The 70,801-nt window shown below is 41.1% G+C and overlaps 5 protein-coding genes and 1 non-coding gene across 7 annotated transcripts; 5 read left to right on the plus strand and 1 right to left on the minus strand.

The window, feature by feature from the left end:
* Positions 1 to 210: 210 nt before the first annotated feature.
* Positions 211 to 14,813, plus strand: LOC115112316 (aspartate aminotransferase, mitochondrial-like). 2 transcript variants are annotated; one of them, XM_029639310.2, is made up of 10 exons: positions 211 to 406; positions 7,424 to 7,580; positions 12,478 to 12,606; positions 12,702 to 12,761; positions 13,001 to 13,162; positions 13,347 to 13,451; positions 13,676 to 13,826; positions 13,950 to 14,115; positions 14,303 to 14,453; positions 14,617 to 14,813. In XM_029639310.2, the coding sequence occupies exons 1-10, from the start codon at positions 324 to 326 to the stop codon at positions 14,737 to 14,739; spliced, it is 1,287 nt and encodes a 428-aa protein (XP_029495170.1). In that variant the 5' UTR covers positions 211 to 323; the 3' UTR covers positions 14,740 to 14,813. The 2 variants fall into 2 exon arrangements, with proteins under 2 accessions (XP_029495170.1, XP_029495171.1); XM_029639311.2 differs by lacking the exon at positions 211 to 406 and adding an exon at positions 2,708 to 2,799.
* A 3,353-nt stretch (positions 14,814 to 18,166) lies between these two features.
* LOC115112320 (sodium-coupled neutral amino acid transporter 7-like) lies at positions 18,167 to 25,601 on the plus strand. Its single transcript, XM_029639318.2, has 12 exons — positions 18,167 to 18,301; positions 20,086 to 20,589; positions 20,719 to 20,772; positions 20,860 to 21,004; positions 22,215 to 22,359; positions 22,529 to 22,627; positions 24,131 to 24,188; positions 24,324 to 24,438; positions 24,562 to 24,709; positions 24,800 to 24,999; positions 25,097 to 25,148; positions 25,224 to 25,601. The coding sequence occupies exons 2-12, from the start codon at positions 20,335 to 20,337 to the stop codon at positions 25,339 to 25,341; spliced, it is 1,389 nt and encodes a 462-aa protein (XP_029495178.1). The 5' UTR covers positions 18,167 to 18,301; positions 20,086 to 20,334; the 3' UTR covers positions 25,342 to 25,601.
* A 3,738-nt stretch (positions 25,602 to 29,339) lies between these two features.
* On the minus strand, positions 29,340 to 33,520 carry LOC115112318 (lysosomal protective protein-like). Its single transcript, XM_029639314.2, has 11 exons — positions 33,226 to 33,520; positions 32,462 to 32,573; positions 32,188 to 32,325; positions 31,823 to 31,981; positions 31,517 to 31,608; positions 31,249 to 31,333; positions 30,962 to 31,111; positions 30,647 to 30,801; positions 30,360 to 30,522; positions 30,142 to 30,231; positions 29,340 to 30,006 (listed from the first exon to the last, which is right to left on the minus strand). Exons 1-11 carry the CDS (start codon positions 33,399 to 33,401, stop codon positions 29,923 to 29,925), a joined length of 1,404 nt encoding a protein of 467 aa, XP_029495174.2. The 5' UTR covers positions 33,402 to 33,520; the 3' UTR covers positions 29,340 to 29,922.
* Positions 33,521 to 35,181: 1,661 nt separating this feature from the next.
* On the plus strand, positions 35,182 to 35,304 carry LOC115112598 (small nucleolar RNA SNORA76). The gene has a single exon (XR_003860971.1). It is a non-coding gene; the product is annotated as a small nucleolar RNA SNORA76 (small nucleolar RNA).
* A 5,678-nt stretch (positions 35,305 to 40,982) lies between these two features.
* LOC115112330 (transcription factor E2F4-like) lies at positions 40,983 to 52,775 on the plus strand. The gene is made up of 10 exons (XM_065011963.1): positions 40,983 to 41,217; positions 41,719 to 42,129; positions 44,119 to 44,228; positions 44,310 to 44,470; positions 44,696 to 44,805; positions 44,894 to 45,143; positions 45,258 to 45,383; positions 50,967 to 51,014; positions 51,180 to 51,224; positions 51,314 to 52,775. The coding sequence occupies exons 2-10, from the start codon at positions 41,986 to 41,988 to the stop codon at positions 51,427 to 51,429; spliced, it is 1,110 nt and encodes a 369-aa protein (XP_064868035.1). The 5' UTR covers positions 40,983 to 41,217; positions 41,719 to 41,985; the 3' UTR covers positions 51,430 to 52,775.
* A 3,316-nt stretch (positions 52,776 to 56,091) lies between these two features.
* LOC115112315 (cytochrome P450 2D15-like) lies at positions 56,092 to 66,774 on the plus strand. Its single transcript, XM_029639309.2, has 9 exons — positions 56,092 to 56,368; positions 57,153 to 57,315; positions 59,758 to 59,910; positions 60,187 to 60,347; positions 63,646 to 63,819; positions 63,976 to 64,114; positions 64,190 to 64,377; positions 65,337 to 65,478; positions 66,515 to 66,774. The coding sequence occupies exons 1-9, from the start codon at positions 56,210 to 56,212 to the stop codon at positions 66,700 to 66,702; spliced, it is 1,467 nt and encodes a 488-aa protein (XP_029495169.1). The 5' UTR covers positions 56,092 to 56,209; the 3' UTR covers positions 66,703 to 66,774.
* The last annotated feature ends 4,027 nt before the right edge of the window (positions 66,775 to 70,801 follow it).

Here is a 70,801-nt window from a genome sequence, read left to right on the forward strand (position 1 = left end):
GGTGGTGTCCCATCCTTTCAGGCTGTTGGCCTGAAGTAGGACTAAATATATTTAAATAGTGGAGTGTGGTATTTATTTATACTTTTTGTGAGTGTAGTGTTAGATGGTAAGGTATTTGTTGAATATTTGTATTTATTTTAAGCAAGTATACGGGAGTTATACTCCAGTCTAGTAGGTGGCGGTAATTCAACATTTATTAGATGCCAACCACCGTTAAACCTCATCGAAGAAGAAAGAAGCTTGAACGCATCTGTTGTCCCTCCGATTTATATCCTCACTCTTTGCTTTTTCTGTCATTCTGCGCCCCGGCCACCTGCTCGACCATGGCTCTGTTGAAGTCCAGCAAGGTCATCTCCAGTATTGGGACTTTCTCCCCATCCCTGGGAGTTTTGTCTACCCGTAACAGGTAATACCAGACATGCAATCTCTGCACTGTCATATTTGACTTTGAATTAATAGCTAGCTAGCCATGTCCGCAATGACTCAAGTTGCCTAACTTCAAGTTTACTGAGTGGGGGTCCGAAGTGGTCATGCATTTACGTCTCTCATTGTGGTTTAGCTAGCTATCTACCTACCTAATATTTAAATTACATTTGATTTGATTTGTTAGCTGATTGAAACTCGCATTCATCCATCCGCCGCTCAACCAGTTCACTTACAATCTGACTTGGCAAGGTTATTTTCCAGCTATGGATACTGATACTGTTATTTGGTGGCTCTGTAAAAATATTATTCAGATGTCAGTGGCATGTGGTATGTTGTCATAGTGATCATTCAGTTCATCCTGTGAAAGGTCAATTATTCAAACATTTTTATATTTTAGGGTCGCAGAGGCATTTAGCCTTTGAGATTCGACGTATTTTCTCGGTTTGATCTCCCTCGCATACCGTAGCTCCCTAATTCTAGCGTGATCATTGGTTATCGTGTGCAGGCCCCTGGTCGCTGATTGGCCAAGGGATGTCCCGGTTTCTGTGACGACAGTAACCGGTGTCCTTTCTATTTTCTTTTGGAGGACAAACTCTGCTCGTTTATAAGATACCGCTCCACATATCTGGAAAACAGGCTATGTATTCGAAAAGCATCTGCAAATACACTCTGCGTCACTGTCGGTTTTTGTTAGAACACCGTGCACCGAGTGTTACATTATTCTCATTCAAAAATCATTTCGGTCTACATTCAAGTGCATTTTAGTCCATTAGCAGGGTATATTCAAGTCTGTGACTCCACATTGGATGGACCCTCATTGGTGCTGTCATCGCTGGCATAAATAGGACTCAGTCAGTGTACTCCCTTGGGCCTATGAACTGTATACCAAGCATATTTATGTTTGCTCGACATCTCACAAGTTAAAATGTACAAAGTTTCTGTGTGTATGTAGATCGCACAAACTGCTGATAGTAGTAGCAATATGAACCAGTGGGTAGGCTGATAATATACTCAGGTTCTTCTCACTCTGATAACAGATTTGTCAGAATCAGATAACAAGTATTCATATTTGTTATCAGTTTTACTGATTGAGGATCTGATTTTAATGTGCAGTCCCAGAGTGCTCAATTTTAGTTGCCTGAGATCTTTTTATTATTGAACAATAGACGTTCTGTAAGGATTTTCTATAATGCTATATAAACAGGCTCTATGATCGGTGACTGTTAGTGTGTTCCCTAAAACTCAAGGTGGGTGTCATGTCATCATTCTTGTCCATAGTCTTGTGTTGCGGTTTTGGCTTTGCTGCCCTTTGCGAAGCCTTCAGCTCGATGTATCGCTGTGAGTTCCAGGGTGTTTGAACACAACCGTTGAACCTGAATCTCAATGAGCTGCGGAGTATCACTGCTCAAGTCATAGTGGCTCACCCCTACATTTGACATATCAAAACATACTACTGTACCAGTACACACTGGTGAGTAGCATCAGTAGCATCACGGTTTTAGAGAGTGCAATATTACAGAAGGTTCCAATAGAAATGTTCTGTCTAAAACAGATGCTGTTCTCTGTTGGGAGTCTTGCTGTCAACTTACATTTTTTTCCATGCAATGTTTTAAACATATCTCTAGTTCAGCCTCAGCAGGCATATAGCTTCCAGTACAGCAGTGAGAGGAATATGTAAGATTTAGAGGCCCTGCATCCCCTCATTCAGAGGTCATGTGGAAGAGGTCAGGGGCAAGGTCGTGTGTGTAATTCTATTAGTTCCTGAACTGGGCCCCTGCTAATTTTCTGTTTCCTCCTCATAAGACACATTCCATACAGGGGGATGGAATCGTTTTGTTTGTGTGAGAGCATTTGTATGTGTGAGAGGATATGTTTGCAGTGCCTGACTTTTCCATGAGCTGTTAATCTGTGCGCGTGTGGCTGTGGAAAGGGAAGTGTGAAGTATTGGATGGATAATCAGCTTGGTGGGGTCAGTGTTGGAAAAAAGACCAGGCTGTAATGACCAGATCCAAAGATATGATGAATGAATTTGTTCTGAATTTCAAAGAACCAATCGTTGCCTTTGTTTCAACTATTCTCTCCCTGCCCCTTAGATCCGTCATTCTGGTAGTGTAGTGGCGATGGAGAGAGATGTATTTAGTGCAGTACATCTCCTTCCTTTTAGTGACTCCCCCTAATGCCATCCAACCCGGGCCCTTCACCTCGACAGACTTTAAATGTGTGTAGTGGTGATTTTGTAATGTATGTGTGTGTGTGTGTGTGTGTGTGTGGCTTTTTGCTGTGCAGGAACTGGGGGATGACCAGGCATTCACCAGGTCATAGTCCAGAGTGTTGGTCTACTGTGGGTGGTTGGTGCTACTCTCCTCTGGTTAGGTGAGGGCAACCGTTTCTTGAGTAGAGCATAGTACTGTTTACCGTTGAGTTTTTAAAATTTTAAATCCGTTTCCTGGAGAAATATAAGCCTACACTGAGTGATTTTAAGAATAGTGTCCACTGTGAAACAAATCCAATTTTATTTGTCACATACACATGGTTAGCAGATGTTAATGCGAGTGTGCTTCTAATTCCAACAATGCAGTAATAACCAACGAGTAATCTAACCTAACAATTCCACAACTACTACCTTATACACACAAGTATAAAGGGATAAAGAATATGTACATAAAGATATATATGAATGAGTGATGGTACAGAACGGCATAGGCAAGATGCAGTAGATGGTATAGAATACAGTATATACATATGAGATGAGTAATGTAGGGTATGTAAACATTATATTAAGTGGCATTGTTTAAAGTGGCTAGTGATACATTTTTACATCAATTTCCATTATTAAAGTGGCTGGAGTTGAGTCAGTGTGTTGGCAGCAGCCACTCAATGTTAGTGGTGGCTGTTTAACAGTCTCTCGGTCCCAGCTTTGATGCACCTGTACTGACCTCGCCTTCTGGATGATAGCGGGGTGAACAGCCAGTGGCTCGGGTGGCTGTTGTCCTTGATGATCTTTATGGCCTTCCTGTGACATCGGGTGGTGTAGGTGTCCTGGAGGGCAGGCAGTTTGCCCCCGGTGATGCGTTGTGCAGACCTCACTACCCTCTGGAGAGCCTTGCGGTTGTGGGCGGAGCAGTTGCCGTACCAGGCGGTGATACAACCCGACCGGATGCTCTCGATTGTGCATCTGTAGAAGTTTGTGAGTGCTTTTGGTGACAAGCCAAATTTCTTCAGCCTCCTGAGGTTGAAGAGGCGCTGCTGCACCTTCTTCACAACGCTGTCTGTGTGGGTGGACCAATTCCGTTTGACTGTCATATGTATGCCGAGGAACTTAAAACTTACTACCCTCTCCACTACTGTCCCGTCGATGTGGATAGGAGGGTGCTCCCTCTGCTGTTTCCGGAAGTCCACAATCATCTCCTTTGTTTTGTTGACGTTGAGTGTGAGGTTATTTTCCTGACACCACACTCCGAGGGCCCTCACCTCCTCCCTCTAGGCCGTCTCGTCGTTGTTGGTAATCAAGCCTACCACTGTAGTGTCGTCCGCAAACTTGATGATTTGAGTTGGAGGCGTGCATGGCCACGCAGTCATGGGTGAACAGGGAGTACAGGAGAGGGCTCAGAGCACACCCTTGTGGGGCCCCAGTGTTGAGGATTGCGTCGTCTGTGGACCTATTGGGGCGGTAAGCAAATTGGAGTGGGTCTAGGGTGTCAGGTAGGGTGGAGGTGATATGGTCCTTGACTAGTCTCTCAAAGCCCTTCATGATGACTGAAGTGAGTGCTACAGTTTAGCTCAGTTACCTTACTTTCTTGGGAACAGGAACAATGGTGGCCCTCTTGAAGCATGTGGGAACAGCAGACTGAGATAAGGATTGATTGAATATGTCCGTAATTTTGCAGACTTGTGTGTTTATGTTACATTTTTTATTTTATTTATTTTATTTCACCTTTATTTAACCAGGTAGGCAAGTTGAGAACAAGTTCTCATTTACAATTGCGACCTGGCCAAGATAAAGCAAAGCAGTTCGACAGATACAACGACACAGAGTTACACATGGAGTAAAACAAACGACACAGAGTTACACATGGAGTAAAACAAACGACACAGAGTTACACATGGAGTAAAACAAACAACACAGAGTTACACATGGAGTAAAACAAACATACAGTCAATAATACAGTATAAACAAGTCTGTATACAACGTGAGCAAATGAGGAGAGAAGGGAGGTAAAGGCAAAAAAGGCCATGGTGGCAAAGTAAATACAATATAGCAAGTAAAACACTGGAATGGTAGTTTTGCAATGGAAGAATGTGCAAAGTAGAAATAAAAATAATGGGGTGCAAAGGAGCAAAATAAATTAAATACAGTTGGGAAAGAGGTAGTTGTTTGGGCTAAATTATAGGTGGGCTATGTACAGGTGCAGTAATCTGTGAGCTGCTCTGACAGTTGGTGCTTAAAGCTAGTGAGGGAGATAAGTGTTTCCAGTTTCAGAGATTTTTGTAGTTCGTTCCAGTCATTGGCAGCAGAGAACTGGAAGGAGAGGCGGCCAAAGAAAGAATTGATTTTGGGGGTGACTAGAGAGATATACCTGCTGGAGCGTGTGCTACAGGTGGGAGATGCTATGGTGACCAGCGAGCTGAGATAAGGGGGGACTTTACCTAGCAGGGTCTTGTAGATGACATAGAGCCAGTGGGTTTGGCGACGAGTATGAAGCGAGGGCCAGCCAACGAGAGCGTACAGGTTGCAATGGTGGGTAGTATATGGGGCTTTGGTGACAAAACGGATTGCACTGTGATAGACTGCATCCAATTTGTTGAGTAGGGTATTGGAGGCTATTTTGTAAATTACATCGCCAAAGTCGAGGATTGGTAGGATGGTCAGTTTTACAAGGGTATGTTTGGCAGCATGAGTGAAGGATGCTTTGTTGCAAAATAGGAAGCCAATTCTAGATTTAACTTTGGATTGGAGATGTTTCATATGGGTCTGGAAGGAGAGTTTACAGTCTAACCAGACACCTAAGTATTTGTAGTGGTCCATGTATTCTAAGTCAGAGCCGTCCAGAGTAGTGATGTTGGACAGGCGGGTAGGTGCAGGTATCGATCGGTTGAAGAGCATGCATTTAGTTTTACTTGTATTTAAGAGCAATTGGAGGCCACGGAAGGAGAGTTGTATGGCATTGAAGCTTGCCTGGAGGGTTGTTAACACAGTGTCCAAAGAAGGGCCCGAAGTATACAGAATAGCGTCGTCTGCGTATAGGTGGATCAGAGACTCACCAGCAGCCAGAGCGACCTCATTGATGTATACAGAGAAGAGAGTCGTTCCAAGAATTGAACCCTGTGGCACCCCCATAGAGACTGCCAGAGGTCCGGACAGCAGACCCTCCGATTTGACACACTGAACTCTATCAGAGAAGTAGTTGGTGAACCAGGCGAGGCAATCATTTGAGAAACCAAGGCTGTCGAGTCTGCCGATGAGGATGTGGTGATTGACAGAGTCGAAAGCCTTGGCCAGATCAATGAATACGGCTGCACAGTAATGTTTCTTATCGATGGCGGTTAAGATATCATTTAGGACCTTGAGCGTGGCTGAGGTGCACCCATGACCAGCTCTGAAACCAGATTGCATAGCAGAGAAGGTATGGTGAGATTCGAAATGGTCGGTAATCTGTTTGTTGACTTGGCTTTCGAAGACCTTAGAAAGGCATGGTAGGATAGATATAGGTCTGTAGCAGTTTGGGTCAAGAGTGTCCCCCCCTTTGAAGAGGGGGATGACCGCAGCTGCTTTCCAATCTTTGGGAATCTCAGACGACACGAAAGAGAGGTTGAACAGGCTAGTAATAGGGGTGGCAACAATTTCGGCAGATCATTTTAGAAAGAAAGGGTCCAGATTGTCTAGCCCGGCTGATTTGTAGGGGTCCAGATTTTGCAGCTCTTTCAGAACATCAGCTGAACGGATTTGGGCGAAGGAGAAATGGGGAAGGCTTGGGCGAGTTGCTGTTGGAGGTGCAGTGCTGTTGACCGGGGTAGAAGTAGCCAGGTGGAAAGCATGGCCAGCCGTAGAAAAATGCTTATTGAAATTCTCAATTATGGTGGATTTATCAGTGGTGACAGTGTTTCCTATCTTCAGTGCAGTGGGCAGCTGGGAGGAGGTGTTCTTATTCTCCATGGACTTTAGTGTCCCAGAACTTTTTTGAGTTCGTGTTGCAGGAAGCAAATTTCTGCTTGAAAAAGCTAGCCTTGATTTTTCTAACTGCCTGTGTATAATGGTTTCTAGCTTCCCTGAACAGCTGCATATCACGGGGGCTGTTCAATGCTAATGCAGAACGCCATAAGATGTTTTTGTGTTGGTTAAGGGCAGTCAGGTCTGGGGAGAACCAAGGGCTATATCTGTTCCTGGTTCTACATTTCTTGAATGGGGCATGCTTATTTAAGATGGTGAGGAAGGCATTTAAAAAAAATATCCAGGCATCCTCTACTGACGGGATGAGATCAATATCCTTCCAGGATACCCCGGCCAGGTCGATTAGAAAGGCCTGCTCGCTGAAGTGTTTCAGGGAGTGTTTTACAGTGATGAGTGGAGGTCGTTTGACCGCTGACCCATTACGGATGCAGGCAGTGATTGCTGAGATCTTGGTTGAAGACAGCAGAGGTGTATTTAGAGGGGAAGTTGGTTAGGATGATATCTATGAGGGTGCCCGTGTTTAAGGCTTTGGGGAGGTACCTGGTAGGGTCATTGATAATTTGTGTGAGATTGAGGGCATCAAGTTTAGATTGTAGGATGGCTGGGGTGTTAAGCATGTTCCAGTTTAGGTCGCCTAGCAGCACGAGCTCTGAAGATAGATGGGGGGCAATCAGTTCACATATGGTGTCCAGAGCACAGCTGGGGGCAGAGGGTGGTCTATAGCAGGCGGCAACGGTGAGAGACTTGTTTTTAGAGAGGTGGATTTTTAAAAGTAGAAGTTTAAATTAAGCTGCTTCTGTTTGTTTCTCCCTCTCCCCTGTGTTGCAGCTCATGGTGGGGTGGAGTGCAGATGGGTCCCCCTGACCCCATCCTGGGGGTGTCGGAGGCCTTCAAGAGGGACACCAGTCCGAAGAAGATGAACCTGGGGGTGGGAGCCTACAGGGACGACCATGGCAAACCCTTTGTGCTCGATTGTGTCCGCAAGGTAGGAATACCATGACAACCAGTGTAACACACACACAGACAGGGACTAGATAACTATCCCCAGTTTCACCCAGCCATTCATATTTTGAGGTTCACTCCACACAGGAAAGGTGAGTAGCTACACAGGCTCTTATTGTTTTGTAATCCCGAGCTTAGCATTGGTGAAAGGCCAATCCTGTCACACTGCTATTAGCCATTTTATGTAAGAACCGGATCAGTTAACAAACACGTAGAAGCATGAAGAAGGTGGTTTTCATGTTATTGAGCTGATACTCACTATACAAGCTTTTATGGAGTTGCAGGCTTATGTGTTTCTGATTGGTACATTTCTGCACTGTCATCCTGAGTTTAACTCGTATAATGTATAACCATATGGAATAGAGGTCGACCGATTTAATCGGAATGGCCGATTTTAATTAGGGCCGATTTTTCAAGTTTTCATAATAATTGGAAATCGTTAATTTTGGACGCCGATTTGCCTATTTTAAAAAACATTATTTTTATTTATTATTATTATTATGTTTTATTTTTTTACACCTTTATTTAATCTTTATTTAACTAGGCAAGTCAGTTAAGAACACATTCTTATTTTCAATGACGGCCTAGGAACGGTGCCTTGTTCAGGGGCAGAACAACAGATTTGTACCTTGTCAGCTCGGGGATACAATCTTGCAACCTTACGGTTAACTAGTCCAATGCTCTAACCACCTGCCTCACGAGGAGCCCGCCTGTTACGCGAATGCAGTAAGAAGCCAAGGTAAGTTGCTAGCTAGCATTAAACTTAATCAATCATAATCAGTAGTTATAACTACACATGGTTGATGATATTACTAGTTTATCTAGCGTGTCCTGCGGTGCATATACCGTAATTGCTGGACTATTAAGCGCACCTGAATATAAACCGCACACACTGAATTATTAAAAAATATGTATTTTGTACATAAATAAGCCGCACATGTCTATAAGCCGCAGGTGCCTACCGGTACATTGAAACAAATTAACTTTACACAGCCTTTAAACGAAACACGGCTTGTAACAAAAATAAATAGGCTTTAACGAAACACGGCTTGTAACAAAAATTAAAACAGCAGCCTACCAAGCCTCCTCCTGTGCACTGAAACCACTGAAGTCATCTCCTTCGGTGTCGGATTTGAATAGCCTCAGAATTGCTTCATCCGATGTTGGATCGTTTTCATTGTCGCTCTCGTCACTTTCATCCGGAGGCAAATACCCCGCTGAGCTCATGCTGCCCCTTCAACACGCAGCAGTCCAGCCTTTCGAAACCCGTTGATGATAGTGGATTTTTTGACAATGCTCCACGCTGTCAGGACCCACTGGCAGACTTGACCATAAGTTGCTCTTCGCATGCGGCCTGTTTTAGTGAAGGATTTCTCCCCACTTGTCATCCAAGCCTCCCACTGAACACAGAGCGCCACCTTAAATGCACGATTTACACTGATGTCGAGTGGCTGCAAATACTTTGGGCCATCTGCTTTTCTTCCCTCTGAAAGGTTTGTTGTCTTTTTGCACTGAGTCAGTTCCTCACCCTGCTGTTTACAAAGTCTTATAATCGACTCATTAAGGCCAAGCTTCCATGCAGCAGCTCTATTTCTTTTTCCAACAGCCAGATTGATCGCCTTCAACTTGAAAGCTGCATCATATGCATTTCTCTGTGTCTTTGCCATGATGAGGGTGACAAAATTACTACCGTAATCAGAATGATGGGAAGTTTGAGCGCGCTCGATTTACGTCACATTATGTGACGGTGCTCAGTTTTTTGGCGGCGGCATGAATCTTGCGAAAGCGGGAAAAATACATAAATTAGCCACGTCATTGTATAAAACGCGAGGTTCAAAGTGTGGGAATAAAGTATATCACTTTACAAGGTCCCTGTAACACCTAAAGATTTTGCAATTGTTTTAGATGCCATTCCCTCAGGTGTTGCTATGTTATTCAGGAACATGTCAAGACCTGACCCTCAGAGCCTACCTTCTATTGACCCTGTTGACTCATCAGTAGGAAAGATTTGTTTCTCTTTTGGTCCATTCAACAACAGAGCGATACGATCCTTGTTTCAGCAGGATGTTGTATCTATACCTTATGTCATGCCTTATTGGAATGGATTTATTGATAATATCTGTTGGAAAAAAGTTTGGATGTTGCCACAAACATACCTACTTGTTAACAAAATTAAGGAAGTTTCCTTTAAAATTATTCATAAATACTATCCTGCCAACCACTATATGAAGAAGTTTAAGGAAAACATCAACTCAAATTGCTCCTTTTGTAATGACCACCCAGAAACAGTTGTGCATCTTTTTTGGCATTGTATGCATGTAAGAAAACTGTGGCAAGACATCAGTAGGTTTATAATTGAACACATTTATGAAGATTTTACACTATTGTGGAGAGATGTACTGTTTGGATTCTTTACATACAATAGAAATAAGCGGAATCATTTTTATGTAATTAATTTCATTATTCTTTTGGCCAAATTTCATATACACAAATGTAAATTTACAAACAGAAAACCACATTTTCGTATCCTACAAAAAGAAATTGAACTGTATTTTAAGACGGTTAAATGCTCTACTAACAAAAAAGCTGTTAGAATTGTAAGTATATGCATGTCCCTTAAGGTCCTTGTGTAATTGTAATGTGAAATTGTACCCCCTAGCTCGATTGTCCATTGTTTGTAATCTATGTATGCTTGTGTTCCCTCGTGCTTTATGTATTGATTTGTTGTTAATAAAAAATAAAAATAAAAGTGTGGGAATAAAGTAGCGGCTTATAGTCCGGAAATTACGGTAACCGATGTAGTGCGCATTTGCGAAAAAGGACTGTCGTTGCTCCAACGTGTACCTAACCATAAACACCAATGCCTTTCTTAAAATCAATACACAGAAGTATATATTTTTAAACCTGCATATTTAGCTAAAAGAAATCTAGGTTAGCAGGCAATATTAACCAGGTGAAATTGTGTCACTTCTCTTGCGTTCATTGCACGCAGAGTCAGGGTATATGCAACAGTTTGGGCCGCCTGGCTCATTGCGAACTAATTTGCCAGAATTTTACGTAATTATGACATAACATTGAAGGTTGTGCAATGTAACAGGAATATTTAGACTGGTTCCGTATTTCACTGAAAGAATAAACGTCTTGTTTTCGAGAGTTTCCGGATTCTACCATATTAATGACCTAAGGCTCGCATTTCTGTGTGTTATTATGTTATAATTAAGTCTATGATTTGATAGAGCAGTCTGACTGAGCGATGGTAGGCACCAGCAGGCTCATAAGCATTCATTCAAACAGCACTTTCGTGCGTTTTGCCAGCAGCTCTACTGTTTATGACTTCAAGCCTATCAACTCCCGAGATTAGGCTGGTGTAACGATGTGATGTGAAATGGCTAGCTAGTTAGCGGGGTGCGCGCTAATAGGGTTTCAAACGTCAGTAGTTGTTCCCCTTGCTCTGCATGGGTAACACTGCTTCGAGGGTGGCTGTTGTGTTCCTGGTTCGAGCCCAGGTAGGAGCGAGGAGAGGTACGGAAGCTATACTGTTACACTGGCAATACTAAAGTGCCTATAAGAACATCCAATGGTCAAAGGTATATGAAATACAAATGGTATAGAGAGAAATAGTCCTATAATAACTACAACCTAAAACCTCTTACCTGGGAATATTGAAGACCCATGTTAAAAGGAACCACCAGCTTTCATATGTTCTCATGTTCTGAGCAAGGAACTTAAACGTTAGCTTTCTTACATGGCACATATTGCACTTTTACTTCTCCAACACGTTGTTTTTGCATTATTTAAATCAAATTGAACATGTTTCATTATTTATTTGAGGCTAAATTGATTTGATTGATGTATTATATTAAGTTAAAATAAGTGTTCATTCAGTATTGTTGTAATTGTCATTATTTCAAATACATTTTAAAAATAGCCCGAATAATCGGTATCTGCGTTGAAAAATCATAATCGTTCGACCTCTAATATGGAACCTCTTACTGTGTGGATGTGTGTTTGCATACTTTTATGTATGTAAGTTTGAGGTGCAGGCTCCAGCACACCCATGGTTTAGACATTTACACTATTTCTGCATAGTCGTTCTGAGCTTACTGTAGCTCATACAGCCCTGTTAAACCCCAGCTGTGTGTGTTACGCTGTTTTCTTTGATTTGGCAGGGCTTTGGATCAGTCAAGAAGTGGATGCTGAGAAAATGTCATTAAAAACCTTTCTACTTCCCCTCACACTCACTATTTCTCTACCATCCTCCCCAACTCTCTCTCAATTCAATTCAAGGGCTTTATTGGCATGGGAAACATGTGTTAACATTGCCAAAGCAAGTGAGGTAGATAATATATAAAGTGAAATAAACAATACAAATGAACAGTAAACATTACACATACAGAAGTTTCAAAACAATAAAGACATTACAAATGTCATATTTTATATATATATATATATATATATATATATACAGTGCCTTGCGAAAGTATTCGGCCCCCTTGAACTTTGCAACCTTTTGCCACATTTCAGGCTTCAAACAACATAAAAATATAAAACTGTATTTTTTTGTGAAGAATCAACAACAAGTGGGACACAATCATGAAGTGGAACGACATTTATTGGATATTTCAAACTTTTTGAACAAATCAAAAACTGAAAAATTGGGCGTGCAAAATTATTCAGCCCCCTTAAGTTCAAGGGGGCCGAATACTTTCGCAAGGCACTGTATATACAGTGTTTTAACAATGTACAAATGGTAAAGGACACAAGAGAAAATAAATAAGCATAAATATGGGTTGTATTTACAATGGTGTGTGTTCTTCACTGGTTGCCCTTTTCTCGTGGCAACAGGTCACAAATCTTGCTGTCTCTCTCTCTCTCTCTAGGCAGAGGCTCTGATTGCTTCCAAGCAGTTGGATAAAGAGTATCTGGCCATCGGTGGTCTGGGGGACTTCACCAAGTCCTGCGCTCAGCTAGCCTTGGGGGCTGACAGTGAGGTCCTCAAGAGTGGCAGGGTGAGTGGATGCGTGGGTGGTAGCTTGGAAGCACATTTGCTCTCGGTGTGTTAAGTGAATGATAGAAATGCTATTAACATCTCTCTCCTCTTCAGAACATCACTGTCCAGACCATCTCAGGAACCGGCTCTCTGTGCATTGGAGCCAACTTCCTGGTAAAGACCTGCCTCTTAACAGCTAAACAGGAAGAGAATGAATGCACCTACACTACCACGGTTCCATTTGGGCCCATGGCCCCCTAGAACAGTGCACCAGCCTATACATGCCTGAAATGACTGCCTTCGCTATAATATATATGCATTACAAATGATTGTGTTCTATAAAACAATATCTTCATACCGGTAGTACTGCGGATTGTGAATGGTGTCAGTTAATTCATTATATTTTTCTCTAGTCTCGTTTCCACAGTGCGTCCCGTGACGTGTACCTGCCCAAGCCCTCCTGGGGGAACCACACACCCATCTTCAGAGATGCTGGCATGCAGCTGAAAGCCTACCGCTACTACGACCCCTCCACCTGCGGCTTCGACTTCAACGGGGCGCTCGACGACATCTCTGTGAGAGAGGGATGGGAAAGGGGGGGTTGTATGATTCCACACTGACATGGAGGACCATTACCACGTCTTGTGATCTGTTTTTATATTGTTATGTTGACTTTATAAGGTTAAGGTGTGGGGGTCTATTTCCGTCATGAGAATCTGATTTGAATGTTAGTGTAACACTATTTTCCCTCTGATACAGAAAATGCCAGAGAAGAGTGTGATCATGCTGCATGCCTGTGCCCATAACCCCACCGGTGTGGACCCCAAGCCTGAGCAGTGGAAAGAGATCGCTGACCTGGTGAAGGTGAGTGTGCTTACCATAGAAATGAAATACCTCAATGGTGATTTCTCTGTAAATGCCCTAACTAGCTAAAGTCTCTGTCACTATTGGGACTCTATTGCTGAAGTGCTTTACTGCCCAGTGCCTACAGGTGTTTTGTGTGAAGACTGACATCTTTACTGTGCCAGACAACTATTTACACACACGGTCCTAATAATAACTCCTCCCCTGTTCTGCTGTTCCTTCAGAAAAGGGACCTGTTGGTGTTCTTTGACATGGCCTACCAGGGTTTTGCCAGTGGAGATATTGATCGTGATGCCTGGGCTGTTCGTCACTTCATCGAGCAGGGCCACAAAATTGTCCTGTCTCAGTCCTTCGCTAAGAACATGGGCCTCTATGGTCAGTCTCATTATACACACACGCACACACGCACAAAATCTCACTCACAAACTATGGTATTGACATAGGAGAATGGTAGAAACTCTCACCGGTGTGGTATCTTACCTGTCTGTGTGTTGACAGGTGAGCGAGTGGGAGGGTTCACTGTGGTGTGTAACGATGCAGAGGAAGCTAAGAGGGTGGAGTCTCAGCTGAAGATTCTGATCCGGCCAATGTACTCCAACCCTCCAATGAATGGAGCCAGAATCGCTGCCACTATTCTCAACACACCAGACCTTTATAAAATCTGGTAAGTGTACATACACACACACACCTAAAAATGTTGTTTGCCCATTTCACTGATCCTGTGATTTCATAATCTAGCTGACTGCCTAGGAAGGTATCGGAGTTCTCTTTGGAGTGGTCTCCTGTCTCTACACACGACTTCCATTCTGTTTCCTCATCACCCCCCCCCTGATTAACCTCTCTCTAAACAGGTTGGAGGAGGTCCACGGCATGGCCAACCGCATCATCAAGATGAGGGAGCAGCTGGCGGCCAACCTGAAAAACGAGGGCTCCACTCTCGACTGGCAGCATGTCATCGACCAAATCGGCATGTTCTGCTTCACAGGCCTCAAGCCTGAACAGGTACACACAAACGACCACACCCACTCTTTATATCCACACCTGTACCTTACAACCTTTATGAGACATTATTATATTCATATTGGTCATATTCATCAGTTGGAATTAAGTTCTAGTATAATGATAAATTGCGTTGACTCCAGGTGTTTGTGTGTGTCTACCCCAGGTTGAGCGTCTGACTAAGGAGTTTTCAGTGTACATGACCAAGGATGGTAGAATCTCCATGGCAGGCGTCACTTCCAGCAACGTGGGATACCTAGCGCATGGAATCCACGCCGTCACTAAGTAAAAAGGAGAATGCTGGGAGAAACAGCGGGGGACGGTGGTGCTAGACACAATCCAAATTAAAATAACTGAAAAATAGCATTTTGTTTCATTTTACTCTCCCTGCCCTCTCCACCCAGACTGTCAATTGTTCAACTTTGACCTCAACCCTCCTCGCGGTAGGGATGTTGTTTAAATGGTTAGTTCCCTGTGACCTCCCCAATGAGGCCACCATGTCAAAGGTTGTTTAGTGATGGTCCAATGATCTGCCCTACATTTGACTAATGAGCTGATGTCTCTCTTCTACGCTTATTTATTGTATGTCAAAGGTTAATATTAATTAACTTAATAAATGGCTTAATAATGACAGGTTAACATTATATTTTAAACCTACTCTGCCTGCTGTGGTCCAAATTACTGTAAGGCTACAGATGAGTTTACCAACACTTAGGCTCTGTTGTGTGTGTGAGAATTGTGAACTCTTGTCTGTCATTGCATATTTCTGTAGGATGTGAAAGTTCAACGTTTCCTCAACACCAGTAGAGTAGCAGAAAACAATTAGTTATAAGATAGTGCCAGACAATCTTTAGATGAGATACAGTCATTGATATTTTAATATGCTTTAGAAATGGACAATAATGTATGATCATTCAGTCCTTTCACTCAGCCTCTCTTGCATTTCCACTTGCATTATCTTGTCTTCGATACTCACTATAAATAATTATATTACTGTAAACGTTTTGTGCTTTTTGCGCTAAGAGCAGGGTCTACTGTGTTTCTTCTAAGTGTTGATGAGTGAGCAGTCAGCCAGCCAGTCTTAAATGCTCACTGAATGTTCGTCTCACCCCCCCAAGCAATGGTTTGAGGTTTTAAATGTGCAATATACAATATTCCTGGTTGCTAAAATTCTAATAGTTTGCCTAATCTCAGTTTGACGAGTAATGTGTAGAATCATTGTACCATCTAAACCGCTGTGGAATATATCTTCAATAACCGAAAGTGTTGTATTTTCAGCTGTTGGTGTACAAAACTGAAAGTAAGATGCAAAAAATAAAAGTTAATGGTAAGCAGAGACAGCGCACAGAACATATCTACTGCTTCTTAGACTTGCTTACAATGACAATGTCTGATCTAACTAAACAATTCCATTTGAATTTGGTCCAAAAAGTTAAATTGCAGCTTTAAAAGGATAGACTGTCCTATGATGGTGCTCTTGTATTTCCACAAGAAAATGCATTTTACAAGTGTTATTTGGATCACTGGGCGACTCCTATCCCCTCCGTTTCAGAACCAAGAGGTTATAGGACTTCTATTAATATATATATATATATATATATATAGAAAGTTGTATAGACCGTGTTTTGCTCCAATGATCAGTCTTTGAACATTTTCTCTGTGTGTGTCTTCCTGATTGTAACAAGACAGATTGTGCAAGGAAATTCACCTTTCTGCTGTCTACTCATGAAGATTAAGCTGCGCTGTCACCGTTTTCGGGTTAGCGCAAAAATAATAAAACATGGAGCATCGGTCTTTCTCTGAACAATTAAAAAAATATCTATCATTGAAATAACTGGGTTTATTTTGTATTTCTTTCTAACAAGAATATTGTCAAACCACATGTAAGAAACTGAACTGATACCGTTGGACTATGGCAATGGTCCTAGTACCCCTGGTTGGGACCAGTGTAGGACATGATTTTACTACATAAAACATTGGTTTTATTAGACACAAAATACTCTCCTTTTATGAAGATGTATCTGCAGTACACAGGAGGTTGGTGGCAAATTATTTGGGGAGGACAGGCTCGTGATAATGGCTGGAGCGGAATAGGTGGAATGGTATCAAATACATCAAACATACAGTTGAAGTTGGAAGTTTACATACACTTAGATTGGAGTCATTAAAACTTGTTTTTCAACCACTCTACAAATTTCTTGTTAACAAACTATAGTTTTGGCAAGTGAGTTAGGACATCTACTTTGTGCATGACACAAGTAATTGTTCCAACAATTGTTTACAGACAGATTATTTCACTTATAATTCACAATTCCAGTGGGTCAGAAGTTTACATACACGAAGTTGACTGTGCCTTTAAACAGCTTGGAAAAGTCCAGAAAATGATGTCATGGCTTTAGAAGCGTCTGATAGGCTAATTGGCATTATTTGAATCAATTGGAGGTGTACTTGTGGAGGTATTTCAAGGCCTACCTTCAAACCCCGTGCGTGCCTCTTTGCTTGACATCATGGGAAAATCAAAATAAATCAGCCAAGACCTCAGAAAAACAATTGTAGACCTCCAGTCTGGTTCATCCTTGGGAGCAATTTCCAAATGCTTGAAGGTACCACGTTTATCTGTACAAACAATAGTATGCAAGTATAAACACCATGGGACCACGCAGCCATCATACCGCTCAAAAGGAGACGCATTCTGTCTCCTAGAGATGAACGTACTTTGGTGCGAAAAGTGCAAATCAATCCCAGAACAACAGCAAAGGAACTTGTGAAGATGCTGGAGGAAACAGGTACAGAAGTATCTATATCCACAGTAAAACAAGTCCTATATTGACATAACCTGAATGGCCGCTCAGTAAGGAAGAAGCCACTGCTCCAAAACCACCATAAAAAAGCCAGACTACGGTTTGCAACTGCACATGGGAACAAAGATTGTACTTTTTGGAGAAATGTCCTCTGGTCTGATGAAACAAAAGTCGAACTGTTTGGCCATAATGACCATCATTATGTTTGGAGGGAAAAGGGGGAGGCTTGCAAGCCGAAGAACACAATCCCAACCGTGAAGCACGGGGGTGGCAGCATCATGTTATGGGGGTGCTTTGTTGCAGGAGGGACTGGTGCACTTCACAAAATAGATGGCTTCATGAGGCAATCCTATAGAAAATTTGTGGGCAGAACTGAAAAAGCGTGTGCGAGCAAGGAGGCCTACAAATCTGACTCAGTACACCAGCTCTGACAGGAGGAATGGGCCAAAATTCACCCAACTTATTGTGGGAAACTTGTGGAAGGCTACCCGAAACGTTTGACCCAAGTTAAACAATTTAAAGGCAATGCTACCAAATACTAATTGATTGTATGTAAACTTCTGACCCACTGGGAATGTGATGAAGAAATAAAAGCTGAAATAAATCATTCTCTCTACTATTATTCTGACATTTTACATTCTTAAAATAAAGTGGTGATCCTAACTGACCTAAGACAGGGCATTTTTACTATGATTAAATGTTAGGAATTGTGAAACTGTGTTTAAATGTATTTGGCTAAGATGTACCTAAACTTCCGACTTCAACTGTATGGTTTCCATATGTTTAAAGCCAGTCTAGTCGCGCTGTTCCGGACATTATTATGAACCGTCCTCCCCTTAGCATCCTCCTGTGCTGCAGTATCTACCCTGATTAAACCCTTTCTGGTATGATTTTGTGTTCTCGTGGCAGTAAACTACAATTCCCACCATGCACTTTGTTTTTAAAGAGGTATTTTACATTGTCACATCCCACTGTTGCTTGTTCAGAAGGAATTTCATTCCACGTGCGGTTGTTGCAGAAAAATACAAGCATCGGAGAGACAATAGAGAGGTATTTATTGAGTATTTTATATGCATTTTCATATTTTCAACTGAATAGGTTCAAGGATATGTAGATGAAGAGGTCGGTATCAGCTTTCGAAGACTATCAGCCAGCTAGCAACAGCTGACTATGATGCGGTGTCCAGTTTGCTGTAAAGACATCAGCAATTAGGTTAATTGTCGTGATTTGTGTTTTTCTAGACCTGTAGCTAGATCTGAATCTAAGATTCAGCTGCTTTATATACAAAGTTGCCTATTAGTAAAGCTACAAAATGTCTGTATTTTATGAATGTTTCTAGTCGTTATTGTTTAGGTAGCTCCAGTGGCGTTTCTATGATTTGATGACATTGTGTGTGTTATTAATGTGCGTTATTTCATAGTTTTTAATTTCTTCGGTGTTATTCTATAATGTAGAAAATAGTTAAAATAAAGAAAGCCTTGAATGAGTAGGTGTTATACACCTTATAAGACCGGTAGTGTATTTCACAGTGGTTTAGATGGTAGAGTGATTCTCTACACTGAGGGCTTGTTTTGACACACAAACTGAAGTTAGGCAAACTATTTTGAATTTTTGCGGAAAAAAATGGCGGAGCGATTTCTGCATATTGCACCTTTTTAAGAATTTGGTAAAAAATTATAATACATGTAGGTAAACTATCCTTTTTTAAAATAGGTCTTAATGTCCTGCAGGGAATATATTTCCCCTTCAGGGGATTTGAAAATGTTAATGGTATGATAATTCATTTCTCCAAGTCACCTCAACTTAAAGAAAAATCTAAAGGTGGTTGAGGATGACTAGTTGCAGACACGTGTCATCTTTTTATTTTGTGTTTATGGTCTATTGACAGGCCCCTTACAATCTCTGCCTAGCAGCTTGTGAACACAAACAAAATGACAAAATAATTGAGGTAAGAGAAGTATGTAGTCCATTTCCCTTTGACTAAATGAAGTGAGATGAAGTTGTTATCCACCTTGTATTTCAATATAGCCTATTCTCATTTATGACTTAAAATCAACATGTCCATGACATAGCTTAGCTACATGAATGCCTACAAAAATGCATAGCCCCTGACAAGCACAATAATTAGTCTGTAGGTCACATGCCTGACAGTGAGGTTTACAACAGATATCTACTGTGACACTGTGTCGTCATGAGAACAGTGACCCTGATCACTGAAGTCCACTTTACTGTGATCCTTCTCAGGGATATGAAGTGAAAATCTCTTGGGATCAGACCTATCTAAAACTAATGATTACATGTCTCTTTAGAATGTGTTTCAGAGGGATGCAGTAAAGCAGGGGTAAGCAACTAGATTCAGCCTAGGGGCGATTTTTGTCGGAGCGAATGGTCGGGGTGCCGGAACATAATAATTTTGAACACTGAAATTGACCACAACTAGGGCCAAAAAGAGAGGCTATTTGAAAATAACAATTTCATACTTTGATTACTTTGAGAAATGATCATGTCTCTTTATTTTATTTGTGGGAATACTTTGGGAACAGATTTCTTAAATTAAACTCATTTTTAGCTGAGTTCCTGGTGATTAGTCTTTTTTTCACCAGTCTTTTTATTTATTTAAGATTTTTTATTTTTGGTCATATCCTGGTGTTGGTAAGTAAAGCAAGGTCAGCCGAAAGCACAAGGCATGGGACCGGGGGGAGAACGCACTGACAAGAACGTGTAGGCTACTGGGGAAAGCAGGTTGTGGCTTTACTAGGTAGTAAGCACATAGAGAGTGCTGAGATAAGGTGTCGAGAAGGCCAAAGATGTAATGTGTGTTTGTCTTGTTGCAGATTGATGAAAGGGTTGACTGCTGGGTGACACTACATCCACTTTGAGGATAAACTGACAAGCAGTCATCTGTGTCCTAAATGTCACAAGAGCCACAACAAACTTTCAACCTTCAGACTTACCCCTCAACCCAAACTCTGAATACCCGCAACTCAGCTCTTTAGTGTTGAAGTCTGCATCGAACAGAGTAGGGTGAATTTGAGGGTGTTTTATATCGTGTTTTTGGGACTGTGCCAGCCGGGTTGTGTCCCATGGCGATAAACAGTGAGGCGGGGGACTGGGCCGAGGCTGGGAGTGAAGATGCTGGTGAGAGGGCGTGGCTACTGCAGAGCCCCAGTGTGGAGTCCGTTCGCCCCCCTTTGTCAGACAGGGAGAGGAGTGGAGGGGTGTCTGCCACAGCCGCTGTCTTCATTGTGGTGAATGCTGCGCTGGGGGCAGGACTACTCAACTTCCCCGCCGCCTTCAACATGGCCGGAGGCGTGGTTGCAGGGGTGGTGCTACAGATGGTGAGAGCTACACACACACTTTTGAGACCGAATCCTGCACACGGTGGCACTCCAGGAGCAGAAGTGATAAATACTGCATATATATACAGGGATGTATTTGGGAAAACTTCCTGTTTTTGTGTGTTGTAGTCCATGCTGAGTTTCATCATCAGTGGTCTGGTGATCCTGGCATACTGCTCCCAGGTTAGTAAGTTAATACACCCCCCCCTACAATTTAAGACATTCTTATCCAGCAGTACTCATCCTAGTGACCCTGTGCTGCTTGTCTAGGTCAGTAATGAGAGCACCTACCAGGAGGTGGTGCGGGCCTCGTGTGGGAAAGTCACCGGGGTAATCTGTGAGGTGGCCATCGCTGTCTACACCTTCGGCACCTGCATCGCCTTCTTTATCGTCATTGGAGACCAGCTGGAACGCTGTGAGTGTTTCTCACAGATAGATAATGAACATGTGCACACCTTTTTAAATACTTTATTTTAATCCACAAATCACATTACAGTCGAGAAGAATTCAAGAAATTCAAAAGGACATGGATATCTGGACACTTATGGATGCATTTACTTGAAGACAGTGCAGATGTAAAGTTTGACGGCACTCTGTTACTGAACTTGGCATCTGCGCTGTTCTTCAGGTGAATGTGTTTTTGGTAATAGTTAAAAGTAGTCATTGTGCATAGAGTTGTCTGGGTGGTTTAACTTTGCAATCATTATTTTTTGTTTGACATACATTTTAAAGTGAAAAATCAAAGTCTCCGCATCACCCTTGTTACCATAGAATTGCCCACCTTCTTCTCCAAACCACTAAGCTGCCCATGACAGCTGACACACAAGGGGCTGGTATTTCAGCAACCTGTCAGCAAAGGTCTGCTCCATGTAGGAGTCAAAAGAGCAACCCACTTCTAAAATTAGCTCCTCCCCCACAACAACAATATCTGGCATATTCTGTATACAAGAAAACACATCAACGTCAAACCAGCCTCCTCTGACAAGAGACTGTTTGTGAATGGTGTTACTGTCTGTCTCACATCACTAGCTATCGGGTCAATGAGGCGGTCATGTCTAGCTATGTATAAGTCCTTGTATGAACGCAACCATTAACAACGTGCCACAGACTCCATTAAGTTTGACTTGTGTAAAATACAATACAGATCATAGTTTGCAGGGTACCAGAGTACTAGGTTACACACACACACAGTTGATGAAACAGAAGGTCATTTCACTCAGTTGCAGATTGTAGCATTGGCTAGCCTTTTTCACCAGTTCTCCATTTCCTTTGTACCTTCAAAAAAGGTCATCCTCAGCTGTTATTGCACCATCACACTAGATGTGTGTTAGTTGATGTGTTGTATTAGTGTCGTCAGTATGTTATCACTGTGGATAAGAGCCAAGGGAGTCTGTGATGAGATCCTCTCTAGCTCAGCTATTTAGATGTGCCGTCATACTGAAAAGGCCTTTGAGTGCTGACCAGTTGGAAAGCCACCTTCGGTCAGCCTCAGATGGACTATGACCCTGCTATCAGATAGCCAGCACTACAACAATTCCACTTTAAATAAGACGTTAGTCAATGGAATGTTTTGTTTGCTCTGCTGCCTTTCCTCTATCTCTCTTACTATCTCTGTCTTTCTGTAGTGATAGCTGCAATAGCTCATTTGCCAGACGGTGTGGTCGGTGGTCACTGGTACATTGACCGTAAGTTCACCATTTGTGTGACTGCCGTCCTGGTCATTCTGCCTCTCTCCATCCCCAAAGAGATTGGCTTCCAGAAATACGCCAGGTATGCCTTCCTGCATCCAATGAATACACTTTACACATTGACCAAGTATATCTTTCCACACCACCCTTTAGTCTACAACTGATGATTGAATTAGAATTTGAAGCCTGCTTTGTATCACTAGGCTACAGGAACACAGGTCCGTCTGATAAGGCTGTTCTCCTGTTTGTAGTGCGCTGAGTGTTGTTGGCACCTGGTATGTCACCATTGTGATAATACTGAAATACATCTGGCCTGATAAAGAGATGACCCCTGGCTACATTCCAACCAGGTAAGCTAATTGAACTACTGTACCAGTCAAAAGTTTGGACACACCTACTCATTCCAGTTTTTTTTTTTTTCTACATTGTAGAATAATAGTGAAGACATCAAAACTATGAAATAACACATATGGAATCATGTAGTAACCAGAAAAGTGTTAAACAAATCAACATATATTTTATATTTGAGATTCTTCAAATAGCCACCCTTTGCCTTGACAGCTTTGCACACTTGGCATTCTCTCAACATAGCTTCATGAGGTAGTCACCTCGAATGCATTTCAATTAACAGGTGTGCCTTGTTAAAGGTTAATTTGTGGAATTTCTTTCCTTAAATGCGTTTGAGCTAATCCATTTTGTTTTGACAAGGTAGGGTTGGTAAACAGAAGGTATCCCTATTTGGTAAAATACCAAATCCATATTATGGCAAGAACAGCTAAAAAAAACAGAGAAATGACAGTCCATCATTACTTTAAGACATGAAGGTCAGTCAAACCAGAACATTTCAAGAACGTTGAAAGTTTCTTCAAGTGCAGATGTAAAAACCATCAAGCGCTATGATGAAACTGACTCTTATGAGGACCGCCACAGAAAAGGAAGACCCAGAGTTGCTTCTGCTGCAGAGGATAAGTTCATTAGAGCTAACTGAACCTCAGATTGCAGCCCAAATAAATGCTTCACAGAGTTCAAGTAACCGACGTATCTCAACATCAACTGTTCAGAGGAGACTGTGTGAATCAGGCCTTCATGGTCGAATTGCCGCAAAGAAACCACAATAAGACATCAATAAGAAGAAGAGACTTGCTTGGGCAAGAAAGAAACACGAGCAATGGACATTAGACCTGTGGAAATCTATCCTTTGGTCTGATGAGTCCAAATTTGAGATTTTTGGTTCCAAGCACAATGTCTTTGATATGCAGAGTAGGTGAACGGATGATATCCGCATGTGTGGTTCCCACCGTGAAGCATGGAGGAGGTGTGGGGAGCTTTGCTGGTGACACTGTCTGTGATTTATTTAGAATTCAAGGCACACTTACCCAGCATGGCTACCACAGCATTCTGCAGCGATACGCCATTCCATTTGGTTTGCGCTTAGTGGGACTATAATTTAGTTTTTCAACAGGGCAATGACCCAAAACACACATCCAGGCTGTGTTAGGGCTATTTGACCAAGGAGAGCGATGGAGTGCTGCAGCAGATGACCTGTCCTCCACAATCACCCAACCTCAACCCAATTGAGATGGTTTGGGATGAGTTGGACTGCAGAGTGAAGAAAAAGCAGCCAACAAGTGCACAGCATATGTGGGAACTCCTTCAAGACTGTTGGAAAATCATTCCTCATGAAGCTGGTTGAGTGAATGCCAAGAGTTTACAAGCACCCATGGTGCCAGATGGGAGAGCGAGTCCAGAAACGGCATTTCAGCCCACTCGCCTTTCATTAAAGCACAGTCTACATCAAATTACAGTTCCCATAATGCTTTGTTTGTGTTGATCAGCCAGTGTGTCTGTTACAGCCCGTCCTCCTGGAGTGCAGTGTTGAACGCCATGCCCACCATATGCTTTAGCTTCCAGGTATCTGTCTGTGTTTGTGTGTGTATGAATGTGCAGGGGTGTGCATATGGCTATTTCTAATCCTTGATTGAAAATGCTTGAAGTTATTTACATCCTCACACAATCTCTCTCTTTCTCACTTTCTCTATCTCTCAGTGTCATGTGAGCAGTGTGCCAGTGTTTAACAGCATGAGAAGGAGTGAACTCAAGCCCTGGGGAGGTGTGGTCACCGTCGGCATGATCATCTGCCTCTTTGTCTACACTGGCACAGGTGTGTGTTTGTCTACTGTGTGGCTCTATAGTCAGTTTTGAAAGCATCAGAGGTTTTTTTTATGACATGGCCCATTTCCTGTGTGATTCGTTGATGTGTAATGGTGCATACCCCATGTCTCAGGTGTCTGTGGCTTTCTGTCATTTGGGTCTAACGTCAGTCAGGATGTGCTGATGTCATATCCTCCTAATGACATCGCCGTGGCGATCGCAAGGGCCTTCGTCGTCATCTGTGTTATCACCTCCTATCCCATTCTACACTTCTGTGGCCGGTGAGACACTAACCTTAACCTACAACGTACTGTGTGCCACCAATGCCATTTCAGTACTACATTGTTGTGTTGTGTAACTTGTTTCTTCAGGGCGGTGCTGGAGGGGCTATGGCTCCGTTTCCACGGCGATCAGGTGGAATTGTGTGTGAGGCGTGAGCGGAGACGCAGAGTGTTGCAGACGCTTGTGTGGTTCGCGGTCACACTCGTCCTCGCACTCTTCATCCCCGACATTGGCCGAGTCATCTCCCTCATCGGAGGACTGGCAGCCTGCTTCATCTTTGTCTTCCCAGGTACGACCAGTGTGTCTGATTCTGTGTGTGTGTTTACAATGTGTTTATATCAGCAATAAGCATAATGCCTGTATATAATATATGCTCTTCCCTGCAGGTCTGTGTCTGATTCAGGCAAAGCTCTCAGAAACAGAGGTTCGATCTGCTAGGTAAGACTAGACTCACTACCTGTACGTAATCTCCTCTTGCAACTGTTACTAAACACTGATCTTCTCTCTCCATAGCTGGCATGGGATGGTGGTCTACGGTGTCATTATGGTAACCATCGGCACTTTCATCTTTGGCCAGACCACCACCAATGCCATCTATCAAGACGCCATCCACTATTCGGACAGCCAATAGAATTCTGACCAGGAAGATTCTTTGCTGGAGGAGGATGCAGGTCTATGCTGCTATTCTGAACTTTATTGACTTGTATCAGGATGTCGAGGATCCAACACATACATGCAAACACACTCCCTCGTGTGACCTCTCCTGCACATCTCGTTGTCTCCCTGATGATGAAACCGCTCCATAGCAAGGACTCGTGTCACCTATGGAGCGATGCTCTAGGATTGGATGAGAGTCCTGAGAGCAACCTCTGACAAGGGACCTACCTTTTCAAAAAGATTATGCAAATGTTCAAGAAATGCAGTGGGAGAGGGTACCTCTCTAATTGGTGTTGTTACTGATTTGAACATACTGTTTTAAGATTTTATCCATTTTTTTAATTTTCATTCCAATGATCAAGTGGTTTGTATCCTGGGCTGCAGTATTATAATTTTAAGTGCCTTTAAGATTTACACCAAGATTGAGATTGAGATTTACACCAAGATTAAGATTGACATTCTCAACCCCTCCCTATGCCTTTCCCTGCTGGCCCAGCATGCACCACTGCACTACAGGTGGCATCCCATCCTTCAAGAAACTGGGCAGTGGGAGAGGGTACCTCTCTAATTGGTGTTGTTACTGATGAGTAATGAACATACTGTTTTAAGAATGTGGCCAAACATTTCCATCCATTTTTATAGTAATTTTACAATTCCAATGATCAAGTGGTTTGAAGACGTATCCTGCAACTGCAGTTCTGAAATCTATGTAATGTGGCAAGTGTATTATAATTTTAAGTGCCTTTGAGATTTCAGAAGTCCGGGGTCTCAGGCTGATTCCTGTGGTTAAATAATTGTATATGGCCTAGCTTTAAACAGACAGATATTTTAAATGTGCTTTACTGATAGAGAGATTAGCTATAGACTACAGACAGAGGTAAGGGACAAAAATCTATCATGTTCAAAGGGATTGTTCCTCAGGGCAGCAATTACTGTTTTACAATGACTTGAATGAGATTGGAAATGCTTGAAATTCAATTACTTTTTATTGTTTTATTCCATAATTGGAGCCAAGGGAAATCGTTTTTCTGAACTGAACCAATTTAGTAATCAGGTTTAACAATATGCAGTCTTATAGTGTCATGAATTATCCTGTTATCAATCTACAATTGAATAAACATGCCGGTTTTGTCATTGAATTCAGATTGTCATAGTTTTGTCCTATACCCTCATGTTAGTGAAAACATCTTATCAGGTGAATGACTATGGCAGGTAAAAATAATCAACATTTAAAAATGAATAGATTTGGTAGACTCACACAGCTCATTGGAAGAGAAAGTGTAAACTCTAACAGTCTTAGCTAGAAAGGTATCTTGGTGTACAGTGGTGATTTTAGCAGGTAAATCTTGGTGGGGCAAAAATCAAAAAGATTGTGGGATGAGTGCCAGCAAATCCACAACACTAAACATTGCACTATAACGGTGACAAACGGTGTCCACACACTGTTAGGGCCTACATAAAGCTGTCCCAACATTCTTACCACTGCTACTCCTGGCTAACAGCGGAGCATTGTTCGACAGCGAAACAGTTAATTTAGCCTCATTAACTGCCTTTAAAAAAATATTAGCTAATGTGGCTGACTTGCTTAAACAAATGTGGTTTCTAATGACAATTGAGATGAACAAACTATGTCATAAGGGGACGACAAGCGGATAATAGGCAGGATAATAGGCAATCTATAATTTCGAATAAGACATGAGCGAGCTAGGACGGATGTAAGATTAGTCGATATAACTATTTGTTTAGCACTTTTGAAATGTACAGCAACAGAATTCAGAACATGGGCCGTTCTTAGTGTTCTCCCTGTACACCAAGTCAGAACCGTAGGATAAATAAAGGGGGCATGTTAGCAGACAATGAAAGTCCTTACAATATTCAATGATTACATTTCTCTATAACAGGTTATAGGCTACATGTGCACCACGAAGTTGGAACAGTAGGTGAAATTAAGGGGTAAATAGACCAAATTATTAGGGTGAAGCACATGGGCTACTAACATCTTCATAACATACACTTAGTACTACTTTCTTAGCTACAGTACACATATCTCCCTGGCATATTACATCATTTATGCTGCAGCAATACATTTTTGGACTCACCTTGTGCTGTGCTCACTTGAACAGGAAGGTGGCGTGGCAGTCCTTTGTGGGAAAATTTGGTCATCAAAGTCTGGCATTCTCTCAATTTATGGTGCTTTCAAAACAACTGGGAATTCGGAAAAAGGTCAAATCGTAATGACCTCACTCACCTCATAGCTCGAGAAAGAGGCCGGATATACAATTCCGAGTTGGATGACCATTCAAAACAGACTTTCCCAATCGGAGCTTGTTTTATTCCCAACTTCCCAGTTGTCTTGAGCTCACGGAAGTCAAGTTTTTACAGTTCCCGAGTTAATGGTTGTTTTGAGCGTGACACAAATCATGCGTCATTGGGGCGGCAGGGTAGCCTAGTGGTTAGAGCGTTGGACTAGTAACCGAAAGGTTGCAAGTTCAAATCCCCGAGCTGACAAGGTACAAATCTGTCGTTCTGCCCCTGAACAGGCAGTTAACCCACTGTTCCTAGGCCGTCATTGAAAATAAGAATTTATTCTTAACTGACTTGCCTAGTAAAATAAAGAAAAAATTAAATTGACAGGATTGCCAATGTTGAATGTTTATCATTTTAAACTTGGAAAAGAGCCCCTTAATCCCAGAAGTGGGACCACACTATCACTGATTCCTTTCAAACCACTCATTGTTCAATTTGCGATTTCCAACTTGTGTAATATTTATGTCCAATGGCTGATGAGCACTGATACATTTTATCTAATTTCTCATTTATTTTCACATTACAATGATTAAAAAGGATTTGCCAGTAGATTGTCAACTTGATTCATGATCAGTCCAATCAAAGCTACTGTAAATATGTGATTTGACGTCATTTTTATCTGTGGCCAATGACCTTGAGCCTTCTTGGATTGGCACTTATGGAACTCTATGGCAGCACCGAAGGGGCTAGAATTTTCAGGGTCTACCCTTAGACTTGGTGGCGACGTAGTGTCCCCATGAGTGACAGAACACTGAGCCAATCACGGCGCAACACTCCGTATTTTCTGCTGGCTTGCCCCTCCACCACAGAAAGCACTGAGCTAGGCTGAAACACCTGCATTTTGGAGCTGACTTACTCAAGAAAACAAAAAAAGATACCATGTTTGTATGTGGCTTTATTAACTCTGTATATTTTTTTGCAAAAGATGTGGGGCACAAATGACAAGTCATCACTGGTGGTGGAGAGAAAATGTAAAATAATTTTGCAATTCTACACATTTTTCCATTGAGCTCAGAGAAAATGTAGCAGTTTTGAAGCTAATTCCCAGCAATTCTACACAGTGAGACAATTTTGCCATGACTAATGCTATGCTCCTCTGCTCAAACAAATCAATAAGTATGTTGCCGAATGCCTGTTTTTTTTTTGGTCCGGCTTTTGTTAGTTCTCAAACATGGCATTAAATCTATATTTAAAATACAAAATATTCTCTCCAATTTTTTATTTATTGCGGACCCCTGCAGTACCCAAGTTGGAAAACGCCTGGACTAGTCAAATGTATTTATAATCAGCAGATGTCAGAAAGTACTATACTGAAACTCAGCTCAAAACTCCAAACAATGCAGATTTAGGAAGCACTAGTGACATTGATGTATAATACCTTTTGCAACAAGTCCTACCTGTATATCTTGAAGCAACTAAAAATAGCTTAATTTCCATTAACACAGGAATCACTAGTCCTGTCCAGTTAAAATGCTACACTGATTGGCCTGTGTACTGAATCTTCAGCATGGTGGCTGAGAAGGAGATTTCTGGTGCTCAATCACCATCCCTGGAATTGACATGTTTATGGGACAGTCACTTAAGATTACTTGGATGTTTTAACACATTCTGTTATCAATCATGTTCAATAAAAAATGCTATTAAAATGAATTGAGATACAAATGGTTTCATAAAAAGCATTTATTAGAAAGACAAAGAATGTTAGATTATTTTAAAGTGCCGATTGGCCTTTTGGCCATTTGAGTTCCATGGCATTTCAGCTCCCCCAAGTGGTGACAATTGAAACCCCCTGATTCAGAAACTGCATGAGGAAATTCAAAAGGCAAATGACAGTTCTGATGCCTAATAAGCTGCTAATCAGTTAGAAAACCAACCAGAGCAATTGCACAGCATCACCAAAGGAAGATTGTTTAGGTGCATCACATGTCAAAACATTTCCACTATTGATATGTAGTTTGCTTCAAGAAAAGTTCAATTATACATTTACTGAAATTAAGAAATGGCATAGTCCAATTACACTCCTGTCACCCCAACACTGATAAGTGTGTACACATGCGTTCCTCCAGAGTTGAACTTTGATCTACTGAGCTTACTTGGAGTGCAACAGAAACATTTAATTTGATCACAATACAAAAACAAAACATTTGTTTCCCCTTTTCCATCCAACTCTCCCTGAGAAAAACGGGCCATCATCCTTGCCCACTAACAAGTTCCATTACAGACACTGGAAGCAGCCCCAGGAGCATGCTCAGTAGGGTTTGTTTGACAGGAAGGACTGGAACATGTCTAAGGCGGGGCCTGGAGCCCACTGCGGCACCATGTGACCAGCGCCCTGAAACAGAGGATGGGATTAGAACGCAGCAGCCTCACCCCCGTTGCATCCACTAATCTTTATGAACATGTCTAGTGTGTTAATTAGTCTGAAGACAGTGAATCAATGCCAATATGCTAACTAAGTAGTGCTTACCTTCACAGTCAGGAGGGTGATGTTTCCATACTGCTCATAGAAGCCGGCAATCTGATCATCAGATATCCAGCTCTGGTACTTGGTGGTTGTCTGGAAATGAAAGATAAAAAGTCTTCACATTGCATGCCCTGTGAGTTACAAATATGCCAAATACCCTGCAACCCAGCTTTCAAATCTCTATGTCACCTGACTCAAATACCAGTCTTCAAGAGCTTTACCTTCTGGTTGAGCTGCTCCACAAACCACTTGTCTCCCAGGAAGTTGCAGGCCATGTCAGTGTCTCCGTTATAGACTAGCGCCCGGACACCCAGAGACAGCAGCTTCAGATATACATCCTTCACTGTCGGGTAGATGTTGGTGTACTGTCCTCCCACCACATCACTACATAGGAAGTTATGGTAAAGATGTCCTTTTGTAGGTAGTTTACTGTTGTCATGTTTTAGATGTCACTTTGCTGAATTTAGACTTACTGACTATTAGGGATATGTGGGTACTAGTGTAATACCTGCAGATGTCCCAGGGTGGAAGTGTATCAGGGATGTGTAGGGCTTTCCGCACATCACCCCGGTTGAGCCAGTTCATCTGAGCTGTGCTGTTAATGCAGGGAGGGACCTCACCCACAGAAGGAGTTTGGCCAGTGACGGACGGCACCTTCAGCAGCTACAGCGAGACAAAGTACTTACATAACACACCAATTTCCAACATAACCACTTCAAACAATTTGAGAATAACCAGAACAACCCTTCAGAACACAAGACTACCAAAATCTAATGCCAGGATGGACTTGAACACTGTTTTCCTCCATAGGAAGGGCACTTACCTGGAAGGTGGCCCAGTGCTTTCTGTAGTTCCTGAAGAGCTGGCTCATGCTCCTCTTATAGGCTCTGGCCCTGACTCCACCCTCACAGTCCATGTAAAGAGCATACTCATTCAGCCCAGAATCATACACAATACTAAAGGCCTGGCTCAACTGAGGGCAAGAATGAATGAGAGGGAGAAACAAAGGTACAAGTACACATTTCTATGTTAAATCTGTGCATATCATAGCCCAATTTTTGTATTTGATGTATAATACTTATCCGATTGTAAAAGTGTTTCCATGTGTACCAGTGTCTTGCAGGCCTCCTTGCTGTTGTTGAAGAAGTTACATGTTCCCTTATCGCAGCAGTTTGTGTTCAGATCTGTCCACAGTCTGCAAGAGGATAGTTTACTTAAACACATTGCTTCTGTTACAAGACATTGCATCAGACAAGCTTGAATTCATATTGTGGGCCTATACATACGTTGTGGGGCTTTCGAAAGGAGTTATCCCTAGTCATGTAAACATTACAAAACAGTCTGGGCCCACAAGAGTGAATGTGTTGCGCGTTCTTACTGTTCTCCGAAGAGGCCGTGGTAGTAACCAAAGTAGATCAGAGACTGGTCATTCAGGGCATAGCTACTGAGGCCATTACCCACTGCAAAGCCCTGAAAAACACATTAAAGGAGTTCTTTATAACCGTCATTCATATTGGATTCACATCATCCTCTCCTTGCCTTTTCTACATAATCATTGACAGGTGGTTGGATAGGCTGGAATTCCATTATATTGCTTTTAACTTATGCTTAGTCTTTAGATTTTCAGAGATTGTTTTGAGTGGATTCCACACTTACCCTTAAGTCGGTGTGTGAATCAACTCACCTTGAAGTTAATCTTTGCGGCCCCTGTGGCCACACGCTGGCTGAGTGTCGGGGCATATATCCCACCATAACTCTCACCGATGATGAAGAACTCATTCTGTGTGAAGTTTGGAAACTTGGCAAAGAAACTCTGCAGAGCTAGGTAGTTGTCATCAGCCACCTAATAGTAAGGGGGAGATAAATCAGTTACTATTACTTTAGTATTCAGTAGGGAAGAGTGAACAGCATGATTTCTGAGCCACTGTCAGTGGAACATTCAGATAGGAATACAGTGTGTATAACAGACATGCCTATGACAAGAGGTAAATAACTGTCTGATTTATTCAATGCATTTCACTCTCCCGAATGAGACCCTGATGATCTCACCTCGTCGTCGTCGGTTTTGTACTTCTGGTCGTCAGAGTAGGAGTATCCCACACCTGCAGGGGACTCTAGGTACAGAACGTTGGCGATCCTGTTCCAGCTGAACTTATTCTCATACAGAGTGGCCCCATCATCCTTCACCTGAAGGAGACACAATTATGTTGTTATTCTGTGGGAATCACTGCATACAATAAGGTTACACTGGGACACACAGGCACACTGAAATCACAGGTCCTGCTAAGTTCATAATGAAAAGGTAACGTGTGGGAGAACTCACATGGAAGGGGCCGTTCTCTGACAGAAAGCCATCCAGCGAGCTGCAGCCTGGCCCTCCATTCAGCCACAGCACAACAGGGTCCTTAAGTGGGTCCCTCTGTGAGGTCACAAACCTGGGGAAGCAGGGAGGTAGAGGGCCAGGTTAACAGGAGATAGAGAGCACCCAAAGACACACTGTGCACTCCACACTTAATTTTAGACCCCAGGTACAATAGTGTCTGCTGACTATGTTTGTGTGTGTGCATACTTGTGGCCTATAGAACACTATAATACAAGTTCATTAACTTCTCATAGCTTATGGCAAAGGATGTTCTAGCTCTTAAACTTCTCAATGAAAGGTACATACTACAGCACCATGCATGACCAATGCTGGAGGAAGTAGCACAAGAGCAAGTATAAACAATCATCTAGTCCAGTTTCAGAAGCGTTTCCTCTTCTGCCTGTGACTTTCTATTTGAAGTTGTCTATTGTTTAAACATGCTTCAGTTGTCTCTATAATAACTACTGTATGTATTAATTTACTATTGAGCAATAGCCACTATTGTAAGTTTATTTAATGACATCTTTAAAAGATAATACGGTTATTTATGCTATGCGTTGATTCATTTATTATTTCACCCATTTGGAGTAAACCGATTCCCACTGATACATATTGTAGTAAACTAACGTTGTGCACGAGCTGGAGTTTCTGAAAAGATCCAACCAGAACAAACACTAAGTTGTTAGTTAGTCAAGGTAGCGACATATGACATTACTGATACTCACCAGTAATGGAGAAACTTTCCAGGGCTGGCTTTCAAATAGCCCGACCATTGTCGGTAGTTTGGTTTAAACGACATTCCCGGTAGTTCGGTTACCTCGTCAGGGGCATAGTCAGCCCATGTAAGACACGAAACAGCAAGGAAATACACCACCAAACTAACAAAATACATGCTAGTCATGTCGAGGACGAAACTAGCCTAATACGCCAACAATGTTGGCCTCAAACGCTTGACTCGAAGTCCTGTGAGCGCAACAATTGCGGTGTCTATGACCTGCATATCGAAACACTGCAGGTCATATGACTACTAACTGAGCTCTCTGGTCACGTGGTCGATCTTTTGTTTTGACGTTCATCATCGGATTGCGTTTCATTTGATAGGCTACATTTGTGCATTAATAATTACTGCCGGTGTCTCGGTTATATCAAGGACGGGCATTTCGATGTATTAATTACTCAATATGTTAATCAATCGAAATGCCAGCGGGCACCAAAACAACTATGGCGACTTCTGAATCATCGAGAAAAGTATAACGCTGAAAATATGACTAGGTCTACCAAGAATTGGCTACATTTGCCAACATTGTTCCATCGTGGCGTTACATTTAACATATCAACGTTTGATGTAACATGACAGTGAAGAATGTGAGGGTGGTATAATTAAGTGGCAATGTGCATTAGGTGGATGAGTGTCAGAGAAAATGGTAGCCTGTAGTCGACCTGAGTTTTGAATAGGCCAGTAAAAGGGTAAAAACCAAAAACACAAGTGAGTATCGGGTCATGCGTTTTTATAAGGGTCCCTGGCAAAAGACCCCTGAAAATGCATGATCAAGGTGACGCTATGCCTGTACACTATGCATGCATGGTAGGCTATCAACAGTTAGACAATACAAAGGCTAGGCCCAAGGCTATGTATTGGCCCATTGACTATTGAATGTTATACCTTTTACATCAACAGTTAAACAATATAGTCAGTTATCTATGCATAGTCACTTTAATAACTCTACCTACATGTACATATTACCTCAATTACCTCGACACCGGTGCCCTCGCACATTGACTCTGTACGGGTACCCCCTGTATATATCTCCCCGCTATTGTTATTTACTGCTGCTCTTTAATCATTTGTTTTTCCTCTCTCTTTTTTTTGTGTATTTTCTTATTAACAGCATTGTTGGTTAAGGGCTTGTAAGTAAGCGTTTCACTGTAAGGTGAAACCTGTTGTATTCTGCACATGTGTCAAATTAAATTTGATTTGATTTGAATACACAGTGCTTGACTTGGGCAGGAGCTCACTGGAGCTGAGTACTGGCACCTCAACGTTTCACTGCTTGAGCTTCTGCACCTCTTATTTTATTTAACCTGGCAAGTCAGTTAAGAACAAATTCTTATTTACAATGACAGCCTACTGGGGAACAGTGGGTTAATTGCCTTGTTCAGGGGTAGAACTAGAGATTTTTACCTTATCAGCTCAGGGATTTGATCCAGCAACCTTTCGGGTTACCGCTCTAACCACTAGGCTACCTGCTGCCCCGAAATATAATATTTTAGAATATCTTATAGAATATTTGCTCAAAAGTATTGTGGAGCTCTTGCACCTAAATATAAACAGTACCGGTACCCAAAATGATTACCAGCACCTATTTCAGTCCAAGTCAAGCACTAACAATACATAGCCTAAGCCCTTGGGCCAAATTGAACAAGTTTAAATATGGTCCATTCACTATTGAGGCGGCAGGGTAGCCTAGTGGTTAGAGCGTTGGACTAGTAACCAAAAGGTTGCAAGTTCATATCCCCGAGCTGACAAGGTACATATCTGTTGTTCTTCCCCTGAACAGGCAGTTAACCCACTGTTCCTAGCCTGTCATTGAAACTAAGAATATGTTCATAACTGACTTGCCTATTTAAATAAATAATAAATCAATTGAATGTGTTTTCTGGTCTTATTAAAGTGAGTGTGTGCACTATTATTACGCCCCTGGGTCTGTGTGTGACCTCTGGGGTTACGCTGTAGTGCTACAGAATCTCTCTCTCTCTCCCAGGCTGTGCTTGTTCTGTAGCCTGAGAAGAACTGAGACACAGTGACCATTACTGACCCCCATCCCACCATCTTCCCTCTGTGTGTTACTGTGTCCATATTTGAGTAGAGGAAAAGCCAACTGATGCCTCCTAGCCAGCTGCTTAGACAGGGCATCCTCCAGCTTTCATTACCCCTTGTGGTTAGCCTTTCCTGCTGGCTGGGACTGAAATCCAGAAAAGATCCAGACATGATTACTGCTGCTTATGTCAGAGGACAAGTCACTGTTCTCTGATAAGGACACATAAAGTTTTAGTGGAGATGTTTATGAGTAAATTGCCTTTCAATCCATTCTCTTAAATGTTTGAATTCCACCTGTGTCTGCATCTGATGTTTCTCTATTTGTTAAATAGAGGCCAGACATATATTGAATGTAATAAATGTCGATACTAAGTAAGAACAAACTTGGATTTTTTTGCATGTGCACCCTATCTCTACACTGAATGTCAGTCTGCAAGACTTTTGAGTAAACTCATATGGAGGTTTATATACATGTTTTGTCTGGTGCAGGGACTCCTTTCCTCAAACAAGAGTTATAGATGCTAAGGGATCCGAGGAAATAAAATCAATGGTCACATTTAAAAAAATCTAAATCACGTTTTTAACCATTGTTATTTTCCTTACAAACACTTTGAAATAATATAGAATGATTTATCTGTGATAGAAATACCAATTGACTGTCCCCTGAAATCAATGTTGGAAATCATTCTAAGACGTCACATTGAAGGACATAAAGACAAAATACATGGTAAAGCATACTGAATCATCTACTTCTTGAATGATCATTCCCATATCTGATCTTTACAGAAGGTAACACAGATGATAAGGCATTAAATGGTGGGTAAAACATTGTTAAACTACTGCTATAGTTATATTTTTCATGACCTAGTAACTGCTGAAGGTGAATGAATTACAGAATAAGATCTCCCTAGCTCTGGCAGAACTAGTGCTCCCTTGTGGAGACTATGGGTAGTTCACCCTCACTCGCTCCTCATGCCAAATGCCAAGTGGTATGGCTTTTGAGACTGTCCTGCCAAAGAAGAGGCTGAAATCTGGGACAACTCCATCCTCAGGCCAGCACAAACTGCTTTACAGAAACCCAGCCTAAAACCCAACAGAGCAAACAATCCAGGTGCAGAAGAACAGTGGATAGGAAAGGCAAAATCAAATCAAAGTTTATAGGTCGTGAACACAGATTTGCAGATGTTATCGCAGGTGCAGTGAAATACTTATGTTTCTAGCTACAACAGTGCAGTAATATCCACAAACAATACAGTAACCCCAAAAAGTAGAATGCTTGTTTTGGAATATTTGTATTCTTTAATTTATGTTAGTATTGTGGAGTAACTACAATGTTGTTGATCCATCCTCAGTTTTCTCCTATCACAACCATTAAACTCTGTAACTGTTTTAAAATAACCATTGGCCTCTTGGTGAAATCCCTGAGCAGTTTCCTTCCTCTCCAGCGACTGAGTTAGGAATCTTTGTAGTGACTGGGTATATTGATGCACCATCCAAGGAGTATTTCTTTCTGTAATAAAGCCCTTTTGTGGGAAAATATAATTCTGATTGACTGGGCCTGGCTCCTCAGTGGGTGGGCCTGACTGCCAAGTGGGTGGGCCTATGCCCTCCAAGGCCCACCCAGTCATGTGAAATCCATAGATTAGGGCCTAATGGGTTTATTTAAATTGACTGATTTCCTTATATGAACTGTAACTCAGTAAAATCTTTGAAATTGTTGCATGTTGCGTTTGTATTTTTGTTCAATATACTTACCCATGAATGTGCACTGTTGAAAATAAATCTCCACTCAATGTTATTGCTAGCACTTGCCACCAAAATAAAGTGTACCTTCTGGGTTAATTTGGTCATCCCAGATGAGGAGATGAGGAGAAACACACTATTTCAAATGTAATGTTTGCCTAAGTACAATGTAATTTTTAGTAGTTACACAGGATTTAGCTAGTTCAAATTAAGTGTATTGTTTGGGGTGTGTGCAGTGCAATGGCAAAGGCATCATCTGTGGATCTGTTGGGGCTCTATGCAAATTGTAGTGGGCCTAGGGTGTCGGATAAGGTGGAGGTGATATGATCCTTAACTAATTGCACACCTAAGGCCTGATTCTGACCTGAGTTAATCCATAAATTGAATGTTATTTATTTTTATGCACTTTTCTCTCTATGCATATTCTGACCTTGAATTTAAACATGAAAATAGCATGCTATTCACCCCACTTTTCTTTCAAGGTGGAGATCTAAGAAATTAAGTTGTGATGGAGCGGGGTGTCTACAGATACGCCCTATTCTGACCTTGACTTATTTCCCTCATAATTCCACTACCTTTATGCATGAGGAAACCATGAATAGGGTCGAGCAAACTGGCAAACTGGCTAACTGGCTATACAAAGTGTTGGACAAGAGCGCACCACACAGACAGGCAATCCCATGCTGTTGCTTCATCAAAAAGTTTCTAGAAATACCAATCACTGATGCATTATTTTCATATCTTGTGAAAAACTTGTGTAGATCAATAGATTTTCTAAAAAGTTCAATTCATTTAATTCATCTTCTAAATTCAACACATTTTGAACATTGTTGAATTCCGTATTAATGTCGTGACCGACTTGATAGTCTGGTAAAGTGCCACCCTGATTCACCTCCTTGCACAGTTATCACAAGTTGTTGCTTGGGAAACTATTCCACTCAAAAAGTTTTGTTCAAACACAAGTCAGTATAGACTATCAAGGCTGTAGGGGAGACCGGGACCGGGGTTTCGGTTGTCACGCTTTTTACTCTTGTGTGTATTTTCAAGCACCAATATCTCTTACAATAATATTTTCAACATCAATAGAAAGACTGAGGTCCTGGGTTGAAATGGGGACCATTTTTATCCTCCCTACTCAAACATGGAGTTATTATCAGGGTTGAATGTCACACAGAATGGGGTTGGTTGTAACAATGTTCGCTAGTAGCTTATTCCTTTTGTAACAAGAAATTAAAGGAATCTACACAAAAAAAATCTACATTTCTTACTTTCTTTCTTTTCCTTTTGATTTGATTGATGCATTGACATGGACTCAGAACATTCAATGTTGATGTTTTTCTATAAATAATTGGAAGTTTGAGAGTAAATAACTGAATCTGAAACCAGGAACCCCCCCCACAGAGAAACTCAATTTGGGAAAAATCTAAACAGATTTGGGGAGAGGGTATGACATATTTAGTATGACAATTGGTGTGTTGTGTTCTTCTGTCTTGGAATATTAGTCACCCACCATCAGCTCCTACAAGATCATAGAAATCACATTCAGTCCTTTACCCCACTCCCTCATACTCACATTCTTATTTTATTGTGAGGAAGAGGCCCTCTCATTGTGCTGTTGTCTCTTTAGGATGGGGATGTGAGGTGGGAAATTCTAGTTTTGGTTTTGGAAGGAGATGGGGGGGCATCTGGTTGGGTGTACTCTCCATATACACTTGTTCCCCCCTAGTCTCTCATCCTCTGTCCCATGGGGGCCAAATGTACTGTGGGGTGTCCTGGGCACCGTTAGCCTTTTGTCTGTCAAACAATGCCCCCCCCAACAGTGCAGGGACAACACAGCAGCCTGGGCTTTCATGTTGTTCATTGTGCATTCATAGCATATGGCTGTCCATAATGCACCCGTTTCCACACACAAAACCAATGCATCAGGGGTTGTCTCTCCAATGTGACCCTCAGACCAGGGTTTAAATACATTTGACCTTGGCTTGATCCAATACTCTGACCATAACTGGTTTATATTATGTGAACAACTTGGGTTCAATTCCCACAAAGAACACATACAAAAAAATAATAAATTATGCACTCTGTCATGCATGTCGCTCTGGATAAAAAATAATATTTTAAGTGGCATATATTAAACTGAACTAAATAGTACTATAGTATTTTATTGTGCTGCCCCTGCATCTTGAAGCATTTCCACATTTTGGCCTCCATGCTGAATTTGGGTGAGGGGGATGCTACCTCAATTGGCTGTCCCACTCCAGTCTTCTCTGTCTGGGCTGGGCTGCCTGGGAAGGCTTCTTTGTGGGTTCATAACCACGGTAGACAGAAATAGGTCAGGTTGTCATTTTGGAAGGGAGATGCCCCCTCTTGGCCCTTCCCCACCCTGTGCCCCTTTGTGTTTGACCATCACACCTCTAGCCTCTGATCCAGTGGTAGAATGCAGAGGTATAGCACACACATGCACACGCACACTCACACACACATATACACACAAAAACACACACATTTGAAATACTTTATTTGAATCCACAAAATACATTGCAATCCAAAGGCCACACTGTCAATTAAAGTACAAGGCCAAGACTGCCACATACACACACACACACACACACACACACCTAATTCTGATCCTAACCCTAATTGTAACCCCAATCCTAAAGCTAACCTCTATGCCTAAAATAGGCTTTGAGAATTTTCCTTGATTTACTGTCCTTGTGGGGACTTTTGGAGATTTCTGGTAACAATGATTTCTGGTCATTTCAATCATACACATGGGTACTCTCTAAAATCAAGGCACTTCAGTACAAGTGGCTTTTTGTAGAATGTTAGGAGAGCATTTTTGCTAACCCTAACCCTTTTCCTAACCTTAACCTAATTCTCCTAAACTGCTACGTTAATTCTCCTAACCTGTTACGGAAACGTTGTATCTGTATTGAAGTGACATGTTTTTAGGCTAATCCCCTTACACATGAGTGACTCATAGAGGGTAGGGGCTTTGCAAAGTTGTGGAAAAGAGTCCTTGACTTGTCAAAATTATGTATGCTTTTAAACTTGTCTGTGGGTGTATGGTTTATTGTTAATTCTCTACATTGTTCCAAAAATGTGAATGTCATCTTGACATAGTTCTGAAAGACATTCTTATACCATATTTTATTCAAGACACTGGGTCAATATACGCTGAGTGTACAAAACTCCCCCCCGTCGGGGCATAGACTCTGCCAGGTGTCAAAAGCGTTCCACAAGGATGCTGGCCCATGTTGACGCCAATGCTTACCACAGTTGTGTCAAGTTGGCTGTATGTGTTTTTGGGTGGTGGACAATTCTTGATACACACGGGAAACTGTTGAGCGTGAAAAACCCAGCAGGGTTGCCGTTTTTGACACAAACCTGTGTGCCTGACACCTACTACCATAACCTGTTCAAAGGCACTTAATTATTTTGTCAAGCGTTCCACAAGGATGCTGGCCCATGTTGACGCCAATGCTTACCACAGTTGTGTCAAGTTGGCTGTATGTGTTTTTGGGTGGTGGACAATTCTTGATACACACGGGAAACTGTTGAGCGTGAAAAACCCAGCAGGGTTGCCGTTTTTGACACAAACCGGTGTGCCTGACACCTACTACCATAACCTGTTCAAAGGCACTTAATTATTTTGTCATGCCCATTCACCATTTGAATGGCACACATACACAATCCATGTCTCAATTGTCTCCAGGCTTAAAAAAACGTATTTAACCAGTCTCCTTCACTTCATCTACACTGATTGATGTGAATTTAACCTTCGTGTTTTGTACACTCAGTGTACATTACAATATCGTTTCATTTAGCACAGTATCACTACACTCTATTATGTGTGACGCTCCCTAGCACTAACGTGATTTCATTGGCTAAAATGAAAATCTGATGCGCGGCTCCATGCTTCGTTCGGTGTTAAATTCGCTGTACGCGAGACATTAGTTAACAGGAAGAAAAATGCATTAGTTCTGTTGGATGAAAGATGTAGTAGGAGGGAGTTTTTAATCTGCCTTTCGAATATTAGTTAAGTAAATGCCCTGAGGGATAGCTTGCTTACAATAATATATCGATGAAACAAACTCAACTTGAATAGCGTTCCAGTGTTGGAATGTTGCTTTGAGGACAACTCACGAACTCATTGGTAAGTACATCCGACCATTCATCAGGACGCTCGTGACAGGAGATTGCTAGTCTGCTGATAATTGGATGAGTTAACTAACTAGTTGGCTAGCTAGTTATCCTGCCACCTAACGTTTAGTTAACGAGAACCAGTAAGCCACCGTTGTTTTGTTTATATGCATGTACCTAATGTACTTGTATCTATTGTACATTACTTAGCTAGCGACCTTGTTGTGCTAACTAACGTTATACTGTAGCTAGCTAACGTAACTATGGGTGGTTGGCCAAAGTTGCCAAGCCAATCCAGTGGCAGAGGTCTAATCGAAAACGGCTTGCATTTACTGTTAACTTGTTATTTTGCACTCATACACAATCTGATCGAATTGGAGTCGGAACTCTAAGATATATAGCTAGCCACCCTACTGTAGCTTCGTCTCCGTATGCAATGCTTACAGCAGGTTATGGTACAGTGAGTAGTTATGTATTTTTCGTTTCACTTTCCCGTGGTGTCCTCACTTTACAGACGCTCCCTACGCTTGAAACCATCCCAGCGTTCAGCCCGCTTCCAACGGCTCGAGCCCATTGCTTGGTGGCTGTTTACTGTGTTCTGGCTCACGGGGAGACGAACTGTACTGACCACACTGACCCCGTAGTTGGCACATCCTTCCCAGCGTTGCAACTATCCCCGCGGTTGCACTGGAGTAGGGCGGTCGAGGGCATAGGCCCGGTGCTTTACAGCATTTCGGGAAACCTACCATTCACTATATCATCCAACCGATTCAGACAGGTTATGGAGCTGGAGGTGAGCCGAACGGAGCTGGAAGGTTCCGACGCTCCCCAGTCTCAGAGACACGAGAGGAGCCTCGGACTTCTCACCACGAAGTTCGTTACTTTGCTGCAGGAAGCGAAGGACGGGGTGCTCGATCTCAAAGTAGTGAGTGATGGGCTGCATCCCTTTTGACTGTCTGACTGCAAGAATTGTTATCTATTGTTTGTTTGTTTATTTTTTTTGTATCATCGCAAAGTCCCCAATCATCCATATAAGTCTAAGCACTGCCTGATTTGGTTGATATTGCTGCATTGTGTTGTAACAGATGTGCAACATACTCAGAGGAGATGCATGTGGAATATGAAATGCATACAGACAACCACACCAGGGTTTCCGTTAGAAAAATGTGTCCGGGAAGATTTTAATTAACATCAAATAGGTGTAGACTAACAATGTAATGCTTAGAGGGATACTTCGGGATTTTGACAATGAGACCCATTATCTACTTCCCCAGAGTCAGATGAACTCGTGGATAACATTTGTATGTCTCTGTGTCCAGTATGAAGGAAGTTGGAGGTAGTTTTGCGAGCCAATGCTAACGTTAACTAGTGTTAGCGCAATGACTGGAAGTCTATGTGCTAGCAGACACCATAGACTTCCAGTGTTTATGGTAACGCTAGTTAGCAAATGTGCTAGCACTAGTTATCATCTTCCTTCAAACTGCAAGCAGATACATTCAAATGGTATCCACGAGTTCATCAGACTCTGGGGAAGTAGATAAAGGGCCTCATTGCCAAAATCCCGATGTATCTCAATAAATGGTTAATGCATGGCATGCTTCAATTACCAGTTGAGAAATAAAAAAAGCAATAGTAGCTATTTTTAATCAAAACTGTTTTTAACATGTGATTGTATTTAGAATTGTTGCGCAATGGCACTCCAGAAGCAACGAGCTGTGGCTCTGCAGCAGCAGGTCTAGCGCTGTCTATCTAACAAGTGGTATTCTGTAAAAAAAAAATGGTCTCTATGCTGTGCACGTGTAATTAACAAGATGCATGACGACTAACGAAAATACACACATCCTAATGTAATTCCACAAAATGTTGTACATTGAAGCTGTACTATGCAGAAATCATCCCCCCCCATTTCCTGGTTGCAAACATTCAAATTGTTTGCCTTATTTCAGTTTATGTTACAAAACAAGCAAGTATCTGGTGGAGAATCATTTTACCATCTAAACCGCTATAATGTATGTTTTCCATAATCAAAATTATTGTATTTTCAGCTGTTTGAAGCTGGTGTACAAAACTGAAAGTAAAAGACGCAAAAATGAAACTTAAGAACAGGAAGGATAGAAATAGCGCACATAGTTACCGCTTCTTAAACTTGCTTTTGATAATGACAGATCTGTAGCTTACATTTCTATGTGAATTTGGTCTGTTCCAAAAGTTACATATTGCAGCTTTAGCCTATAGACTGATAAGCATGACAGTCAAATGTATTTTCATCAACTGATATTTCCATCAATGAATAAAAAGTATTATTTGTAATGGGATTGTTTTTTTCTCCCAGTCAATTTGACCAGCATCAATTTAATCTGATTTTATTTTTTTTATCTGCCAAAATCCAGCAATTACACATGCACTGTGATCGTGATGATTTATACTCTAAAATAAAATATAAGCTTAAACTCTAATATAAAACTAATTGTAAAACTGTTACATTATCTAGGTTACTGTCAGTAAGGAGTTCAAGGAATAAAAGAGGGTAAAACACAGAAAGAGTGTGTGTGTAAAAGAGACAATCCGTGTCTCATCATTCAGTGGGTGGCTGTGTCACGGTCTGTCATTACTGTCCGCATTGTTTAGTCCCCCCTCCGATAGGCTCATAGGGTTGTGACCTCTACTATTATTGGCTACCAGGGCTATGACCCATCCAGTGATTGGTTGACAGGCCCCTGTCTCACAGGCTCTGACCTTTGTGATTTGCTATTAACCCCACAATAGATATGCATCCCCCTAAGGAAAAAACCTTGGTAGGGACATTTGGGTGCTTGCATTTTAAAATCATTCATTAAGTTATTTTGCTTCTGATCAGAGAGGGTGACCTTTGATAATTGTGTTGTGAGTAATGTCGTTTTTCCTGCTCTTGTAGGCAGCAGACACCCTGGCCGTCAGACAGAAGAGGCGCATCTATGACATCACCAATGTACTGGAGGGCATTGGCCTGATCGAGAAGAAGTCAAAGAACAGTATTCAGTGGAAGTGAGTATGTGTTCGCATACTTGTATGTTTGTAGGTATGCACACAGTATGTGCTTACATTTCATTGCTCTATCTGTCTAAGGGGAGTTGGGCCAGGCTGTAACACAAGGGAGATTGGTGACAGGCTGGTTGACCTGAAGTCAGAGCTTGAAGATCTGGATATGAGGGAAAGTGAGCTGGACCAGCAGAAGGTGTGGGTCCAACAAAGCATCAAGAATGTGACCGAAGACACACACAATAGTCCATATCCTTACTATGTACTCACATACTCATACCTACACCAACATCTAAATTGTTACCCCCAACCTAACCGTACGTAGGTATCCATGTCAGTCCACACCAGTAGAAATGTATAGAAAAAGAGCTGCAGTACCTTCATGTCTGTACAATAGCAGAGGATACACTTGCCAGCATTAACAATGTTATAATACTCTGTTAAGCTGTGTGTCTGACCTTAACTCTGACCAACTCTGGCCTATGTTAATCATGAGGACATCTGCAGCTGCTTCAAAGGTGATACCCTCCTGGCGGTGCGTGCTCCCTCTGGTACGCAGCTGGAGGTGCCCATACCTGAAGCTGTAAGTTCGATTTGTTTCTGCCACCCCCTCCCCCTAGTCAGTCTTCTCAGGGTGAAAAGTAAGTGTGTATGTTTGTCTCCACTTTTAGGTTCAAAACGGTCAGAGGAAGTATCATATCCATCTGATGAGTGCTGCTGGGCCCATTGATGTTCTGCTCATCAACAAGGACCCAGTTAACTCAACACCTGTGGTGCTGCCAGTCCCGCCCCCTGAGGAAATGCTGCAGAACACCAAGTCTGCTGCAGCCTCTATAGACACAACCACTCACACATTTGTCAAGACTACCGGGAGTCTGGCCACCGGCAAGCCTAAAGCACATACAGCAGCTAAGCCATCAGGTGACCTCACTGTTATATCTCTCATTGTCTAGAAAATGTTTTGTCTGCTAAACTCTCAATACAATATCATTGAAATGTCCCCTCGCTCTCTCTCTCGCTCTCGCTCTCTACCAGACAACTCCAGCACTGAAAAATCTGCTCCGCAACCACCATCATTGGACACCCGGTCCCTCCAGTCTTCTGCTTCGTTGGACAACAACTTCACTGTATTTGAACCAATCAAATCCGATTCATCTGACTGTGAGTTAGAATTCAATTTATCTGTGTGTGCATGTTGTGTGGTAGCATCAATAGGGTTGGGCGATATTACGATAGTATCGGATATCGAAGATTATTGACAGTCAGCGTCGATGGTGATGACATTGTGATGTGAAAGATGCTGTATAAAGCCAAACGCCTATTTTATTTTTCATAGAGGACACAGACTAGGACTGGACGATTATAAAATTAATTAGAAAACTTAGAATTTATGTTTTTGCGCGATATTCCAAATGCCTGTATTGCGGAATCATTTTTTTATGAGTGTTTACGTGCGCTTGTCTTTTTGGTCCCTGCTCCTTCTGTCCTGTGTACCTACACACTCATAGACACATACATACCGTGGGGCAAAAAAGTATTTAGTCAGCCACCAATTGTGCAAGTTCTCCCACTTAAAAAGATGAGGCCAGTAATTTTCATCATAGGTACACTTCAACTATGACAGACAAAATGAGAAGAAAGAAATCCAGAAAATCACATTGTAGGATTTTTAATTAATTTAATTGGAAATTATGGTGGAAAATAAGTATTTGGTCACCTACAAACAAGCAAGATTTCTGGCTCTCACAGACCTGTAAATTCTTCTTTAAGAGGCTCCTCTGTCCTTCACTCGTTACCTGTATTAATGGCACCTGTTTGAACTTGTTATCAGTATAAAAGACACCTGTCCACAACCCCAATTGTTTTTAACCAAATCGGTGTCCAAAAATACCGATTTCCGATTGTTTTGAAAACTTGAAATCGGCCCTAATTAATCGGTCGACCTCTAATAGAAACGCATTGGGCTTATTTTGGACAGATTTCTGCGAGAGAAACGTTTGGGAAACATTTGTCAAACCTCTCACTCCGCCTCTTCCTCTCTATTTACTCACACACACCAAGCCCCTCCCCCTGCCACTCAGATTAACAAAGATGAGGGATCACTTCTTCCTCTCTGACAAACAGGTTTCAACTCTTTATTTGAATTTTGGTCCAACAGAATGGGTCATATGGACACTGAAACACATTGAGACATTATTTTACTGTATTAGAGGAAGTCAACCTTTCAAACAATTTCCTTTTTCTGTCAACTCAAGTTGCTCGCAGAGCGGACACTACTAAAACAGGAGTATCAATGAACATTGGTTCTGGAAAATGAATGTTCAGTTTGTCACGCACGCATTGTGGTACCACATACAGCTAGCAGCATTTTAGTCAAAGATTGTTCTGCTAGCGGTCTAATTTGTTTGATACCTGTGTAAATGTTCTTTAATGCCTGCTACAAGAAGTTAGTCATTATTAGTGAATGTACATTATGCATGGTCCTGGTACAATTTGTAACAAAAAGGCAATTTTCATAGACTGACTTGAAAGCCAGATCAGTGATTATTGCAAAACAGCAGGTTCAATTATTTAGATTAAGTTAATATTGGGTTTTATGGTTGTGGAAGGTGTATTTTTTTTTTTTTTTTTTTTTTTTGCCTTGGTATAATTTCATAAGACCTGAATCCATTTGATTATTGCTGACTGGTTGAAATACAGTGTATTTGCTCTTTAATTCTACAAAAACCTTATTTAGTGAAAACATTTTTTTTTAAAAATCAAGATATATATTGTAAATTGCCCATAGGTTTGAAAGAATCGAGAGATGATTTTTAGGCCATGTTGCCCAGACTAAATAGCGGCACACACCTCTTTCGTGCCACAGCTCCAACCGAGAGGAATACACTATGAAAAAAGGGTTGGCTCCAAGATATATTTTGTCATGATTCCTCTCGCTCGTGGTCCTTTTTTAGCAGTCTTTTATTTAAATTATTTTTTTTAACCGTAAAAAAATAAAAAACATTGTGGGATTGGCCAATAGGGGGCGATACCATCATACATTACAATGTTTTATGGGTACTTAATCACAATAGGACAAAGGTTGACTGCCCAACCATAAGCAGCAATGTGATGGAGGCAGATAAACCTTGGCACTGGGATAGCATTCCAATGGTCTCTCTCTTACACACACACGCGTGTAAAGTACCAGTCAATTTGGACACACCTCTTCATTCAAGTGTTTTTCTTTATTTTTACTATTTTCTAGTGAAGACATCAAAACCATGAAATAACACATGGAATCATGTAATAACCTAAACTGCCTTGACCGCTTTGCACACACTTGGCATTCTCTCAATCAGCTTCACGAGTCAGTCACCTGGAATGTGTTTCAATTAACAGGTGTGCCTTGTTAAAAGTTCATTTGTGGAATTTCTTTCCTTAATGCGTTTGAGCCAATCAGTTGTGTTGCGACAAGGTAGGGGGGTATACAGAAGATAGCCCTATTTGGTAAAATACCAAGCCCATATTATAGCAAGAACAGCTCAAATAAGCAAAGAGAAATGACAGTCCATCATTACTTTAAGACATGAAGGTCAGTCAATCTGGAAAATGTCAAGAACTTTTAAAGTTTATTCAAGTGCAGTCGCCAAAACCATCAAGCGCTATGATGAAACTGGCTCTCATGAGGACCGCCACAGGAAAGGAAGACCCAGAGTTACCTCTGCTGCAAGATGGGCTTCCGAGTGGCGCAGCGGTCTAAAGCACTGCATCTCAGTGCTAGAGGTGTCTCTACAGACACCCTGGTTTGAATCCAGGCTGTATCACAACCGGTCGTGATTGGGAGTCCCATAGGGTGGCGCACAATTGGCCCAGCGTCGTCCGGGTTTGGCCGGTGTAGGCCGTCATTGTAAATAAGAATTTGTTCTTAACTAAATGGCTTAGTTAAATAAAATAAAAGATAAGGTCATTAGAGTTAACTGCACCTCAGATTTCGTCCCAAATAAATGCTTCAGAGTTCAAGTAACAGACACATCTCTACATCAACTATTCAGAGGAGACTCAGGCATTCTTGGTCGAATTGCTGCAAAGAAACCACTACTGAAGGACACCATTAAGAAGAAACTTACTTTGGCAAAGAAACACGAGCAGGCCAAATTAGACCTGTGGAAATCTGTCCTTTGGTCTGGTAAGTCCAAATGTGAGATTTGTAGATTCCTGCCGCCGTGTCTTGATGAGACGCAGAGTAGATGAACGGATGATCTCCGCATGTGTGGTTCCCGACGCATGGAGGAGGTTGTGTGATGGTGTGGGGGTGCTTTGCTGATGACACTGTCTGTGATTGATTTAGAATTCAAGCCAAACTTAACCAGCATGGCTACCACAGGATTCTGCAGCGATATGCCATCCCATCTGTTTTTCCCTTCGTGGGGACTTTTTATTTGTTTTTCAACAGGGAAATGACCCAACACGCCTTCAGGCTGTGTACGGGCTATTTGACCAAAAAGGAGAGTGATGGAGTGCTGCTTCAGATGACCTGTTTTGGGATGAGTTGGACCGCAGAGTGAGAAAAAAAAAAAAAAAAAGCAGCCAACAAGTGCTCAGCATATGTGGCAACTCCTTCAAGACTGTTGGGACAGCATTCCAGGTGAATCTGGTTGAGAGAATGCTAAGACTGTGCAATGCTGTCAACAAGGCAAAGGGTGGCTACTTTGAAGAATCTAAAATATATTTTGATTGAACTTTTTTGGTTACTACATGATTCCATATGTGTCATTTCATAGTTTGTCTTCACTAGTCTACAATGTAGAACATAGTCAAAATAATTAATGAGTAGGTGTGTCCAAACTTTTGACTGGTACTGTACATCGGAATGGCCGATTTAATTAGGGCCGATTTTCAAGTTTTCATAACAATCGTAAATCGATAATTTTGATCACCGATTATTAATATATTTTTTAATTTTGTGGAAAAAAATGTACACTTTTTAATTGAATCCTTATTTAACTAGGCAAGTCAGTTAAGAACACATTCTTATTTTCAAAGACGGCCTGGGAACGGTGGGTTAACTGCCTGTTCACGACAGATTTTTACCTTGTCAGCTCGGGGATACAATCTTGCAACCTTACGGTTAACTAGTCCAACGCTCTAACCACCTGCCTCACGAGGAGCCTGCCTGTTACGCGAATGCAGTAAGAAGCCAAGGTAAGTTGCTAGCTAGCATTAAACTAAATCAATCATAATCACTAGTTATAACTACACATGGCTGATGATATTACTAGTTTATCTAGCGTCTCCTGCGTTGCATGTAATCGATGCAGTGCGCATTTGCGAAAAAGGACTGTCGTTGCTCCAACGTGTACCTAACCATAAACACTAATGCCTTTCTTAAAATCAATACACAGAAGTATATATTTTTAAACCTGCATATTTAGCTAAAAGAAATCCAGGTTAGCAGGCAATATAGCAGGCATTGCACGCAGAGTCAGGGTATATGCAACAGTTTGGGCCGCCTGGCTCATTGCGAACTAATTTGCCAGAATTTTACGTAATTATGACTTAACATTGAAGGTTGTGCAATGTAACAGGAATATTTAGACTGGCTCCGTATTTCATTGAAAGAATAAACGTCTTGTTTTCGAGATGATAGTTTCAGGATTCGACCATATTAATGACCTATGGCTCGCATTTCTGTGTGTTATTATGTTATAATTAAGTCTATGATTTGATAGGGCAGTCTGAGCGATGGTAGGCACCAGCAGGCTCATAAACATTCATTCAAACAGCACTTTCGTGCGTTTTGCCAGCAGCTCTGCTGTTTATGACTTCAAGCCTATCAACTCCCGAGATTAGGCTGGTGTAACGATGTGATGTGAAATGGCTAGCTAGTTAGCGGGGTGCGCGCTAATAGGGTTTCAAACGTCAGTAGTTGTTCCCCTTGCTCTGCATGGGTAACGCTGCTTCTAGGGTGGCTGTTGTCGTTGTGTTCCTGGTTCGAGCCCAGGTAGGAGTGAGGAGAGGTACGGAAGCTATACTGTTACACTGGCAATACTAAAGTGCCTATAAGAACATCCAATGGTCAAAGGTATATGAAATACAAATGGTATAGAGAGAAATAGTCCTATAATAACTACAACCTAAAACTTCTTACCTGGGAATATTGGAGACTCATGTTAAAAGGAACCACCAGCTTTCATATGTTCTCATGTTCTGTTCTGGAACTTAAACGTTAGCTTTCTTACATGGCACATATTGCACTTTTACTTCTCCAACACTTTGTTTTTGCATTATTTAAACCAAATTGAACATGTTTCATTATTTATTTGAGGCTATATTGATTTTATTGATGTATTATATTAAGTTAAAATAAGTGTTCATTCAGTATTGTTGTAATTGACATTATTACAAATACATTTTAAACATTGTCTGATTAATCGGTATCGGCTTTTTTTGGGGTCCTCCAATAATCGGTATCGGCGTTGAAAAATCACAATCGGTCGACCACTGTACGTACGTTGTTTATCTGTTTTCGTAAGCACACACTTCCGACCAGCTTTTTTTTTTTTTTGGCTATGCCCAATGCACTGTAACACAGGAAGCATCTGTGTGGCAACAAATGATGTATAAAGCCTGCCTGCTATAGAAATGTATGTGTGTGCAAGCTGTTTTTATTTTAGGATGTTTAATGAATGTTCACAGGAAAACAGTGTAAATTGGCTCTACCTCTAATGACTTGTATGGTGTCTTGTGCCTTGTGTTTTTCAGTGCTGGATTTCCCCAAATACTTTTCTGACATGTTTGACCCCGCTAAAGGTACCGTGTGTGACTCTGTGTGTGTGCATGTGTATCATGTCTTTAACTTGATTGAAATGTATCCAAACAGACACTTGCGTTGTATTTCAGGAAATTAAGTTAATGATAAATTGTGACTTTGTGTATAGCAGACACTCTCTCACCTCTTTGTGTGTATGTGTATAGAGATGGTGAGTGCAGATCTACTAGAGGAACTTATGGCTTCAGAAGGTAAGAGTCTAATACGGATTGCTTTATAAACCCCTTTACTTTGACTTGATGATTCCAGTTATATGTTTTTATCCCTCTCTCTCTACCAGTGTTTTCTCCACTCCTCCGCCTCTCCCCTCCCCCGGGTGACCATGACTACATCTATAACCTGGATGAGAGCGAGGGCCTCTGCGACCTCTTTGACATCCCCGTCCTCAACCTTTGACCCATGAACCTTGCCAGAAGGCTCGCATGAAGTGGCCTTTTTCTTTTTTTTAGAAAGACAAGAACAGTTTTTAAACAATTCTTTGAGTACTAACAAACTGATGAAGTGGTCTATTTTTGGAGTCTTGTAATATAAGCTGAATTGATAAACAAACAGTTTTGGATAATTTTCATACTCTTTATTTTTGTCACGTCCCCTTCGTTGATGTCTGAACAGGGAGAGCAGCCATCCCCTACTGGCTTATAAGCTTTAATGATCTCATGGAATATATGTTTTGATCTGTGCTGCTGAAGTGGCAGTGGATGAGTTTTAAAAGTTGAGTTGTGCTCCATTTGAAGTGAGTAAAGATGGCTTGGGTTGAGGGAAGGATAGGAAATGAATGGGATGCTCAAGGCAAAATCATATACGACACCTAGGCACTTATGTACATCTGAAACTGTTGGATAGTAAGCAATAAGACAATTCCAGTTAGTCTTTTAGATGGCAAGGTAGAGCTATTGCCATATTGCAGACCTATTTGATCCTTTCAGATCTACATGGTGACTAAGGGTAGGTAGGGATCGGTGCATGTGAGGAGCTTCATTGTTTGTCTACGGTCAATGAGCTGTGCATGTGAAGAGTGCAGCTACTCCATTGCCCACATAGTGGTCTTAGAGTCACAGCGGGAAGAGAAGATCAGCTCCCTCACCTGCCGCAACCTAGTCTCTCCTATGAGTCAGGCACACAAGACCAGCCACAATATACTGACAACATGTAAAACCATTAAAAGCCTTTACCAGTCCTAATCTAGTGATACTATTGATGAGGCTTACAGTTCTCTTCATTTGCTGTTGTATTTGATATCTTGTCTGTTTCTCCCTCAAAGTCCATGTGTCCATGTGGAGCACATTTTTGTTGTTGTAATTTTCACGTCTCAACACTGATTTCTATTATAAAATGCTTTTTATTTTTGGTGTATTTTTCTAGTGAACTGACACTGTCAAGGAACAGTACAGTACATACATTTTTTTTGTCTCTGTTATTTTACATCCGAATCCAGATTCAACTATGATGATATGTGTTCGTTCAGAAGTGAACATTTTTCAAGTTTAGTGTAAAATCTGCTGTATTATTTGTATAGTTTCGTTGTATTGCATTTTTCTGTTTCTAACCTGCTCATGTTCTGATGAGTAAATTCATGAGATCACACCCGGGCGAACTGGAACCAGAAATCGGTCCTGGGAATTTTTGTCACCCCGGCCTATCTGTTCGGTGCCGTATATTTTTGGTCAGTGTCTGTGAAATGGGACGGCAGCAAATAAGCTAAATTATTGTGAGAGAAATTGAAATAAAGATGCTAAACTATTCTACAGGTGATATATTGGTTCTATACATAAATGTGTTCTTTTTTCTATATTATAGGGGGTTACAATTTGTATATCCCTTATCTCTTTCAATTCTGCAATGTATAAGTTGCAGATTGACACTCACACACCCGTCTTTGTTATCCTATGTGCAAACAAACTCAGCATGAAGCCACATCTACTGAATAAACCTGCCTATATGTTTCTATATATGCTAAATGAGGCTCAGAAGATATTAGTTTTAAGAATGGGCAGTCACTCCTGATTACCGGTATGAATGAAAAATAATATATGAAGAACTTTTTGGAATTTTGTCTTTTATTGTATCACACAACATACACACTTTTTGTCTACTTAGTTGACACCATGAGGAGCATGTTATGTGGTTGGAGTGGCTGTTAAGTGGTCCGTAGCTTTCAAACAGGCTGAGGCAATTTAGATTGAGTCAAGGATACAATTTTGGAGTTTTACAGTGGTGTAAAAATGATTTATAGTACAATTTAAGTAGTTTTTTTGGACAACATTCTTCAAGAAAATAATGTACTTTTGGTCCATACATTTTCCCTGACACCCAAAAGTACTCGTTACATTGTGAGTGGTTAGCAGGACAGAAAAATTGTCAAATTCACGTACTTATCAAGAGACATGGTCATCCCTACTGCATCTGATCTGGCGGACTCACTCAACTTGATGTCTGTGTTGTAGTGTGCCCCTGGCTATTTGTAAAAATATATATATAAAAAATAAAACTAAGAATATTGTGCCTTCTGGTTTCCTTAATATAAGCAATTTTAAATGATTTATACTTTTAATTTTTATACTTAAATATATTTTTGCAATTACATTTACTTTTGATACTTAAGTATATTTAAAACGAAATACTTTTACACTTACTCAAGTAGTATTTTACTGGATCATTCACTTTTACTTGAGGCATTTTATATTAAGGTATCTTTACTTTTACTCAAGAATGACAATTGGGTAGTTTTTCCACCACTGTTGGAGTTCAATCTTTGAATTAATTAATAACCCGCTCAATTCTCAGAGTTGTAAGTGACTGCTTGCTAAATTCTTTAGGGCTATCTGACTTAAGGTGACAGACTGACATTTGAGCTTGGCTGAAGCAGTGTAACTAAAGTAGCGGAGCAGTTTCACAATTGAAGAAATTAAACAAGTGTTTTTGGCCACCTGCCAATCATGACGTAGTGGTGGTACAGAGGGTAGTGTATATGGCTCAGTACATCACTGGGGCCGAGCTCCCTGCCATCCAGGACCTCTATACCAGGCAGTGTCAGAGGAAGGCCCTAAAAATTGTCAGACTCCAGCCACCCAGTCATAGACTGATCTCTCTGTTACCGCATGGCAAGCAGTACCCGGATCACAAAAGGCTCCTACCCCCAAGCCACGAGACCGCTGAACAGTTAATCAAATGGCTACCCAGATTATTTACATTGACCCCCTGTTTTTTGCACTGACTATCTTTCACTGACTCTATGCACATTCAGACTCTACCCACACATTCACAAATACTACACTGACATTCCAACACACACACATGCATATTGACTCCACACACATGCTCACACAGACAAACCTTCACACTCTTTCATATTTTTCACATACCCTGCTGCGACTCTGTTTATTATCTATCCTGATTGCCTCGTCACTTTAAGCCCTACCCACATGTACATAATACATAAATTACCTCAACAACCTCGTACCCCTGCACATTGAATCGGTACCGGTACTCCTTGCACAGTATTTAGCCTCGTTATTATTTTATTGCGAACATATGAACTATTTTCATTTAGCAAATGTTTCTTCCTTTTTAACTCTGCATTGTTGGGAAAGGGCTCGTAAATTAAGAGTTTCACAGTAAAGTCTACACCTGTTGTATTCGGCGCATGTGACAAATAACATTTCATTTGATTTGTATGAAAGATAAGAGTCACTCTGCACGCTGTTCAGTCCGCTCTACAAGTAGGTTGAGCTGGAGAAATGGTTGAACTCAAACGTAACTCAACTTTCCCTGATCGGAACCCCACTCTACTTGTTTGTGGTTCTTTTTTTATTTTCAATTCTTAGAGTTGTGACTGCTTGCCACATTCTTTAAGGCTATCTGACTGAAGGTGATAGAACCACATTGGAGCTTTGTTGAAGCAGTGTAACTGAAGCAGCTGAGGATTTTCACAATTGAAGAAATGAAACGAAAGTGTTTTTGGCCCCCTGTCAAACACGATGTAGCGTTGATATGAAAGATAAGAGTCACCCTGCACACTACTCAATTGGCTCCACAACTACGTTGAGCTGGGGAAATGGTTACACTCAAACTCAACTCTCCCTGATCGGATCTCCTCTCTACTTGTTTGTGGTTCTGTTAAGTTTAATTTAATAACAACTGCAGTCTCAACAGATGTAGCCGATTGTTCACAAAAGTGTCCATATATTTAATAGAAATGCTACATATTGTACACCCATAACACATATCGCCTAGCCTCTATGAAGTCAATATTAACTACTTACTAGAACTTCTACCTTTACTTTAGTCATATCTGTCTCTTAGATCGCAAATGTCACAGACACATACTTCATGTTGACTAATAGCATTTTTTGTGACAATTTAAAAACCTATTAGCCCCATATGAAATATTTTTAACCGTTTTAAAGCATAGCTCAATCCATATAAAAACATTGCCTGAACTCATATCTAATGGTATGACTGATGCAGAAATTATTTTATTGAAGTACCTGACATATTTATGTTTTTTATTTCAAATATGTCATCAGTGGAAATGAGCTGTTCTGAGTGCTGGCTGGCGACTTCAAATGGGTGCTGGCCAGTCAAATAATGGCGCAGACTGCTGTCCTATCTGTGTTACTGCATGTTACAGATTCCTCCCTTCAGTGAGTTGAACAGGAGTCAGGTTTGAGCACACAGTCTTCAATTACTTCCCTTCAAACTGGTATAGATACCAAAGAAACATCCAACTATAACTTTGTTTAAAGTGCTGTGGTTTATGGCCTGATCTAGGTCATATAATATTGCATATTAAAATAGAAATATTATGATAATATTAGAAAAATGATAATACATAATCAAATGGAATGGCAGCATAAACAGATCATGTGTGTATATGTGTAGGTGGCTTCTCTTTAAATCGTGAACAACTCTAATAAAAAATTTGAATGAACTCCATTTGAGTGCAATTATTAGTGGTGAACACTGTGTTCAACCACATGTTCATAATCCCTTAATAGGCTAAATAGGCTGTAAACTCAGAGTAAGCAAATATCCCTCCTCATAAACACTATCTGACTGCTAGTGTTCAAAGCAGTCCAATGTGTGTGGGTGGTGTCTAAGAGTCAGAAAATGTCCCTGGGTGGTGTAGTTGGTACCTTTAAATGGTGAAGAACACATTTCTTGCAGCCCAGTCACCATGATAGGTTCGGTGGTGTTGTTGCTAGTTTTCCTCCTTCTGTTCTTCTTCATCAGGGTCCGCAGACCTAAAAACTTCCCCCCAGGACCCCGTCCCCTGCCCATCCTCGGCAATCTGCTACAGCTGGACCCTGTCAACCCCCTCAAAGACCTGGAAAGGGTAAGAACTTTACAAAAAATCCACAAACCGGGAAAAATGTGGTTTACACTGGGTTTATTTTTGTGTCATATACTGTATGTTGTCAGTGTTGTCACTGTATGTTGTTTGTGTCATATACTGTATGTTGAATAGTTACCAGTAATTTGGTTTTGTTTGACGTTGCCCAAACTGTGTGCAGGATATATGGTTTTGTAGCGTCCTTACAAACAACATAATGTTTTTAGAAGTCTTTCAACTAAAGCATCTTAGATACTAAATAAAATGCTATTGTGATTAATGTCAGACCAGCAACAGCCACTAAACTGTGACTGATCCAAAATAGGTCAAGTTCCAAAGGTTTTATCAGGCCTAAATCAACAGTGTCTCTGCTTTTGAAACAAAGTCCACTTAGTTCACTATGTGTTTAGAGATACAGTATCCTTCATTGACAACCCTCAAAAAGGTTATTGATTTGTTTTGTTACAGACGTTTGTTCATCCATATTAATTTAACCCAGATAGTGAGGAGTGTCAATGATACAATACAATAACTTTTCACAGGAGGTTGGTGGCACCTTAGTTGGGGAGGACGGGCTCGTGGTAAATGGCTGGAGCGGAATAGGTGGCATGGTATCAAATACATCATTCCATTTGCTCCGTTCCAGCCATTATTATGTGTTGTCCTCCGCTGGAACTGTCAGTAGTTGCTATGGTTTAGTTTCATCTTCAGGTGTGTCTGACTTGTCACACAACTTACTGTTCAGCTTGGGAACTCTCTCTCCCTCTCTCTACCTCTCTGTTTTCAGCTGAAGAGGCGCTATGGTAACGTGTTCAGTCTGTACATCGGATCACAGCCTGTCGTGGTTCTGAATGGCCTTGAGGCGGTTCGTGAGGCACTGGTGACACGCACAGCGGAATTCTCAGGACGACCAAACCATCTCATGATCAGCGACATCACAGAAGGCAAAGGTACTGTGTTCTTGACCCCTAGTGTCCCCTAGGCTGGTCCTGGAATAGTTTTATAATTTGTGATATAATTGTATTGGTGTAGGTAGAGGTGACCTTAAATCAGTACAGATAATGCAGAGCACAAACACAACCGCCTTGTTAGTACTGTGTGAACTGCATATGTATCAGTGGAGGCTGTTGAGGGGAGGATGGCTAATAGTAATGGCTGGAATGGAGTCAATGGAATGGTATCAACCACATGGAAACCACATCTTTGATACCATTCCATTGACTCTATTCCAGCCATTATTATGAGCCGTCCTCCCCTCAGCAGCCTCCACTGGTACGTATGTACTGTATGTCTGTGTGTGTGTGTCTAACAGATAGTGATCATACTTCGTAACTCTCTTGAGTTGTGTTCTTAAAGAAATTCCCAGCCAGTAGTCCCAGTTGATTGGTGTTTACTCGCTTGCATATATACTGTATATCAGACTGGGCATTTTGTAATCAAACATCATAACAATGTCAAAAATAGCACAAAATACAATAAATGTAAGTACCTGATGATAGACAAAAAGAAGCACATTAGATCTGCTGGATAGCAGTATGTTGACAACTGTAGATTTGTGATTTGTCTGTTAGCATGGAAATAACTGTGAATTAGCAGTGAGCTAACATGACCACAACATTTAGAGCATGCTAGCTAACTCACTTATAGAGCAGTCATGCATACAAAACCACATCACAGGAAGCCCCCCACAGGAAGCCCCCCAATATCTAATATACTGTTCACAGTACTGTACACAGTACCGGTGAAAAGTTTGGACACACCTACTCATTCAAAGGTTTTTCTTTATTTTTTAAAACTATTTTCTACATTGTAGAACAAAAGTGAAGACATCAAAACTATGAAATAACACATATGGAATCATGTAGTAACCAAAAAAGTGTTAAACAAATAAAAATATATTTTTTAAAGTAGCCACCATTTGCCTTGATGACAGCTTTGCACACTCTTGGCATTCTCTCAACCAGCTTCACCTGGAATGCTTTTCCAACAGTCTTGAAGGAGTTCCCACATATGCTGAGCACTTCTTGGCTGCTTTTTCTTCACTCTGTGGTCCAACTCATCCCAAACCATCTCAATTGGGTTTAGGTTGGGTGATTGTGGAGGCCAGGTCATCTGATGAAGCAGTCCATCATTCTCCTTCTTGGTCAAAATGCCCTTACACAGCCTGGAGGTGTGTTGGGTCATTGTTCTGTTGAAAAACAAATCATAGTCCCCCTAAGTGAAAACCAGATGGGATGGCGTATTGCTGCAGAATGCTGTCGCAGCCATGCTGGTTAAGTGTGCCTTGAATTCTAAATAAATCACAGACAGTGTCACCAGAAGTCTCTTCTTCTTATTGGTGTCCTTAATTAGTGGTTTCTTTGCAGAAATTCGACCATGAAGGCCTGATTCACGCAATCTTCTCTGAACAGTTGATGTAGAGATGTGTCTGTTACTTGAACTCTGTGAAGCATTTATTTGGGCTGCAATCTGAGGTGCAGTTAACTCTAATGAACTTATCCTCTGCAGCAGAGGTAACTCTGGGTCTTCCTTTCCTGTGGCGGTCCTCATGAGAGCCAGTTTTATCATAGAGCTTGATGGATTTGGCGACTGCACTTGAAGAAACTTTCAAAGTTCTTGAAATTTGCCAGAATTATTGACCTTCATGTCTTAAAGTAATGATGGACTGTCATTTCTCTTTGATTATTTGAGCTGTTCTTGCCATAATATGGACTTGGTATTTTACCAATTAGGGCTATCTTCTGTATACCCCCCTACCTTGTCACAACATAACTGATTAGCTCAAATGCATTAAGATAGAAAGAAATTCCACAAATTAACTTTTAACAAGGGACACCTGTTAATGTAAATGCATTATAGGTGACTACCTCATGAAGCTGGTTGAGAGATTGCCAAGTGTGTGCAAAGCTGTCATTAAGGCAATGAGTGGTTACTTTGAAGAATCTCAAATATAAAATATATTTTAATTTGTTTAACAGTTTTTTGGTTACTACATGTTTCCATATGTGTTATTTCATAGTTTTCTTGTCTTCACTATTTTTCTAGAATGTAGGAAATCGTAAAAATAAAGAAAAACCCTTGAATGAGTAGGTGTGTCCACACTTTTGGCTGGAATTGTATATACATATATATCAAGTACATTTAGATGTCAGGAAATGTACATAGTGAACTCTTACACATTGTAATAGTATTTCAGAACGTGACCTACTGCTTGCATGTCAACATCAGACTGGGAAGAATTGACAATCTTCCCCTATTTGCTAGCATTGCCAATGACAATAAACCTTATTGGCATCTGACTTGAACGAATCAATAGAAATACATAAAAATTGAATACATATTTCTGCAGTGGCAAGTGGAAACATATCCAACCCTGTTTCATGTGTCATCAGGGGTCATCATGGCAGATTTTGGCTCCAGCTGGAGGGACCACCGACGCTTTGCTCTGACCACGCTGAGAAACTTTGGTCTGGGCAAACGCTCCATGGAAGAGCGCATCCTCGAGGAGGTCTCCCACATCTGCTCTGCGCTGGAGCGCAATGCTGGTACAGCCACACACAACGTACCACATAGTCATCACCATTCCTATTCATGTCATTATCACCACATACTTAGTATCTAGACTAAAGTTCCCCAATATCAACCAATTAGCGTTACAATATTTACAGTGTTGTATTAACATTGGGTATACAGTAAAGAATGTGGTCATTTTTACTCTACCTATCCTATCAGTGTGTTCAATTTTGGAAGCTCTGTGATCGGTGCTCTTATCTTGTCTGTGTGTATTGCCTGGTGCGGTGATCGTTGCTGTGTCCTGGCAGGCAGTTCGATGGACCCTCAGCACCTGTTCCATCTAGCAGCATCTAACATCATCTGCTCACTGATTTACGGGGAAAGGTTTGAATACGACAACCCAGTCTTCCTCACCCTCATCAGTAGGATACAGAATTTAACCAAAATTGCTATCGGACCTTGGGCCATGGTACAGAACACTATTATCACTACTACTGCTGCTACTCCACTACTTTTAATTGAAATAATGATAATATAATAATATAATAATAATATATATAAATCATAGTAGAAAACCAGTGTCGTTCCACCGATAGAGTGCCTTTTATGTCCCTCAGCCATTATGTGTGTACATTTTTATGAAACACTCAATTGAACATTTCGATCACATACATCTATGCTCCAACTAAACTAATCCACGTAAAAACAATCCAATAGTGTCGAGGAAATATTGAATCAAATATTTCTCAGATACCGGAACTTGTAAATTCAAATAGACTTTATTAAAAAAGTAACAGAAGCCAAGCAATTCCATGGAACAACTGAAAATCTCTTGTTTTAGACCTCAGGTTTTATAGATTTCCACCTTCAGATAACACACAAAATCACTCCTCTCTATGTAAATGATTAACACCCCTTGGCCTCTTTCGACACCTTTATCTTCCCGTTTCAATTCTTGCTTGTTAATGCCCACATCTGACTTATCTTTGCACAGTTTAGATTATATTGGTGGCGACACCCCAGTTTGAACACAAAAAAGAATACATTTATTGCATATATACAGTGGGGAGAACAAGTATTTGATACACTGACGATTTTGCAGGTTTTCCTACTTACAATGCATGTAGACGTCTGTAATTTTTATCATAGGTACATTTCAACTGTGAGAGATGGAATCTAAAACAAAAATCCAGAAAATCACATTGTATGATTTTTAAGTAATTAATTAGCATTTTGCCCATTATTCATTTAAAAATTCTTCAAGCTCTGTCAAATTGGTTGTTTATCATTGCTAGACAACCATTTTTACGTCTTGTCATAGACTTCAAGTAGATTTAAGTCAAAACTGTAACTCGGTCACTCAGGAACATTCACTGTTTGGTATGTCAACTGCTTGGCGTCCGACCGCAAGGCGCTACAGAGGTCAGTGCGTATGGACCAGTACATCACAGGGGCCAAGCTTCCTGCCATTCAGGACCTCTATACCAGTTGGTGTCAGAGGAAGACCCTAAAAATGGTCTAAGACTCCAGCTAGTCGTAACCTGTTCTCTCTGCTACCACACGGCAATCAGTACGGGAGTGCCAAGTCTAGGTCCAAATGGCTCCTTAACAGCTTCTACCCCTAAGCCATTAGACTGCTAAACAGTTAACCAAATGGCTATACAGACTATTTGCATTGAGACCTTTTTTATGCTACTCGCTGTTTATTATCTATGCATAGTCACTTTACCCTTACCTACATGTACATATTACCTAAATATATATCGACTAACCTGTACCACCGCACATTGACTCGGTACTGGTAACCCGTGTACAGTTGAAGTCGGAAGATTACATACACTTAGGTTGGAGTCATTAAAACTCGTTTTTCAACCACTCCATGATTTTCTTGTTAACAAACTATAGTTTTGGCAAGTCGATTAGGACATCTACTTTGTGCATGACACAAGTAATTAATTTTTTACAAAATTACACTATCCCAAAGACACTCTATTTGTTGAATGACACATATTGTCTTTTGTTGTAATCCGCTGAGATCAGAAGAAGGCTTCAAGACACTAATTTATTTTGCTAAACATTTATAGATACAGTGCCTTGAGAAAGTATTCGGCCCCCTTGAACTTTGCGAACTTTTGCCACATTTTAGGCTTCAAACATAAAGATATAAAACTGTATTTCTTTGTGAAGAATCAACAACAAGTGGGACACAATCATGAAGTGGAACGACATTTATTGGATATTTCAAACTTTTTTAACAAATCAAAAACTGAAAAATTGGGCGTGCAAAATTATTCAGCCCCTTTACTTTCAGTGCAGCAAACTCTCTCCAGAAGTTCAGTGAGGATCTCTGAATGATCCAATGTTGACCTAAATGACTAATGATGATAAATACCATCCACCTGTGTGTAATCAAGTCTCCGTATAAATGCACCTGCACTGTGATAGTCTCAGAGGTCCGTTAAAAGCGCAGAGAGCATCATGAAGAACAAGGAACACACCAGGCAGGTCCGAGATACTGTTGTGAAGAAGTTTAAAGCCGGATTTGGATACAAAAAGATTTCCCAAGCTTTAAACATCCCAAGGAGCACTGTGCAAGCGATAATATTGAAATGGAAGGAGTATCAGACCACTGCAAATCTACCAAGACCTGGCCGTCCCTCTAAACTTTCAGCTCATACAATTAGAAGACTGATCAGAGAAGCAGCCAAGAGGCCCATGATCACTCTGGATGAACTGCAGAGATCTACAGCTGAGGTGGGAGACTCTGTCCATAGGACAACAATCAGTCGTATATTGCACAAATCTGGCCTTTATGGAAGAGTGGCAAGAAGAAAGCCATTTCTTAAAGATATCCATAAAAAGTGTCGTTTAAAGTTTGCCACAAGCCACCTGGGAGACACACCAAACATGTGGAAGAAGGTGCTCTGGTCAGATGAAACCAAAATTGAACTTTTTGGCAACAATGCAAAACGTTATGTTTGGCGTAAAAGCAACACAGCTCATCACCCTGAACACACCATCCCCACTGTCAAACATGGTGGTGGCAGCATCATGGTTTGGGCTTGCTTTTCTTCAGCAGGGACAGGGAAGATGGTTAGAATTGATGGGAAGATGGATGGAGCCAAATACAGGACCATTCTGGAAGAAAACCTGATGGAGTCTGCAAAAGACCTGAGGCTGGGACGGAGATTTGTCTTCCAACAAGACAATGATCCAAAACATAAAGCAAAATCTACAATGGAATGGTTCAAAAATAAACATATCCAGGTGTTAGAATGGCCAAGTCAAAGTCCAGACCTGAATCCAATCGAGAATCTGTGGAAAGAATTGAAAACTGCTGTTCACAAATGCTCTCCATCCATCCGTTTAACTCACTAAGCTCGAGCTGTTTTGCAAGGAGGAATGGGAAAAAATGTCAGTCTCTCGATGTGCAAAACTGATAGAGACATACCCCAAGCGACTTACAGCTGTAATCGCAGCAAAAGGTGGCGCTACAAAGTATTAACTTAAGGGGGCTGAATAATTTTGCACGCCCAATTTTTCCGTTTTTGATTTGTTAAAAAAGTTAGAAATATCCAATAAATGTCGTTCCACTTCATGATTGTGTCCCACTTGTTGTTGATTCTTCACAAAAAAATACAGTTTTATATCTTTATGTTAGAAGCCTGAAATGTGTCAAAAGGTCGCAAAGTTCAAGGGGGCCGAATACTTTCGCAAGGCACTGTATATTGCTCTGTCTCTTTGACCTGCTGATCTATCTCTTGTAGCTCTATGATATCATACCTGCCCTGAGGGTCCTACCCTTGCCCTTCAAGAAAGCCTTCCACATCTATGATGAAATCAAAGAACATGCACAGAAGGCTGTGACCAGCCACAAAAGTTCAAGGGTCTCAGGAGAGCCCAGGGACCTCATTGACTGCTACCTTGACCAGATTGACATGGTAATGAATCAGGAGAGAAATATAACTATGCAAGTTCAGTAAATAGAGACATTTTCAAAGTAGGTCAAACTTAGTTGTGTTGTGCTGGCGCTCTAACCAAACATTGGGTTCTAAGTCCTAGGAATGTGTCTGTGTCTGTGTTTGTGTATGTCTCAGACTGGTGATGGAGGCTCCACATTTAATGACGTTCAGATGGTGTTTCTACTAATTGATCTTTTCATTGCTGGGACAGACACCACTTCCAACACCCTCCGCTGTGCCATGCTACACCTGATGACCAACCAACACATACAGGGTGAGTAAATACACATACAACACATATTCTGGGACACATTTTGTATATGGTACACAAAGACTGTGTGTGTTCCAGAACGCTGTCACCGTGAAATTGAGGACGTTCTTGAGGGACGTTCATATGCCTTGTTTGAGGACCGACACGCCATGCCGTATGTTCAAGCGATGATCCACGAGTCACAGCGGATGGCTGACACTGTTCCTCTTAGCGTGTTCCATATGACCTCCTGCAACACGCAACTACAAGGCTACCAGCTGCCCCAGGTGAGCATGGACATGACAACTGATACTCTTACGTAACCGTTTAACTAGCATACTGATTTTGCTACACTCGTTTTGTCTAGGTGTCCTAGGCCTAGCTAAATGGTCTGTAACCTGATTTAATGTGTGCATTACTGTAAGAAGTAAACGTATGCGGACCAGGTGTTGAATGCATGTGCCCCAGGAGACAGCCGAGTTCTGAGTTCAGGGCCAGCTCCTTCTTGACCTCTTGAGTCTACCAGCCCAAGAGTATTATCAGTTGTTGTTCAAAGTGGTGACCAAATTACATATAAGCAAAAAGAAGCCTCCAAAATATGTCCAAAAATAAAGACTAGCAGGCGGAGAAGCTCCGTAAACACCTCTCTCACGGATTGACTATCCCCTTGAATGCCTGCACTGTTGTGCTTAAGGACCCGGTTGCTGCTGCCCCCGAAGTGTGGAAGTGGTAGTGTGTAGTGTCTATGTACTACCACTAAACTACTCCCCATATCATAACAATATGCTGCCACTGGTGACCTTAGAACCCTAACTTAAAGACGACACCGCTCACATCGCGTGCGTTACAAAATAAATGTACACATACATGTTATTCAATCATTGCACCCACACTGCTCGCGCGCGTCAACGAGAGTCTGCGTAGCCTGGCGCTAAAATAGAACTTGGTTCTATTTGTGATGCTTGACGTGCTGCAAGTTCCGCCTCTCCCATCTCCTAATTGTTTTTTAGGAGCATACACCCACATGGGTGATTGAAAGATGAACTGAGGACCACACTCCAGTCCAGTTGGTGGTGATAATGCACCTTAAAGCTGGTTGCCAACCTCCATATAAAGTCCAAAGAAGAAGAAGAAGCCTGAAGGAGGAGCGATTACTAGAAACAAACTCGGTTTACCCTTTTATCTGTGGATTAATTCTCTCTTTCTCCAGTTCTCACCCTAACTACGCTTTCCTCTTTGGTTCCAGGGCACGATGGTGATTCCTAACTTGTCCTCTGTGCTCCATGAAGAGGGCCAGTGGAAGTTCCCTCAGGAGTTCAACCCTGACAACTTCCTCAATGAGGACGGCGAATTTGTGAAACCAGAGGCCTTTCTGCCATTCTCAGCAGGTACAGAGAGAGAGGTAGAGCTAGAGGGAGATAGAGAGAGAGGATGCATAGAGATTGAACAAGAGAGATTAACAAGAGACCCCTTGGCTTTTTCCACATTTTGATATGCTACCGCCTTATTCTAAAATGTGTTAAATTGTTTTTTTTCCACCTCATCAATCTACACACAATAACCCATAATGAAAACGCAAAAACATGTTTTTAGAAATGTTTGCAAATGTTGTAAAAAAAAACATAAATAATTAATTTACATAAGTATTCAGACCCTTTACTCAGTTCTTTGTCGAAGCATCTTTGGCAGCGATTACAGCCTTGATTCTTCTTGGGTATGATGCTACAAGCTTGGCACACCTGTATTTGGGGAGTTTCTCCCATTCCTATCTGCAGATCCTCTCAAGCTCTGTCAGGTTGGATGGGGAGCATTTCTGCACAGCTATTTTCAGGTCTCTCTAGAGATGTTCTATTGGGTTCAAGTCCGGGCTCTGGCTGGGCCACTGAAGGACATTCAGAGACTTGTCCCGAAGCCACTCCTGCTTTGTCTTGGCTGTGTGCTTAGGGTCGTTGTCCTGTTGGAAGATTAAGATTAATAGACAGGTGTGTGCCTTTTCCAAATCATGTCGAATCAATTGAATTTGCCACATGTGGACTTGAATCAAGTTGTAAAAACATCTCAAGGATGGTCAATGGAAACAGGATGCACCTGAGCTCAATTTTGAGTGTCATAGCAAAGGGTCTGAATACTTAGTAAATAAGGTATTCCTGTTTTTTATGTTTAATAAATTAGCAAACATTTCGAAAAGCCTATTTTCGCTTTGTCACTATTAGGTATTGTGTATAGATTTCTGTAAAAAAAACAAAAAAACAATTAGAATAAGGCTGTAACGTAACAAAATGTGGAAAAAGTCAAGGGGTCTGAATACTTTCCGAAGGCACTGTTTTTGTAGAAATGGCTTGTCCACCATGTTTATTAGAGCATGTGTAGGAAGGAGTGTGTTGTCAACATAAATAACTGTGTTTGTGTGTTTGTGTTCCCCAGGCTCTCGTGTATGCCTGGGAGAAGGGTTAGCGCGCACAGAGCTCTTTCTGATACTGGTGACCTTGCTTCGACGTTTCCAATTTGTCTGGCCTGAACAAGAAGGTGCGCCCGACTTCCGCAAGGTTTTTGGCCTTGCACAGGCGCAAAAACCCTACCGCCTAGGAGTGCGTCTGAGGAGCAGCCAGTGATGGTGAACTACCGACAGTTTTGACTGAGAAGCAATATCACTAAAGCAGCACATTAAACAATGCTGTACCCTCCATTGAGTGCCTTGTAGTTTTTGCTAACCAATTTTGTGACCTGTGATGGACAGTCGAAATCAAATGACCTCTTTTCATGCATAACAAATGAACCTCCTCAACAGGTAAGCATCATGTAACATGTAAAATTATAAATAGGATAGTGATTTTTGTGTATCATTTTCTCCCACCCATGATTCTTCAAACCACATTCCATACATAGACACAGTAAACAGACCCAGACACATATAAGATGCAAACATTTCTAATGAAACTAGAGAATAGAATGAAATGTAAGTCCTAAAAACAAACGCTCAAACAAAACAACCATCTAAGTATTTTTATTTCTTTATAATTTATTAATTTGAAAAGAAAATGCTCATAGCCCTCTGAACATACAGAACACTACTGGACTGTAGAAACGGTATATACAAAGGTGTGTAAAAGTAATCTTTAAGGCCTAGATCAAACTATATGAACAAATTGTTCGTTTTTTCAAAGCACAAGTTAATCATCTTTTATTTTTGATATTAAATGGAGTCACATTGAGATAAAACTCTTCTACAAATCAAATACATTTTAATTAGTCACGTGCGCCGAATACAACAGGTGTTGGTAGACCTTACAGTGAAATGCTTACTTACGAGCCCCTAACCAACAATGCAGTTTTAAAAAATATGGATAAGACCAAGAAATAAAAGTAACAAGTAATTAAAGAGCAGCAGTAAAATAACAATAGCGAGACTATATACAGGGGGGCACTGGTACAGAGTAACCGGGCACCGGTTAGTTGAGGTAATATGTGCCAATATCTCCCAAAGGAGATGTGGGTGTGGAGTCAGGCGCAGGAGAAAGCAAGTTGCGAAAAGGGTGTTTAATAAACAAGTCCAAATAACGGGAAACAGGACTACAACAGTAGCCTCAAACCACCCAGACACCGTCCGGGGGAGAAAAAAACACCTGTTAAACAGAACCCAAACAAACGTAACCCACAACTAAATGACAGCAAACGAAACAATCCCGCACAAAACCCAGAGGAAATGGCGAGATTTAAATACCCCCCCCCCCCTAATTACCCAAATAGAACACAGGTGAAACACAAGACAGACATACCCAAATGAAAAGGAAAAAGGATCGGTGGCAGCTAGTAGACCGGTGACGACGACCGCTGAGCGCAGGGAGAGGAGCCACCTTCGGTGGAAGTCGTGACAATATGTACAAGAGAGCCCTGTATAAGTTTCAAATACAACCCAAAGCATAAATAAAACCCAACAGCCCTACAAACACACTATAATAAAACATAATACACAACACTACATATATTTAAGAAAAGCAATTGCATTCTGTAACATAAACGTCTCCAATCAATCATTTAAAATGCCTGAAAGGCACCAGAATATCTAATTGCAAGGAATTTTGTGTATTGTTCCATACATAAGGGCAAAAAAACTAAAAGCATATTTTCCCAATTCTTTGGAGACCATAGGGATCTCCAGAGTTAAACATCACTGAGAACGGGTTTGGTCATTTGTACATCTAAAATTAATCAATGAAGTAATGTACAGAGCAAGTTTCTACAAGACTAAATCAATAAAAGAGAGTGCAGTTCTCTTCTTACAGACAGAGAGGTCCATCCTACATGTTTGTACAGAATACAATGAGTCCTAAAACCGTCCCCAGTGTTAAAACGTATTGCTGAATGGAATACTGAGTCCAATTGTTTCTAAACATAGGCTGACACGTGCATATAAATAATGCCACCATAGTATATTACAGGGAGAACTGTTGTTTGAACAATCTTACTTCTATTTTCAAAACTGAGGTAGGATTTATTTCCATGTAAAAAACAATCGTAGTTCTCAGCTTCTTTGTCAAGTTTTCAATTTGTGTTTCAAAAGACAAATTGGCATCAAGCCAGATACCCAAGTACTTATAGTGAGAAACTTTCTCAATTTGGGCTCCATTTGGAGTACGCAAGTCCTCATGGTCAACATTATGAGACCTAGAGAACAGCATAAACTTGGTTTTATTTTCATTTAACACTCATTTAAGATCAGTAAGTGATTTTGGGATTTTTGGAAGAGGCACAGGAATAAATGACTGTGTCATCTGCATAGAGAGGAATGCTACAGGTGTTACCACTATTTTCAAGGTCATTTATAAACAACATGAACAACAATGGCCCTAAAATCTAACCCTGGGGTACCACTTCAAGTTCTTCAAGAAATTCGGATTTAACCCCGTCTATCACTAAGATCATTCTGAAACCACAAACAGGCATCAGGGCCAAGGCCTAACACAGACAAATAATTCAATAAGATAGAATGATCAAGGATTCAAGAATCTTAGCTAGACAAGAAACTTGATATGGGACGATAGTTGTCAAGACCATAACAATCACCTCCCTTGTTTAGTGGCAGCACATACGCTGATCTCCACACTTTAGGAATATTTCCAGTGAACATGTTAAACTAATGATGTGGGTTATTGAAACAACAATGAGGGATGCAGCACACTTGAACAGACCTGGATCCAAATGGTCGGCCCCTGTAGATTTATTCATATCTAATGCCAACAACACATCAAGGACTTCATTGTCTGTGAATTGCCAAAAGGAAAAAAACCTTGACCGACATTTTCAAAATTATTCAGTAAAATTCCCCCATCAACATCCAGTACATTGTCACAGCGAGTAGGTTTTTGAATTATATCAAAGAGAGAGCCTGCAGAAATAAAATGTTGATTAAATTAATTATTATTATTATAATTAATAATATTATAATTATTTCAATGTTATCAGTAATCGGGACAGACTCTACATTAATTTGTAAGGGAAGAGTAGAGGAAGTACAACCCTTTAATGGTTTTGCAGTTTTCCAGAATTTATATGGATTTCCAGTACAGTCAGCTAGTGTTAATATAGTAATCAGATGTTGCTTTTCGAAGTTTTACACATAGATTTCTCAATTTTCGAAAGGATTGCCAGTCCCGGCCGGAGTCAGTACTTCTAGCCATGGCCCAGGCAGCATCTCATTTGCGTATGAACTCAGATAATTCTGGTGTGAACCAAGGTTTCAATCTATTTTGAACTCTCCGTTTTTTAAACGGGGCATGCTTATCTGCAATGTTGTTAAAACAGTAATAAAGTGATTTAGAGCCGATTCAGAATCTGGTATAGCTTAGATACTATTAAGATCACCATTGAGATCATGTAAAAATGCTTGTTCACTACATTTTTTAAATTTCTCCTTGTAATAAATCATTGTTTTGCACTATGAGTCCTAACATCTCTAATACAAATAGTCAGAGTCTTGGGTTCCCCAGGACAGGTTAAAGTCACCTATGACAAACTATTCAGAAGTAGACAAATAAGCTATTAAGTCAGTGAGACTAATTAACAAACATTTCTTAGCAGGGGAGGGTGGTAGACTCCCAGAACAGTTACTTTAGAATTACAACTTAGTTGAAGACTTAAATTCAAATTGTTTAGGACTCGCCTTTAAAAGAGACATAGAAAGTATATTTTTGTATAGATAGCAACACCACCACTTTTGCCCATCCTATCAGCCCTGAAAACTTGAAAACCATCAATAGTAACCTCAGAATCCACAATTTTCTTAGATAACCATGTTTCTGATAAACAAAAAATATCTGGATCTGCCTGCGAAGCCCAGATCTTGATGTAAGTCCATTTTTTTGCAAAAGGCTGTGAACATGTAGGTGCATGAATTTAAAAACTTTTCGTGCTTTGAAATCACTGGGAGTGTGTCAAAATAAAAGCCGGATCATTACCTGCCAACCTATTATTCATAACCAAAGGCTGCAACGCAATGGAAATGAAATTGACCCCAATCCGCCCTGCATATTGTTAATCTATCACTGTTTGCTGGGGGCGTAATAATAGTAGAGATTACCTGAGACAGTAGCGGCTTCACTTTACAATACAAATGTGTAAAAGTGCTAATGGCAGTACCCTCCTTTCTAGACATAGCAAGGATAGTAAAAGAGCATAACAATCCATTTCTTAGAGCTGCCTTGTAGTGATTAG

The sequence above is a fragment of the Oncorhynchus nerka genome, linkage group LG27 (assembly GCF_034236695.1).
Source record: "Oncorhynchus nerka isolate Pitt River linkage group LG27, Oner_Uvic_2.0, whole genome shotgun sequence".
Lineage (NCBI taxonomy): Eukaryota > Metazoa > Chordata > Actinopteri > Salmoniformes > Salmonidae > Oncorhynchus > Oncorhynchus nerka.

Bases quoted from the DNA above. Each gene is read 5' to 3' on its own strand.
- LOC115112320 (XM_029639318.2), top strand. From the start codon at position 20,335: ATGGCGATAAACAGTGAGGCGGGGGACTGGGCCGAGGCTGGGAGTGAA. The intron at 22,628-24,130 runs GTAAGCTAATTG...TGTCTGTTACAG, and splicing joins CCTGGCTACATTCCAACCAG to CCCGTCCTCCTGGAGTGCAG. The intron at 24,439-24,561 runs GTGTGTGTTTGT...CCCATGTCTCAG, and splicing joins CTTTGTCTACACTGGCACAG to GTGTCTGTGGCTTTCTGTCA.
- LOC115112316 (XM_029639310.2), top strand. From the start codon at position 324: ATGGCTCTGTTGAAGTCCAGCAAGGTCATCTCCAGTATTGGGACTTTC. The intron at 12,762-13,000 runs GTAAAGACCTGC...ATTTTTCTCTAG, and splicing joins GCATTGGAGCCAACTTCCTG to TCTCGTTTCCACAGTGCGTC. The intron at 14,454-14,616 runs GTACACACAAAC...TGTCTACCCCAG, and splicing joins CAGGCCTCAAGCCTGAACAG to GTTGAGCGTCTGACTAAGGA.
- LOC115112330 (XM_065011963.1), top strand. From the start codon at position 41,986: ATGGAGCTGGAGGTGAGCCGAACGGAGCTGGAAGGTTCCGACGCTCCC. The intron at 44,806-44,893 runs GTAAGTTCGATT...CTCCACTTTTAG, and splicing joins AGGTGCCCATACCTGAAGCT to GTTCAAAACGGTCAGAGGAA. The intron at 51,225-51,313 runs GTAAGAGTCTAA...TCTCTCTACCAG, and splicing joins GGAACTTATGGCTTCAGAAG to TGTTTTCTCCACTCCTCCGC.
- LOC115112318 (XM_029639314.2), bottom strand. From the start codon at position 33,401: ATGACTAGCATGTATTTTGTTAGTTTGGTGGTGTATTTCCTTGCTGTT. The intron at 30,802-30,961 runs GTAAGTGCCCTT...GTCTCGCTGTAG, and splicing joins AGCACTGGGCCACCTTCCAG to CTGCTGAAGGTGCCGTCCGT. The intron at 30,523-30,646 runs GTATTACACTAG...CTTCCTATGTAG, and splicing joins CCACCCTGGGACATCTGCAG to TGATGTGGTGGGAGGACAGT.
- LOC115112315 (XM_029639309.2), top strand. From the start codon at position 56,210: ATGATAGGTTCGGTGGTGTTGTTGCTAGTTTTCCTCCTTCTGTTCTTC. The intron at 57,316-59,757 runs GTACTGTGTTCT...ATGTGTCATCAG, and splicing joins CGACATCACAGAAGGCAAAG to GGGTCATCATGGCAGATTTT. The intron at 59,911-60,186 runs GTACAGCCACAC...GTGTCCTGGCAG, and splicing joins TGCGCTGGAGCGCAATGCTG to GCAGTTCGATGGACCCTCAG.